Raw genomic sequence first — 69540 nt, forward strand, 5'->3', positions numbered from 1 at the left:
ACTGCAATGGCTGTGGAGAGCTTCATAGTGCTGTACCCATTGTGCCTCCAGAGAGGGCATAGCACTGAAACTTTAGCCCTGTGCCACTAGGGAAGCCTACCTTTCTTACTCTTAAATAGACCGTCAGACCACTGAAGAGAGTTGCATTTTCAAGTGTAGATATTCTTTGGTGGTGTCACTAGTTTGTCTATTATACTATTCAAGCATAGTTTGGAGGATGGTGTAAATTTTTTTTTTTTTTTTAGAGCATAGTTAAAGGAGTCAATTATTGTTTGTTCTAACCTCCAAAATCCATGAATGGAAAGGAGGGTAGATAATATAGAATAGAAAATAACTCTAGAGGAATGCTTATGCTGTAAATATCACAGACATTAGGTTACTAAAGAACAGGATAAAGAAGAATTCATACTTACAGTGTGTTTTTTGAGTTTCTATAAAAAATTGATTCATCCTCTTTAAGATGATCATTTTAATATAAATTTTTAGGTATCTTAAAAAGCATTAATATATAGTCCTGTGTGGGTTTTTTTTTTTTTTTTTAATGTATAGAGAAAGTTACTAATTTTTTGATGTTCTGTTAGACCCCGTTGTAGGAGTATGTTGGGGAATTTTTAATAACAGTAAGGTGAGTGGGTAGTTGACAAACATTACATGTTAACTTAGCATCATACCCACATGAAACCAAAAGTGAATTAAAAGTTTTCAAAGTATAAAAAGTAAGCTGTAAATATGATCATTGGCTAGTATGTTGGTTTTTTTTTTTTCTTTTTAAGATTTATTGGTTTATGCATACAAGAACTGGGTGTGAGGGATGAGAGAATTCACCAGGAACAGAGTGGGGAGTGGAACAGGCAGAGTAACTGAAATATACTGCTGAGTGGGTTAGATGGGAGAAGTCTGTTAAGCCATGTGGATCAGTTCCCTGGCTGGAAATTGAACTTGTGCTGCAGTGGCTGCCAGTACCTTAATAGTGCTGAGACTTAACCTCTTGTACCCCAATAAAAATAAATCTGGACCCAGACACCTATATTTAGATCTCAGCTTCACCTCTTATGAGACTTGAGACATAGTTCCTTCTGTGTTTCAGTATTTTCTTCCTCCATAGACTCAGGATAATAATAACTATTTCACTATTGTTCTGAAGAGATTTTTTTAAAAAGAAAACAAACCATGTCATTAACTGTTTTTTTGTAAACACTGAACTAACTGGCCTAATTATTTTTGTGTAGAACTGGGGGATAGTCCAGAGGTATGGGGGAGGGAGGGTAAGAGGAGTCACCAGAAATAGAATGGGGAGCAGAACAGGTGGACCCACTGAAATACACTGTTAAGGGGAGAGGTGGGCAAGACAGGAGAGGTCTGTTGCACTATATGTGGATTAACTCCCTGGCCAAGGGTCAAATTCAAGCCATGTCAGTGACAGCACTGAGACTTTACCCATAGGCCACCAGGGAGGCCCCAAGATTAAAAATTTAAAGGAACAGAAACTTTGGAGCATTAGATTAAAATTCTGTGGATCTTCCCTCCCCCCAAAAAGATTTATTTATTTATGCATACACAACTGGGGTACAGGTCTGAGGTACAGGGGCAGTGAGAGGATCACCAGAGACAGTGGGGAGCAGAACAGGCTGATTGACGAAGTACACTGCTGAGGGGAACAGCGGGCAAGACAGGAGAGGTCTGCCATGCCATGTAGATTACCTCCAGGGTCAAGGATCCAACTCTCACTGAAGCAGCTGTGGCCAGCTTGCAGTGCTGCGTCCTTATCCATTGCGCCACCAGGGTGGGCCCAGAATTCCATGGATCTTAAGACACAATATAAACATGATATACCAGACATCTGAATCAAAAGTTTTTTCCTACAAATAGCTTTCCAGATAAGTGGCCCCTTTTCTTTTTATTGGACCCTTTGAAATGCTAGGATTGCTTGTAACAGTGCCTGTATACCTATTATTATTGTAATTTCTTGACCTGGTGGTTCTTCACCAAGTAGCATAGGGATACAAATTAAATAATGGGACAGAGAGGTAGAATACTGTGTGTGTGTCTCTGTCTGTATATCTGTCTGTATCTGTATAGCTAAAAATGCTAACATAGGGCCTCCCTGGTAGTGCAAGGTGTTAAGTCTTAGCACTATGAAGCTTTCTGCAGCCACTGAGCACAAGTTCTATCCCCGGCCAGGGAGCTAACCTACATGGCGCAGCAGACCTTTCCTGTCTCATTCTGCTTCCCTCAGCAGTGTATCTCCGTCAATCCACCTGTTCCACTCCCTACTATGTCTCTGGTGATTGCTCTCACCATCACCACCGCCATCCCATTACCTCTGGTCTACACCCCAGCTCTGCATGCATAAATAAATGAAATAAATGGCTAAAAAAAAGCTCCCATAGCTTTTTTCCTTCTAATCCTTCTGTGCCCCGTTTTCAATTTTTCAGTTATTTGATAATCACAAGGGCCTTTAATTTTACTTGCGCCCTCTCTATCTGGATAGCCATCTTTTAAAATAATTGCAGTGCTATTTGTTGAATCTGATTGTATTAGCATATTTGGGTTTTATAATTTAGCAGCTTCCTTCATGACTATATGGCAAGCAATTTTGTGAATGGCCAGAATCCTATGTGTGATTATCCCTTTAACATATTATCAGTTTTTGAGGTCAATTATCTTAACCAAGATTCTCTCCACTGTAAATAGAGGGACTTAAATATATACAAAACTTAAAGGGAAGCAGTTAAGAATGCCATAAAACCATTTGACTTTATGTTTTTAGAATTGAAAGTGACTGAGATATGACACAAATGAAAATGAGTATACACTGATGAAGAATGTATACATAAGTTAACATGCTTTAGTCCTGCAGAGAAGAGTCTGTGCAGTTTGTAGAAGTAGGAATTACTCTCTTTATAGTGAAAGGAAGTAGTCTGTTACAAGCAAAAATTAGATTTTTGTGAATTACAAGAGCTAAGTAGTGTATGAAGAATCTGTTCACTAGGTCCAAACAGCCATCATCCCATTTTCCCTTCCTGGAAAGAAAGTCAGAGAAGCTATTTCTTTAGAATATGTCTTTTTTTAAAGTTGCATTATTAGAATAACTGGAAGAATAGGTAAAGGGAGTAAGTTCTAGATGGTAATTTTGGGTAGTATGTCTAATTTAAATGAAAAATCAGTAAATACATTCTTATCAATTTAATAGACAGGAAAAGTTTCTTTTTTCTATAGTTAATACTTTTATAAGCATTCAAAAACTATAACTCCCTGTTGTTATTTCCAGGAAATACATGAATTTTTTTCCTAATTGCTGTTAGAATATTCTGTGCTTGAAGAGGGCATCAGGTGATACACCTGACAATGGGAAGAGAAGATGTTTTGGGAATGCCATCTGCCAGAATTGTGGGCAACAGGAATGAAGAGTCAAAACATCTTTCCTGATGTTTTTTATTTTCCATATATTCTTAAGGCAAGGAAATTTTTGTTAACAGGCTGAAATGATAAAAGGGCATGTAAACTTACTCTTTACTGCTCAGAAGCCCTTGATCACTATAGAGTAGATTTGATAAGAGAATGAATAAATCCCTTTCCTGCTAAACTTGATTTGGAAGTAGAGTGGGCTGAGTCATTGTGCTTGCTATATCGAACATTAGAGAGAAATCAGATAGTTAGATTTGTTAGCATCAGAATACAAGAATTGGAATATATTTGTATGTCAGAGAACATTGGACTTAATCTAACTCCTTTGCATTCAATAAGGAATAATAAGTTAATAAGTTTGAACCGAAGAACTTGTACTATTAAGATTTGTCTGCTATGTTCCAGGTGTCACTGAGGAAATGGCTGAGATGATACTCTAAGTCATCACTGAAAAGAATTTGAGACTTTAGGTAGAAGTATGTTGTATCCTCTGTAATAAGTGTGAACAGCCCCATTAAGTGGCTTCTATTAGCTTTTATGTTCTTAACACTAAATTATTTTCAACTAAAAGTGAAACATCCATTATATCTGAATGTAGTACCTGCCATTGGGAAAGCAGTGATTGTTGGGTTTCATGGTTGTCATTTCTAAGAGTATTTAGTAGCGTGGTTATCTTTGGAATTTTGAAAACATTTATCCCTGAACCTAGGTCCCTAAAAATTGAACTTTATGGACTATGAATTCATAGACTAAAGTCTAGGATTTAGAAGACTTTAATTCTAATGCAATTCTAATGGCTCATTAGCTAGGGACATTCAGCAAGTTACTTCGCTAGCCTGGGCCATCTCCTGAGGGATTCAGGCGTAGAGAAATTATCTTACGATATTTTTGATTACTATTACTATAAAATTAGGTGGTGCTTATAAGCCTAGGCAGTAGAAGATCAATAAATCTTAGAATTTTTCTCATATGTTGGCATCTCATGTTTCTCTACTTTTATCCTCTGTTGATTTATACTCTTTTTCATTCTAGTACTCTTGTCCATCTGTTCTCTGTTGTGTGATCCCAATCCAGATGATCCTTTAGTGCCTGAGATTGCTCGGATCTACAAAACAGATAGAGAAAAGTAAGTATGGCCTCCAGGCTAAAAAGTATCTGGTGGGATGGAGTCTTTAACTGAGGGCAGAGTATAGGCCATATATGTGAAATGAAAACCTAGTATGTTTATAGGGGATGGAGTAGGATATTTGCATTGAGTATCATTGTAAGTAAATACATGCTGACCATTTAACTAATATCACAGCTACTGTGTAGAAAAACTTTTCTCATTGTATTTTCTAGTAACCCTATACCTGAACACAAGTATTTGTAAATTATAACGGGGAAGGGAGTTGATTTTCTAACATTTGGCATGATCTAAAAAATTAAGTAAATACCACAAGACTTGAAAGCTCCAATTTTACAAATGAATTTACATGAATTACCAAAAATGGCCAGGACAGCAAAAAAGATAGTATTTGAAATTGTAAAGATTTATTTATGCATACAGAACTAGGGTACAGGCCAGAGGTGCAGGGACAGTAAGAGGATTCACCAGAGACAGTGGGGAGCAGAGCAGACAGATTGACAAGGTACACTGCTGAGGGGAGTAGCGGGCGGGTCAGGAGAGGTCTGCTGCTCCATGTGGGTCACCTCCCTGGGATCAAACTCGCACTGAAACGGCTGTGGCTAGCTTTGTACTGCTGCACTTTAACCTATAGTGTCTTTTTTTCAAGGACATAAAGCAAGAACAGGGGATTCTGACAGTTAATCTTTACTTTTTGTTTACATCTGAGTAGTGTCTATAGTCATATATTTCTGACTGCATTCAGAATAAAATTAGATCATGTTTTTTTCTATTTGTGAATTTATTCATGGATAAATTTATTTTGATTGAGAACTGTTTTGTCCAATGTCTAGAATTCTGAGCATGAATGCCTCTAAAAGGCATTTCCCAAATCATTGTGGTGGTAATATTCAGCATAACTACTGCATCCTTTTCTTAAAAAAATATTGTAGAATCTTTGGCCCTGTTTATTCTGCTGCTAGAATGTTCTGGAGCAATAATTTTTAGCAACCAAGTTGCTCAAAGCATTCATTCAGCAACCAAAATGTTAAAAGAAGTTCTACCAGAACTAGTTGCTTTATTCATTAGAGGGAAATATTATGCCAGTTTAATCACTATTAATACATGATTTTAAGTATAATATGATACAAAATCACACTTTTTCAGGAACTCCAGATAGATGAATCAAGGGTTGAAAGTCATTGTTAGAAATAGTTTGATAAGCAAATAGGTTTGATAGCATTTGCTAGCAAATGCTAAAATTTAACCAGGATCCTTTATTAGTAGCATTTATAGGACTTTATTTTACATCTTCCTACTGTCGTTTAATAAATGCTTATTAAAAATGTAAGGTAGAAAGGTCATTTTGCTTGAATGCACTGTCACTTATTCCCCTCTGGTTATTAGGTGGGGTAATAAATGAAACCTGTTGATCCCAACTCCTCACCTATGTTAAGCCAAGCTTCTCTTTGTGTGTACAGGTACAACAGAATAGCTCGGGAATGGACTCAGAAGTATGCGATGTAATTAAAGAAATTATTGGATAACCTCTACAAATAAAGATAGGGGAACTCTGAAAGAGAAAGTCCTTTTGATTTCCATTTGACTGCTTTCTATGAGCCCACGCCTCATCTTCCCCTGTGCACATGTTTACCTGATACAGCAGTGCTGCGTGTTGTACATACTTGGAACAACAAACTAGAAATACTGTACTTCTGTACCAACATTGCCTCCTAGCAGAGAAGTGTGTGTGTGACAAGCCATTTCTCCAGGCGTAACCTAGGTGTGAGACTAAAAAACTTCCATATTTGACTTAATTTTGGATAACGGCAAGGTGAGGGGTGGTAGGTATGGTGTGTGTCTGGATGGGTAAAAAAAGCTCCACTGACCTGTAGGAGATTGTTATTAAGTGGAAACCTTTTAATCTCAAAACCGTAATGGAAAGCAAAGTGAAAAACACAAAGCTATTTCTGTGTTCATTTTATTTGAAAACCTACTACGTCTTAGATGAAAGTTATGAACAACCAGATTAAACTCTACCCACATCCTGTATTTTAAGGTCTAAGTTTAACTGGTCAACATTTAAGTGGATTGGAGCTATTAGTACATAAAGTGTGATGGGCTTTGTTCCCAACTCTTTTACATCTCCCCACCCTTCCTTTCTCTCCTCCATATTCTTTGGTTTGTATGTGGTTTCTCATTTAATACATAGCTAATAGCTCTTATTTTTCTTATGTTTTTAACTGCTTAGGTCTATCTGGATGTAAGGGTGAAAATTCATTTGATGGAAATACTTGTGTATATTTAAAGACCCAATCGCTCCTCTGGAGCTTGTACGTTCAAGAATGATTAATCTGTGTAATAAACTGATTACTACAGTCATTACATAAAGTTTTGTGTGAATAGGCTTTTTAATTTTAAGAATTTTGTCTAGCTGAGATTAGTGGTGGATTTTCCCCCACCCCTGAAATGTTTTCATTTATACTGGTTGCATTTCAAAATCATGAAACAACTCCAGTTTACGTAGCAAAAAGGCTATCTTGAAAGTAATTTTTACTGAACAAGATAAGGGCATAAGCTTAAAAGCATTTCCATGAATGTGCAGTATTCCAGGAACATGACTGTTAAACTAATTAAGAAATTTGCTTTATTAATGAAACTAAGCTGCATTTCAAAATCTGTGACATTCCCCTGGTACGTAGGCCATAAACCACAAAAGGCATTGCTATTTGGTACGTTAAGCTTCTGTGACTGTGATTGTATAAGAAAAACATTGACCAAACCTGGGAAACATGAGCACAATCTTGTATTGGAGAGTCTACATAATTACTTTGCACTAACATTTGCAGGATGTCATCCAATTTTAAATTGTACTGTATGTGGCTTTTTGAAGTCTTCCCTTGACTCTAGTAAAATGTAGTTTGAAACTTGTAAACAACTGTGTTTGCCAGAAACATCATTCATGTGAACTAGGCAAGTTACCTTTTTTCCCCTCTCCTAATCTAATTGTAAACCAGGCCAGCCTGAAGGCCATAGCAGATGCTCTCTAGTCATCAAGTTCTTTCAAATGCATCTTTACACTCTTGCACAAAAATTGAGGAATAAATGTCCACTGCTTTTGGTTTTAAACTTGTTTAATTTGTCTTATCTCTCAATGTTAATACTCCCTCTTGGAATGAAAGTGTGACACAACCTGTAACCTCTTATAGTGCTACATTTTAGCTGCTGGCTTTACTAGCTTTTCTAGTCTTGACTTTGCAAAGGAATTTTGATCATTAACAGTTGTAGGTAAAGGAGTTAAAATTATGCTGTAATCTGCAATCACCCGATATTCTCAGTATCATGAGCAGGTGGGGATTCATTTTTTGCTTGCTATTAACTGTACTGTCAACTATGGGTCAGGTGCACGGATTCTAAATAGACAGCTCTTTAGTTGTCTGTCAGAGAACAGCCAGCGCATTACCATTTGTTTGGCTATAACATAGATGTTTTCACAAACATGCTGTTAAGTATATTTTGCTAAATAAAAGCCATTATCCTCGTGTGCCAAACAAATGGGTTTTACATGGTCACAAACGTTAGAACCTTGTATGCATTTTGGTCTTGCTCATTTCAGTTATGGAGAATATTTTGTCCATCTGCATACATAGGCCTCGGCAAAAGTGAAGACTCAGAGAAGGAGGCCGCTTCCCCTGCTCACAAAGTATCACTCAGGCTGGTTCTCATCTGGAATCACATTACTTTTTATAGGAATGTCTCTGACTTTATCACATGTGAAAGTTAGTCTGTAGTAACCTTGATTATCTTGGTGAGGTAAGGTTACAGGGGAACATCAGTATATGAGTTCCCTTTGCTTAATATGGAGTGCTTTGCCAAGTTATAGTTGGAGCAATCTTTTTGTTTGTTTTAAACTCTATAAAGTATAGGGAGCAGCATCAGGGAGGTCTATAGACAGAAGAATATGGGATTAGTCAGAAACGAGGCCCATGATTTCAGCACTGACCTAGCAATAGGGGTATTCCTTTACTGTTTCCCACTACTACAATGTTCCACTTTGTGAATCATTCCCCTTTGCTTCAGTAAGTCATTTGGAGCCCTGAGTAGGTAGTCAGAACTAATTCTGAACTATAGTTAAAAAACCTATAAACTATAACTGCTCCTTGTTTGCAGTAAGATAAAGCTGACTTTTGCTTCGGTCTTCTTTAAGATACTCTGTAATACCTGGTAACTAGGCTCATCACTGGGTCTTCTGGATTATGAGCACATCTTCCCTTTCTTCTTACTCAGGAATAGCATCTTTATTAACCATGCAGAAAATTGTTATTAGTCTTAAGGATCCATCTCCTTTTGATTCCCTTGTGAAACACTTTAAGTTACGGATTATTTTAACTGGGTGTGAGGTCATGCAAGAGCAAGCATATTTTCAGTATAAAAACATCTGTGAAGGTAGCAAAATATAATATCGGACTTTATGCAATTCATATACAACCAAGAAGAAGAAAAAATAATGGACACTCCTGAAACATTTTTAACTTTTCCTTAATGTTAAGCATGTATTTAGATCAAGCTAATTAACTCTGAGTTACCTTACAAAGTCTTCCTTAAAAGCCTTTTCCTAACGGTAACCAAGGCTGGTTGGTTAAGTGGTTGATATTCAGGCCCCTCTGAATATTTCCAGGCCAATACCTGGGATGGACTTGGAATGTGAAGACTGGCTATATGATCACTTTCTAAGGGTTAATATTCATGAGTGAAATATATTCTCCCACTGTTGCCATATCTTATCTTGCCCATTAAGTGGGCAAGCTCAAAAGTTGGAACTGACTAAAAAAGCCTTAAACTCTTTTACCTCAGTGGCTGAATATGTAACAAATCACCAACTAGCTTTGCCCTTTCTCAATGACTGCACCTGAACTGGCCGAGGCAGAGTCAGATATTTTTGTGGCAAAGTGATCTCTTTTCACCTTAAAATTATTTGTAGAGTTGTACCTCAAAAGGGGTAAAGTATAATCTGTCTTTAGCAGATGTAAAACTATATGAATACTGTAATAACAGCATCATCTTGATAGTTTTCAATCAAGTAGAGGTCTGTTGTCTTTTAACCTGGGTAAGTTGTTGGTAGAGTGGTCTTTTCCAGGACAATATGCTCTGGAAGCAATGGGAATGCCGAGAAGAAGGCACTGTGTGCCTGGCCCATCCTGGGAGGAGACAGCTCCTCCTGTCCAGGACAGAGCAGCACCAGCATTGGTGAATGTTCTTTGCCCCTTTTCAGAGTTCCGTAAGGCTATGAGGGTTGACAGCTGCCATTTTCCCTGTCCTTATCCAGAGTATTTTATACTGTTTGGAGAAATGATACCTAAGCGTTTAAAAATCGACAAGTCTTACAAGTATTCCCGTGCCCAAAACTGTATAAACTGTATAAGAGAAAGTACGTAGGGTATAGTTTTGTTGACCTGAGGCAATACTCAAGTTTGAAGTTTTCCATAGGAGTTAGTACGAGTTTTTGGAAGCTCTGGAACTCCTTAGGTCCCTGACTTGGGGGTTTATAGAAACCGCCTTGTGACATTTTGGCTCCAAAGCTGGCCCCATCTCAGGTGTGTCAAAAGATGTTCCTTGCTTGAGGTAGTTGACAAAAACTAGCCCACCTACTTGACCATGGGGGTGCCTGGATCTTCCCCTTAACTAATTGAGGGATAATTTTTTAGGTTGTTTTCCTGACCCTAGTCAACACTGCTGCTCTCTTTGAAAAAAAAGTATGGCTGCCAACAGGGTATTGAACTTAGGGTCAAGGAGAGCTGGTTGGAGGGCACCAGAGCTTCCAATCACCTGTTAAGGGGGAACTAAAGCTTTCACAGACCATACAAAGAAGTTGAGCTCTTTGGAAGCATGACTCCATTCCATCTCAGCCCAATTCTCCTTTGGAGGACAGAGTGGGGGTGGAAGAGGAGTGAGGGTTGGGGTGAGTTTCTGGTATATTGTCAAGAGTGTGAGACCGGTACTGTTTCCATGAGAGTGAGTTAAGCCTCCAATATGGGTAGGTAGAAAAAGCACTTTGCATTTTGAGGAGGGTGGCGGAATTCCTGTCTAATTTACACTGATACACTGTGTCCCTGGACTCATCTGTCCACCCTATCCCTGCCATCTCCTGACAGCTGGATGGGTGTGCTCACAGATGGAGGAGGTGACTAAAGTGTATTTGCCTAAGAGTCAGCCCATGTCTGAGTGGGTGCTAGTACCTGAGTGGCCAGCAGAGGGCAGTGGTGACCCACAGCTGTAACTAACAGGATGGTGGTCAGTAAATCTGCTTGGACAGAACCTGAGTGGGGATTTTTGTTGGTGTGGGGAGGCCTATTTCTACTTTTTTTTTTTTTTTCACAGTTGACCCAGAACTAGATGATCCAGTGCTTTGTTAAGTCAGGATCCACCTTAGTTTGATCACAGTGAAGAAACACTAGCCCAAAACCTGCCAAAAGCATCAAGCCATCAGCTCCCCTTGCTGTCTGCCCATTGATAAAGTAGCCATCTCTCTCTCTAGACAGCTTAGTCAGGTCCAAGTGGGGGCCTTTGACCACCTTACTTGCAGGTTGAACAGGAACCAAGGCTTGTCCATTGCTGTATGTGAACCAGGGGATCTCATATTTCTGGCAGGTCTTGGTCCAGTGCCCACTGTTTCTTTTTCCCAAGAGGCAGGCAGTGCCTGTGGCTCCAGCCAACTAGCCTACTCTAGTTGCCTATGCCTCACCTAACTTTGGGCAACCTGGGAAAGGTTTTCATATCCGGAGGGATGGCGACTGGAAGAGCAGAGCTGAAATGGCAGGACCTGGGAAGTGTTCTCCCCTTGTCCTTTTCAATCTATCTTGTGTTTTGGGGCTCCAGGCTCTCCAGTCTTCCAGTCCAACAGCTGTGAGCCTCCAGGGCTACTACCCAGAAGCCAGCTGCCTCTTCTTGGGGAATTCTTTGAAATCCCAAGCTTGGCCATCTGCATATGCAAATATCTCTAGATTTGCTGAGCCCGCTGAGTGGCTGCACCCCAGGCAGAGCTGTGAGAATTAAGGCACTACCCCCAGATGGAAAAACTGCCTAGGGACAGTTGAGGCCTGGAAAAACCAAGCCTTCATTTACAGAGAGACTCTGAGGTAGGGAGGCTTCCTGGAGACTCCCCAGGCCCTGTTCTAGATCCTAAACATGAGTGACTTTGCATCAAAAAGGTGAGTTGGGAGAGCCTGGGGACCCTTTTCTGGAGTGCGAAACTCTGGACCTAAATCCCAAAAATAAAGGAGGCTTGGGCCTACTTCTGGCTAAAGGAGATAGGAACTACCTGGCGGGAAAGCTGCTGACTTTCTGTCGCCAGACCCAGGATCTAGGGATTGGGCTGAGTATGAGTAGTCCAGAGTAGAGCCAGCAGCCTGGTCCCCAGAATGCCTTGCTCCCTTCCAGTCCTCCCCCTGGGGCTGGTTATCTGGCTGCAGCAGGAGGAATGTGTGCTCTGAGTGGAGAAGTGGGGGTGGGGTTCAGGGTCAGGGCGGAAACCTGGGAATGTGGACTCCCTGCCTGGCCCTGTCCCTGTTAAGAGGAGGGAGCTATGGAGAATGTGGCTGACAAGGCCCCAGGCGTGGGAACGTGTAGGCTTACATGTGTGTGAGTATGTGCGGGAGGGGTGCCTGTGTGTGCAGGAACTTGTGAGAAAGTGAGAGGATTGTGAGCATGAAATTCCTTAGTGTTTATGCATATGGGTGTGAATCCAAGCCTTTGAGGAACAGGAGTCAAGTCTGAGTTTAAATCATAGGCCCAAGCTTTTTCAGTTGTATATTTGTAGACAACTAACCCCTCCTGTGCTTGATTTTCTCACTTAAAAAAATGAGAGGTTGGCCCCCTGCCTCATGCAGAGACCTTGTTAGAGGGGGAAAAGTTCTGTGACTGGGTATTTAAGGAGTCAGGGAGGTAGGAGGTAGGCATGGACAGTGGGACACAAGCCAGAGGTTTGATCTTTTGAGTAGAACCAGCTCTTGGTTCCCAGGAACTTGGGGCAAGTTGTCCGGAACAGTTTGGTGCACGTGACTTTCATACCCGCCTGGCAAGGTTTATAAAAGTATGTCTACAAACAGAATGGGTAGACATTTGGATGAACATCCTGCCCAGCCTTGTATGTACCTGACCAGGGTCTGTCCATCGTATTCTCTTGGGGGACGAAAAAGGAGTCCAGGTACTCCTGGTGAATAAAAGCCTAGAAGGGCTGGTGGTAAGAGTTGTTCCAGCCTCTTGGGGGGTGCTGTTTGTGGAAGGAGGCCAGACCTCTACCAGCTGTTTCCCAGTCCTGCCAATAAGAGTAAGAGCTGAGGGTGATTGTAGCAAAGCCTGCAATCCAAGGTCCTAGGTTTAGCTTCCTACCACCCTGCATGCGCCCATTCTCATCTGATCTCAGCAGCTCAGCAGGGTTGGGCCTGGTTAGCACTTGGATGGGAGCTTCCTGATTTTAGATCACAAGCCACCTAGTTGGTGTGTATGGGCACACGTACACACTGAGCATGGGCAAAGTGAGGTGTTGGATAAGTCTTATAGCAGCTCAGTACTTGGGAGCCAGACAATGAGAGGTTAGCCATGGCCACAGAGCCAGGCAAAACTAGGAATTGTTGGAAGTCTTACTGGGTGGAACCTTTAGGGGGAAGCGCCCTGGCTGCAAAGGATTCCTGGAAGTCCCTGGGAGGCTCAGGCCTGAACTGGAGGAAATGAGGGCTACAGCCCAGCTGGGCCCCGTGTTGGAAGCACAAGAGTGGCCTGTTAAGGGTGTGTTGAAGGAATGACAGATCTTGGCCCTGCTCCCGTACACATGCACAGAGGGAATTGGGGTGGGGATGGGTAAATTGCTGAGATCAGGGGCCAGCCCTGTTTCCTGCTTTGGATTAGGGCTTTTCTGGGGACCCTGGAGCTGATGTCTCAGTTTCACTATGGGGAAGTGAGGGAATGGAGAAAGGGACTGATGAGGAATGAGCCTCTAGAAACTTAGGAGAGGTTCTGGGACCCTGTGTAACTGAGTGGATCGCCACTGGGAGGGATGTGCTTTGTGCTCTACAGCTTTGTGAGCGTGGCAGGAAATGGGGCCAGTAGCTGTGTACTAGTTGAGTTGCACCTGGTGCGATATTTAGGGCGGTTTCCCCACCAAAGTCCCAGAGTGTCTGTGGTGGGTGTGACTGTACCAGGGGAAGTGACAATGTGCGGCCACTGTGTGGGTGGGTGAGCAGTGTGAGTTGTGTTTCCCGGGTGTGTGTGATGGCAGAACTAGTTTTGCACATCAGTTTCCTGGAGAAGATGGGCCTCTCCGGAGAGAGAGGGGCTATTAAGTAGTAGTACAGCCCTTATATTGGTAAGACTTACTAGGAGTAGTGTATGACCACCAGCAATGACCCCAAGACCCTCTTGAGTTTTAAGCACTTATGTGTCTGGCCTTGTGGGTTCGCTGTGCCATGTGTGTTACAGCTGCATCTGTATGTTGGCCAGGGAGCTACTTGCGGCCCTGTTGGATTTGGTGCTTGATCCCATTGTGTAAGACCTAATTTGAGGTAAATAATCTGGCTCTATGACTTTTTTGCTTGCTTGTATGACTTTGTCGTGCAGTCAGGGTACGTAACCTGCTGCTGTTGTGTAGTTGTGACCAGTTGTTGGAATTAAGCGATACTCGTCTTGTGCCCTGGTGATGTTGTGGCTATGTGTTGTAGGGTCATCCTTGTTAGGTGAACTGGCTGTGTGAGAATTCTTGTACCGTATCATAGATAGGCGTCTGTGGCCCTGTTGTGTGCCCACAGGAACCATTTACTTGACCCCTTTGCGGAGTGACTTGTGTAAGATACTGTGGTGGTGTAACTGCACGCACTATGTATCTATGTGGTGGCGTGGCCCATGATGATGGTTCCCTTGTACGGACTGTGTGTTCAGTCCCTGTGACCCTTTTGTGCCCCTTCGCGGGTCCGTTTGTAGTTTGACCTCGGCCTGAGTACCCCCACCCCTGCCAGGACCGCCGCCCCTCCCCCGCACTGTCCGCCTGCGCCGCGCTGCGATCGATCGCCATTGATTGTCCCTGACGAGCTGCTCCACTTTCCAGCCAATGTCAGGAGGGGGGATCTCCGCCGCCCTGGCGGTGTCATTTCCACACACTCCCTGGGCTGCCGCCAGCGCGGGTGCCGCCAAGAGCTGGTCTGGATCGCCCAGAGCTCGGACCGGACCGCCCACTCTGCGCCAGGACGCCCCCGACGGTGCGACCCCCGCCTGCCCAACCTGCGGCCCGGTCCCCAGGCTCCTGCGTCTGCGACGGGCAGACGGGCAGACGCTGTAGCCACACAAGTTTAAGGAGACTCGGGAGGAGCGCTCGCAGCCCCTGAGCCGGTTCGCCCTGGTGGGGGCGCTGGCCGTTTCCGGCAAGAGGAGGCGCCGGCGGGCCAACTTTGCTGTGGCCCAAACAGATGCTAATGATTTTCCGGGAGGCGCCGGCTATCTCGGGCCCCAGCCAGCCGGTGCTGGGCCCTGGCCAGGCACAGACACTTCCCCACAGGATCCCGGCAGAATGACCACTTAGCCTCCAGTGAACAGCGGTGGTCTCAGACTGCTCGGGGTGCCCCTAGAATTGTGGCTGCGTGGGAATGTTTGTTCCCTGTCTACCCAGAATGCCACTGCATCCACTTCTGAGCCCCTTCCCAAACCACACACGCCCCCAAGCAGAGGAGACAGACTCAGAGAAGCCGGCTCCAAGGTGCCACAGACGCAGCCTCTGCTCAACTGAGTGGGTCACCCTTTATTAGAGCTACCACATCTGGGACACTGGCCTCCATGGTCCTCCATCACCCAGGAGCAGAGCCAGTTTCCAGAACTCCCTGGTGGAAGTGCTGACGTGGCTCTGGGCAGCTGTCTGGGCTGGGAAGCAGGGCAGATGTCACAGAGCCCAGGGGAGGAGACCGCTCGCTCTCTTGCTGGTGGGGAAGGCAGCCTCTAGCCTAGCCAGACACAGCCTCCTCCCCCCTAGGCCTGGCTGTCAGTCTGGCGCTGGGGCCAGCCTACCGGCTGACCTGCTCTATCTCCAGCCCCTCTGTGTGGCTACTGACAAGTGGTATAACCTCTCTGGACCTCTTCCTTCCCTGTCAGAATAACAGCACCTGCTTTGGATGGGTGTGAACCTCAAATGAAAGCAGAGGTGTGTAAATCCTGGACACTGTTCCTGCTCAATAAATGTCAGCTGTTCTTATTGTTGTCTTTGTAAGTGGGGATTTGGTATGTCCAAAGGCAAAACTGAGTCTTAGGGGTTCATGAGGGAAACACCAGCTGGCTTCATCGGTCATCCCAGCCACTCACCTGCCTTGCTGCCCCTGGCCCTCTGCATTTCTCATGCCTGTCTAGCTCTGTTCCTTCTCACTGAAGTGTCAGCCCCCCTCAGCTCAGCAGGCTGCCAAGCGCGAGCGTGTGAACACACACACACACACCAGATAGGTTCCCTCCTATCTGGCCGCCACATTGGGTCCCTGGAGCAGCGTAGCCCCCTGGGAACAGCAATCGATGGGGCGGAACTGCCTCCCTGACAGATGGACCCACGGAGGCTGGGCTGCTTCAGCATAGCTCCCTAGGAAACCAGAGACAGGAGCTGAACCTCCATGGCTGCCTCCTAAATAGAATGGGAGGGGGCAGGGAAAGGAGGAGTAAGAGACCAGAACTTCTTCAGACAAGCTGGAGGCTCAGCCAGCCCCTTGGGGCTGGGCCTATGAGGGCATGACAGCCCCTTCACTTTTCCATAGACCAGAATCCTCTTGGGCGGAGGGCTCTGTAGAGCTGGTAGGATGGGTATGTCTACGATCCCCTTCGTGGGCAGAAGAGTTTTGCTAGGTCCACCATCATAAGCACATTTTCTAAAGAGACCAACAGCTGTTGGGTGGGTAGAAGGGCAGGCAGACTGCTTGCCACTTTCCTCAGGCCACAGGGGCCTCCGCCGCCAGAATGGCAGAAGGACCTCTGTGTGTGCAGGTGGGAGATGACAAGCCAAGGCTGTGTGTGTGCATATGTGCGCGCGCGCATGTGTGTGTGTGTATTTAGACTGCCTCTTGTCCCCTACCAGGCTTCCAGATTAGTCCGGGATGTTCTTCCCAGGGTTTCTCTCTCAACCTCAGCACTATTGACATTTTGGATGGTTTACTCCTTTGTCCTCTACATTATAGTATATTCAGCAGCATCCACGGTCTCTGCCCATTAGATACTAGTAACAGCAGTTGTGAGAACCAAAATGTCTGCAGACCCTGCCCCGTCCACCCTGGGAGGCAAAATCAGTCCTAGTCGAGAACCACTCACTGGTCTAACCTGGGACCAGCCTCCTGGGGTAGAAGAGCCCCAGGGGAATACCGCAGAGCCTCTGCAGTATGGTGGAGGAGTAGGTCACCCAAACTACGCTGTCCCCAGCTCTCAGGTCCAAGAGGGTGGGAGACACCCTCCCCTCCCCTCCCCTCCCCCGCTGGCCCCAACTGCTGGCTTAAAGGGAGCCATGCTCGGCTGAGATGGCAGGCCGTTGGCGTCACTGCTCAGCTGTGCCAGGCTTGGTGCCAACACCTCACTGCTGAGACTGCACGGCTGGGGGGGCATGGGGGAGTGGGCGCAGTCATGGGGGATACTCAGGCTGCCTGGGCGGCCTTCTGTCCAGCCAGCTTGAGCTGGGGGAAGCAACACGGATGATCAACCGCCTCCCTCCCTCAGTACCTCTGCTGTCTTCCCCTAGACTGGTGTTGGGGTGGGGGCGGGACCGGCTGGCCTTGGAGCCAGTGGGGACGGCTGCTGAGGCAGGAGAAAGATTATGGACACAAGTCCAGCAGGCCCCGCCAGCTGACAGCTGGGTCACCTGAGTGCCGCTCTGGCCCCTCCAGGAAAAGGAGGGCACTGCGGACTGGAAACATGGTGGTGAGTCACCAGATCAACACACTGGGGACAGAGATTGGGGAGGGGGCTCCCTTTGGAGTCATAGCTGCCGTCTTCCTGCCTAAACAGGCAGACAGACATCGAAAGTTCTCTGGTATATAGTTTCACTGCTGGAAGTTCTTTCTTCTGTCTAACCTGCGTCCCTTCCTCCCATCAGCATCCACCCTACCCTGCCCTTGCTCAGGATCAGAGCCCAACATGCCAGGCTCTCTGACTAGGGCGTGACATTATTCCCCGGGGAGAGAACACTCACTCGAATACTCACTCGTGGGGGAGATTTCAGTCAATACACACAGTGGGTCCGCAAGTGAGCCTGGCTGAGGGTTTGGGGAGGGGTGTTGGTGTCAGTTGACAAACCAAGACCCACAGAGCAGGGCTGCTCTGAGACACATCAACCAGCCCAGGGGGTCCCAGAGTGGGAAGGAGGAAGTGGCTGGGAGGTGGGCAGTGGCTTTGTAACCAGAGATGGGCCAGGCTGGCTGAGGCGGCATCTTGGGGCTGGGGTTTAAAATAGCGCCTCGGCCTGGCCAGGATCGAGTTCGGGTCACCCACAGGCAATGTGGCCACCACCATCCGGTTCGGGTTTCTTGCCTTTCTTGATTTGATGGAGGGGGCTACCCAAGCAGATTGGCCTAAGTGTCCCCTGGCCAGACTCATCTATGTCCCTTCTCTTCCATACCCACCCCCATGGGACAGGTTGTCCCATCTGCATCTCAGTGCGCCCCCCCTTCTGTAAACATTTATTCAGTACCAACCAGGGGCCAAGCTCTTCCAGGGCCTAGAGTAAAGCTTTGTCTCTGTTTCACACCCAAGGGTTCCTGACCCCCAAGCGTGCACAGAGGGGGGCGGGAGGAGGCTGGTATTCAGCAGTGACCCTCCACCTTTCATTGATGTCTTGGTCTCTTCCTGACAGTCCTATGCATGGGGAAAGCAAGGGACAGAAGGCCCTGCCACAGGCCGCAGGAGAATAGGGCCAGCCCTCAGAGGAGACTTCCACCTCCAAAACAAAGGCATCCCAATGGGAGGAGAGAATGTCCCCTCAGAAGCTAGTGGTCATTCTTGAAAACCCCCCAGGTGGTTCCCTCTCCCAGTGTTCCCTGCAGTGGACTACAGAATCACACTCACACACACACACACACACACACACACACACACACACACACACACAGCAGGTCTGAAAGCATGCTGGGCCTCTGGTGCCCAAGGAGGGTGCCCACTTCCTCAGGCTGACCCAAGGGAAAGGGCTTGAAAGGGTCAGGACCTGTGGAGGGAATCCCCTCTTTAGTTTTCAAGAGATATAAGTAAGTTCTAGCCCTGTCATACCCCCTCCATGCTGTTGAATATGGGGGAATGGCTGCTTCAAACAATAGAATTCTTTTTAACCTCGGTCCTTCCCATTTCATTTTCCCTTACAGTCTCTGGGCTCACGGGGGCCGTGACAACTCCTGGCACTGACCCCTGGGGCTTGACCACACTTCGCCCTTCTTCCTCAGCATTGGGCATGAGCGTGGGGACCGGACATAGCCAGCTCAGGGCCAGATCCCCTCTTTCCAACCGTGGTGACGACCAGCCCTACTGACAAGAGTTCACATATATCTAAAAAAGCATCTTGTATATCTTAATGATTTCTCAACAGCCCCTGATTGAAGCGTGCCCAATTTAGCCATGCCGTAAGTAACTTTTTATATTTCCTCAGGGAATCATTTCACTTATGAATCTTTTCTGAATCTGCAATCGCGATTAAAAGTTGATTTAAAAAAATTTTTTTTTGGTCTCTGTCTCCTCTGCTTCTGAGATGGCTCCCTGCTGAGAAGGCTGGTAGCACCATCAATCCTCCCTCATCAACCTGTCTGGGCCAGGAGAGTTCTTGTGGGTGGAGGACCCCCTCTGGAGTCTGAGATCTGAGGGGGGCTACTTTGAAAGAGGGGCTCACACAGCCTCTTACTGGCTGTATGGCAGCCACTGCCGACCTGTCTGTATGAGGCCCCCGCACTATGTTATCCTTGGGGGTTGTGTGACCCATTCTGCCTGTTCTCCTCACCTGTACTTCAGGAATCTGAGGAGGGGTGGGGTTAGTTTGAGAGCAGAAGTTTTAATCCTGACCCCTGCCCAACCTAGGGAAGTCACCTCTCTCCTCAGAACCTCAGTTTCCGAATCTACAAAATTGGGGTGTACTTGCTAAACAGATAACTGCGCAGAAGAGTTTATTGTGCACAGCACCTCCAGAAAAACAGCCTTTTGTATTTTCCTTGAGGGACCCCGGCACTGGAAGCGGTGTTAGAGGCCCTGACCTAGTACTGGGCAATACCTAGTTATTTTCCTCAGTCCATTCATTGTGTAGCCCTGGTGACACCCTTTGAGGTGGAGTGGCACTCTGGGTGAGAATAAGGGCCCTGTGGGGTGGGACTTGCCCCCACCCTGCCCCAGGGAGGCCCACCCAGGCTCCGGACTGTCCCTCAGAGGCAAAGGTCATGCTTGGAGTGGGAAGCCCGCAGGGCAAACTAGAGTGAAAAGCTCTGAACTCAGAGAAAAAGGCTCTACACACACATACACACACACTCACCTCCCTTTTATGTAGTGGGGGCAGGGACTTGCCCAGGTGCGGGGACCTCTGGGTCTGACCTCTAACCTCTGACTTCTCGCCTGGGGGTGGGCTCTCTGAGGGCCAGAGTCACAACTGGGGATGGGGCATAGGGGACCCACAGGCAGAGCAGAGGCGGCTATGGGAGTTAACGATTTACGAGGGGCCCCTTCCTGAGGCCTCTCTCCGCCCAGGCCCTGCAGGCAACCCGTGACTGCCCAGGCGGCTAGACACGGAACCAGTCCCGCCAGTTCAAAGAGCAGTTCATCCTGGACCCACCCCCAGGCACTGCCTGAACACCCCATTCTCTGGAGTCTGAAGGCAGAATAGGGGTTATGGGTGGGGCCCCCGATTTAAAGAGAGAGGCGGGACCCCGCTTTCAAAAGCCCCAGTGTAAGGGGCATTTATGACCCTGCTCTGGCTTCTGGGGATACCAGGTCTGTGAGGGGAGCCCCACCCCTCCACCTCCAGCAGGCCTTCCCCATGCCACCCCACCCTAGCCTGCAGGTCTTGGGTAGGGCACTCTCAGGCCAGGTTGGCTTCTGGATGCCCAGGACACCCCTTCCTTTGGCCTGGTCTGGAGCCTCTAGGTTTGGGAGGCCTGTCCTCCCCCTCAAGGCCCCTTTCAGTTACCTCTTGGCCCCTCCCTCTTCCTGACACTGGGGGCCCTAGAACCACAGCTTCATGACTGTGCCAAGAAAAACCAAGCGTTACTATCAGGGGCATGATGCCCCTCCCAACCCCCCCCCCCCACACACACAGACTGTGCTGCCTGTGCCTGCTGAGAATGGGTCCGTGTCGGGCTGTCAGTGGCAGTGGACAGCTGCGCCTGGGCAAAGGGACACCACAGTGCGTGCACATTGGCTTGGTCTCTGCTCATTCCCTGCTTCAACCAGTCATTTTGTTCTAGAACCGGGGAGTCCCCCTCTACCCTACTCCTTCCCACCCTCACCCCTCGCTGCTTACACAGCTCTGGGCCAGGCCAGGCTTGGCCCACCACACTGACTTCTCAGGCGTTGGCCTCTTAAGAGACAAGCGACTTTTCCTGAATTTTCCCTTTAGTCTCACAGCTCTCCTCTTCAAAGGTCATGGGGGCAGGGTTTGGGAGACCTAGGGGTCAATGCCCAGTTGTGACAGCTGAGCCCCTAAAGACCTGGACCCATCTCTGGCCAGTCAAGCTCCTCTCTGTCCTTGCCCATTATTCCCCAGTGCTGCCCTGGGATTTTGGCTGAGGTCACAGTCCAAGGTGACCTCCCCAAGATTATCCTGCACCCTCCTATCAGGCAGAGCTCCAGATGCCTTGTTCTCCTTCTCTGTGATATGAGCAAGTGAAAAAGAAGGGTCTCCTTTAGACCAGGTTCGGCTCTCTTTATGGGAAACCCTAACTTGACATACCTCTCTCGTTGAGCCATTTCCCACTTTCTAGATATTTAACCCACGGCAGTCAGCAGCTGATAAGCGGCAGTCATGAAAAAGGTACATGCCTCACACGAGGCCTGGGTTAAAAGTCTACGTTTCTGAGCAGATGTCCGAGCCTAACCATGAAGTTAGCATGTGCACCCAGAGCCGTAAGTGTGGTACCGCACATGTAGGAAGTGCCCCGGAAGATGCTGGCTGCAGGTTTCAGACCTATGGAAGTAGTGAGGGGCAGAGACTTGATCAAATAAAAGCTATTTTTGTCAGTGAGGTCACTGACCATAGGGAGGGACAGAGGAGGGGCCACAGAGTCAGGCCACAGAGTATAGTTGTTCACTGCTTGCACTGCAAAAAAGGCCCCTGGCAAAGAAAGCTGGAAAGACTGAGAGCCCATGACCACTGCCACAAGGGGAGGGGGGAGGTACCTCTCTCTGCCACCAAAGGACATCGCTTTCTAATTTGCACAAAGGTTACTGGTGACCCTGTAGAAATGGGCCAAACAGGCTGGCGCTGGAGGCAGAGAAGTTTCCCAGTGGGTTAGACATGCTCTAGGTGGTTACTGAGGAGATCACTAGTTGCATCTAATGGAGGCTTTTCTTCTCCAAGGGAATAAGAAATGCAAAGCCAAGGAAACTTGAAGGGGAGTTTGGGGGCATCACTAGCACTTAGGTGGGGTTTGGTGGTCAGGGCCCAGGGAGGAATGGGGTCAGTTAGGGAAGTCAGGCTGAGTCAGGGAAGGGGTCTGGCTTGAGTCCTGCAGGCTCCGAGGAGCTACTACGGGAGGTGAAACCTTCAACGGTCAGGCTGGAACTACACAGGAGCACCCAGGCCAAGGAGCTGCAGGTGGAGATGAGCCGGTTGAGAGAACACCTTTGCCAGTCTCCCTCTAGTTCCTCATCTGAAAATGGAGCTGCACTATTACTCAGGCTGATGTAAGGGTGCAGTGAGATGAGCTGCTTAGCTCACTATGTAGCACCATGACTTTGTCAGGGTGAGGGTTTCATAAATATCAGGTATGGGAATGATAACCAGGATCCAGTCACACGAATACACAGAAGATGGAGCAGGGTGCAGGGCCCTCTCACCCCCCAAAGGTGCTAAAACGTAAGGAACTTACTTCATTTTGTGAATCTAAGTTGGTATTCCTTTTTGGACGCAGGGAGGGAGGAGGGAATAGTGCCAACAGTTTTGCTCCTGTCTTTTCTGGTTCCCTGTGAATGGAGTCGGTAAGGGGCTGGCTGTCCCCCCATTCCTGATTTCCAGGCAAAGACCCACTCTCTGAACTAGGCAGACATGTCTGCATCCCAACCCTCCCCCGCCCCTGCCCCCAAGTCAGCCCTGGGGTCTCATTATTGCCTGTAGACCCATGGCCTTTGCTCTCTAGAGTTGGGGAGAGGGCAAGAGACCTAAAAAAATAACGTGCAAACCTAACAGCAATAGGTTAGGTAGATGGAGCTCCTACCTAACCGCCTGCGCCAGTGATCCAGGAATCCCAGCCTTGAGCTTTCATGCTCCTAGGACCAAAGCGTTTAGAGACTTTGCAAGACTTTCATTTGCTGGTTCTAGTTCCCTGAGGCCTGCTGCGTATTCCTGGGAAACAGGTTCTCATCATGGCCTCTGCCTCAGTATCCCCAGAAAAGGCATCAAGGTGGGCTAACAGCTCTAAACCTGGGACCCCACCTTTTTCCTTGTTGGGTCAGTGGCTATTATATTCTGGGGCTCAGGGTAGGGCCCAGAATGTCTGTCTTGAGATGTTCACTTGTCTTAAAGCTGTTCCCATAGTAAATGCCTTGTGTTTACTCATATGGGTATGTGTTGGGTGCAGGAGAGAAGCTAAGCTAGAGAGCTAGTCCTTGGTGCATAGTCAAGGGAGGACACATCTCAGCATTTGTGGACAGGGAGCGGATATCCAAGTCTGGGGTCACTCTTTGTGGCTTGGGAGGTCAGAAGGGGTAGAGAGGCAATATATTCTAGATGAACTCTGCTCTCTGACACTCTCACTGCCTTCCTGTTGGACTAAGGTCCCAAAGCCAAATTTAGAAGACATGAGGGCTCCCCTTCTCTCTCCTGCTCCTGCTGCTCCAGCTGCTCCCTGGACACCAGGGCCCCAAGGTCCGGTCTGCCTGCTTCCCTCGGAGACAGGCAGCAAAGACAAGAGGAAGCAGCCAGAGAGGTGGGAGCTGGTTTCACTTCTTCCACTGAGGCCCAGCCTGTGGCTGGAGGCACCAGGTTGCCACTGTTAACTCCCTGTTATCTGGGCCCCAATCTATCTCTGGCCAGAACGTTTAACCCCAGGCACATTTCCCCAACCACCCTGACCCTCCCCAGCTTGAGTCTGGGATGTTTTCTCTCCCTGGGGAAGGAAATACAAACCCACCCCCCAAGTCCCCCTCATGAATTCTACAGAATTGGAGAAACTTTTTCACTTTGGGATGGTCTTCAGTTTGGGATTATCTGAGGCTGCGATTTACTGCGATTCACTCTGTGGGTCTGGGAGGTGCAGCTTTAGGATCAGTTCAAACCGGGCAGATGGAAGGGGTGCTGAATGAGGGCGAGCAGCTGCAGTCCAGATCTGTGCTCATGTAGTAAGAGAGCAGGGCTGGGTTTTCCTTCTTGTTCAACCAATGTCTAGTGAGCGCTGCTCTGTGCCAGGCACGGTGTCAGGGTCTGAGTTTGCAGGCCTCGGTCTAAGACCACACTGTAGCAGTCTTAGCCGCAAGACTAAGAGCTCAGACTGGGGGCGACAGAAGAGACAAAATGTCCAGTTTCCTCATCTGTGTAATGGGGACAGGAATCCCCAGCCCTCCCCCTCTCAATGGGAAAGAATCCACGGCGTGGGGGAGAGCGCTCTGGGCAGGGTGGGGTCTTTGAACACCTAGCCCCGGGAGCCCTTAGCTAGAAATTCCCAGCTCCGCGCGCACCTGAACAGAGAGGCGCGGCCAAACCCTCCCAGCCCGGGTCGCCTCACGTCGGCTGAGGAGAGCCGGCCGAGGGACCGCGGTTTTGCCGTGAGGTGGGTCTCCAAGCCGCTGCACCCCCACAAAAGGAGGGCAGGTTCTTCTACCTTTTTTTTTTTTTTTTGGTTGTTGTTTTTTTTTTTTTTTTTTGTAAAGTTGCGGAAAAACAGGTCAAGACGGGGAGTGTTGCCGGGGAGGTGGGCCCGGGCCGACCTCATCCGAGCGCGGGGAGCTCGAGGCGCAGTGGCTGCGGTTCCGGCCTGAGAGCCTGCGGCGTCCAAGTGGCCAGAGCAGCGCTGGGAGGGAGGCGGAGGGAGGAGGGAGGGGAGTCGAGGTGGAGGGGGGGGGAGGAGGGAGCGTCGAGTCCGGTCCGGGTTTTGCCGGCAGCCCCCGGGCAGCGTTCAGAGCTCCTGCCCGGGCGGGCGCGCGGCGGCGGCGGCGGCGGTGGCGGCGGCGGCGGCGGCTTGGACGACTCTGAGTGCGGGTAGGTGTCGGGCCACGGCCCTCCCCCCGACCCCCCCGGAGGCCGGCCCCCTCCCCTTCCCCGCCTACCTCCCTCTCCTCCCCCGGGGCCCGGTGCGCGGCCGGGGCCGGAGTTCGCTGCAAGTCGGCGGAAAGTTTGGCGGCGCGGGCTCCCCCGAAGTTCAGGTGCGGAGAGCCAGGGACGGGGAAGGAGGGGTCCGCGTTTGGGAGGGGCGGAGGGCGCCCGCAGCCTGAGCCTCGGAGCCGGGGAGGCAGGGAGCCCTAGCGCCGGCGATCGCTCGGTGGCCGCTGCTATACCCAAGCCTCCCCAAGCCGCAGTCGGCTCGGTCGCAGATCACTGAGTTCAGACAAAAAGAGGGGTTTTAGGTTCGGGGACGACGGCTTGGGCGCCGTGGATGGGGGCCGGGGCTCTCCCTGCGGGGTCCCGTGCCCTCCGCGACTACTCGAGCTTGAGGTCGCTGGGACGGCGGGAGCCGGGGTCCTCACCTCTGGGTGTTGGGCGGGCGCTCCGCCTGCGGGGGCGGCTGATTGGAGATCTTCGGTGCGCACTCCCCGCATCAGGCCCCACTCGCTGCCCTGTGTTTTGGGGGCGACGCTAACTGCTCTCTCTGTGTGCCCTGGACCACGCAAGACTGAACCTCCCTCTCCACTTGGAGGGGGCGGCGGCCACTTCTACATTCCCCTCCAGCTCTTCGCCCCCGCTGCCCACGGGGTGCCTGGCGGGCAGATCAAGTTTGACCTTTTTTTTTTTCCGTCAAAGTATCACCCCACCACTGCTCTCCGCGGCTTCTCCTCTCCCTTCCTCCCCAGCCTTGGGGAGTCTTTCAGGCTGTCTGCTGAGCCCCGCGTGGCCAAGCAGCATGCAAAGCCAGGGAGGGAAAATGGGGGTGTTCCTCTAGCTGCGGAGCTGTGGGAGGCGGGTGTCCCAGGCGCCTGCCTCGCAGCTCTGGCTCCAAATTTACCCGTGAAGTTCGGCATGGAGCCCCCCCTCCCCTCTCATTCCCCAGAGCTAGGGGGCTGAACCGCCGCAAAAAGAATGTGTTAATTTTCTTGCTGGGGGAAGTTGTCCTCGCCCGGAATGGGCTGCTTTCCGGCGGGGACTGCGGGGTGCGCCTGGCTTTGTTTATTTGTAGGAACGACAGAAAGTGAGAGACCCCAGTTTTAAATGGGGGGGCGCCTCCGGGACCTGTCAGAAGAGCTGAAGCGCCCAATGAGGGAGCAAGATCGCTCCCCCCCTCAGTCGGAGGGGGTGCGCTGAGTTGGACTGGTGACATGGGCTTACAAGGAGCCACCAGCAGATTTGGGGGGTGGGGTTTTTGTAGGGACTGATCCGGAAAGACCCATTCCCTCCTCCTGTCTTCTGCGACCGGGGTCTGGAGGGTTGGCGGCCGCGCCCTACTTTGCCCTCTGGCCCCTGGGTGGTCTGTGAGTCGCGTCTTCAGATGGGGGGGGAGGGTCGGGGAGCCAGCCTCTTGACCTGCGCCCCTGGCGCTGTTTGGAGCCCTTGGTTTTGTAGTCGGCCCAGAGCCCCCCCACCCTCATTTACGCAGGAATTGCTGGGGAGGGGGGCGCTTGTGATCGCTCAGCCCTCGCCCCCGCAGGAGCCGCCCCAAGGCGGCCAGCAAACAGAGTCCCTTTCAAGTTTTCCGCTGGGGCCGCCTGGCAGGGGCTGCGTGCGCGGTCTCTGCGGACTTGTTTGGAGCGCTATTTGAACGCCCGGCGCCACCTCAGCTGCCCCCGGCCCGCGGGGGGGAGGGGGGCCGTGGGGCTGTTCATCTGAGAGCACTAAATAATTAACTGGTTTTTAGGGGGCGGGAAGGCCTAACTTGACCCCCTCCGAAAGACACCCCCCCACATTACCCTTGTTTCCAGACGCCATCAGAAACCCAGGAACTGTGACCCAGTGCCTCCTACCAAACCCCTTTTCGCCACCGAGGCGGGGAGACTAAGACCCGTGCTACCCACTACTGCGCAGTGTTGATTTAGCAGTTTCCCTGGATGGGACTTAAGCAAGAGCTGTGGGGGGGGGGAGGTAGTGACCCGCTCTGCAGCTGTCACCCCCTTCCCAGAACGGAAATTGTCCTCTCTCCTTGGGGAGGAGGTGATTTTGCCCTGGGAAGGGGTGGGAACAGCTGAGAGAGGTTGGCCTGAGTTTTCAGTCAGCCCTGGCTTTCTTGGTAGAAGTGCTTCCCTACCCCAGTCCTGACAGGAGCAAAGGTTCTCCAGGGCAGCCCCTAGTGTCAACAGCACCCCACTCTGCCTCCCTTTCCAAGGTGGGGGCAGGGGTTCCCTTGCAGAAGACCCACCCTGGGCTGGCAGGACTGTCTATTGGCGCCTTATTTATATGTGTATTTGGGTCCCACTGTTTTCCCGCCTCAGCAGGTGACCCTGGCTGGGGCCTCCTATCTCTCCCCCGACAGAGCCTGTTGACTTACCCGTGGGCCAGCGGCCTCCCTAGTCTTTATCACGTGAGGGCCTGGAATGTCCACCCGGCTGGGCTGGGCAGGGCAGGGTGGGGGAAGGGAAGAGTAGGGGAGGATTCTGCATCCAGGGCCCAGGCCAGCACAAGCTTATGTTCTGTGGACTCCCACTGTGACCCCCCAACTCTTGCTTCCTCTTCCCAGCTTTTTGCCTGCCGCCACCCATTTGGCAAGTATGAAACTGAGGCTCATAGGAATGTAGGGGGGCAGGGTTGCATTGGATAAAGAACCAAGCCTCTAGGAAATAAATACCCCACCTTCTTTAAGACCCTGCCTCATTGTTTATGGGCGGATGGAATGGAGATGTGGGTGTCTGGAAGGGCGGGGTATATAGGCATGAGGTCAGCCCACTTTCCAGGATAATGTAGAGGGGCAGGGGGTGTGGGGGGGGAATACTGGTAAGCCAGACGTAGGCCTGCTTTCTAGGGTCCACCCTCTGGTGGTGGGGCCATTTAGTCAGGACTTAACTCCCCAAGCCTGGTGTTCAGAGGCAGCTTGGTTATGGATGGGGTGGGGCTCACTTATTGTTGTTACTGTTACATTGTTCCCACTTTTTATAGGTAATTCATGTATTCATTCATTGACCCAGTGTGTATTTTTTTGAGCACTTACTGTATGGCAAGTCCCACCCCTCTGGGGGTGCAGAAATGAATCTCCTAGTCGGCTCTTATTCTGGAGGGCGGGTCCACTGTGGAAGCTCCGCCCTCTTTCCCCGCCCCCTGGGGCTCTGATTGGGGCTTTCCCGTGTTTTCTAAGGGGGGGGCCCTCCTTCTCACGCCCCCACCACCTGGTCACATCTTAGCCCTGTGTGTGTGTGTGTGTGTGTGTGCGCGCGCGCGCGCGCGCGGGGTGTCGTGTCCTTGATTAAGTGTATTAATAGTTAAACTCAAAACTCATAGCTGGAACTCACCAGACCACAAAAAGCCTCCCCAAGTTACTCACGGGCTACTGCCCAACAAGAATATCCCACTCAGGTTTTTTTGTTTTGTTTTGTTTTGCTTTCTCTTACTTACCCCTTTAGTATCCTAACCCCCATCCCTACACCTCCTAGCCCACCTCCCAGGTTGCAGGCAATGAAGAAAGGATTGCTCCCTCAAAGACTCCGCAATCCCCCATTCTGCCTGCCCTCTGAAGCCAAAGGCAGTATCAACTGCTCACTGAGGCTCTGTGGGTCTCATCTGTTGCTCTGGTAGTCTGGGTCGGGTGTGTGCTTATGACTCAGGACATGTGTGTCTGTGAATCTGTGTGTTGAATGTGTGTGTGTCTGTCTTGAGGTGTGGAAGAATGAGCTATGTTTGTGAGTCAGGGCATGAATGCTTGTGGGTCTAGGTGTGTGTGTATCTGCATTGCATATGTACGTGGATCTGTAGTATAAAGCTGAAAGTTGCATTTGTCCCTGTGAGTCTGCGGAGGTGTACATTCTGAGTTGTGTGGATTTGGGAGCGTGTGTCTTCATGATTTGTCTGTATCTGTGTTTATATGTGCTAGTAAGTCTGAGAGGGCATATCTGAGCTTGTGGACGGTGGTCTGTGCCTGTCTTTGGTGACTGCGGTCTGTGTTCCTTTTCTCTTTCTGTATCTCTGTCTGCCAGTCTGTCTGTCCAGGTCCCCCTCCCTGAGTGTGTGTAGTGTTGAACCTCTCCCATCCAGCCCTCCCCTGCCCTCCCTGGCAGTAACTGGGCAGCCTCCCCGTCTGCCTGCCTGTTGGGAATTTTGGAAGCCAGGAGGGAGACAGGCTGGGGCCGGGGTGACAGCGCGTATCCATGGCCATGGCAGCCTGTGATTAAGGGAATAAAAGGATTTTAAGGTCATGGGTGTATTTTTTTTGTTTTGTTTTGTTTTGTCCCCCTCCGCTCCCCCCTCTGGTGGAGCCAGTGGCAGCAAAGAGCCAGAGCTGTGTGTCTGCAGGTCAGGAGTATGTGGGGCTCACCTGGGAGCATGAACACGTGTGTGCATGCATGAGCAGAGCCTGTGAGACGGTGCCTTTCTGTCTGCTCCCCGTGTGTGAGTCCACAGGACTGTTTCCTCAGGGAGAATTCCCAGAAAAACTTGTTTCTGGGTGTTACATGGAGCTGGAGCCTGTGGTCTTCTGTGCTGAGGGCTGCCCGGCTCCAATCCTTGGGTTCCCATCCTCCCCCCTCCACTGCCGCTCCTAGTAGGGTGTCTCCGGCCAGAGACCTGCTTAGCTCAGGCCACATCTTGGGGTGTCAGTGCCCCTGGCCCTGCTCCAACCCCTGTAATTGCATTCTGCGCCTAATCCCCCGCCAGCTCAATTAGATCGCAAATTCTTCTTCATTTCCTGCCTCTGATGCTGGCCTCCCTCTGGGCTCTCAGGGCCTGGGGGGGGGGGGAGGGATTCCATCCCTCTTCCGCTAGCACTGGGGGTTCCAGGGGGTGTGGTTCTTGGCACTAGGGCTCTGGGGTGCAGATTGAAGCCCTGAGAGCCGACTGGACAGGGCTCCCCCAGGACTCCCCCATCCTGCTGGACTAGCCTCAGTAGCCCTGTTGTGGGGGAGGGGCCTGTGTTGTCTGTGCTCAGGCTCTGGGTCGACCAGGCAGATCGGTGGCTGGCCCCTGTAGGTTCTTGCCTGTCTCTCCCCAGAACAGTTGCCCAGTCCCCTCTTGGCACGACGCTTGTGACCTTGCTTTTGACTTTTAATGGTGTGCATTCTGGGGGCCCAGAGGACTGCTCACTGAGCTCCCCTCTTCTGAGCCCTCCAGACCCCTTCCCTTGATGTCACCCAGACCAGTGTTTTTGAATACTGGTCTGGAGTTAGAACTGCTTCCAAATCCTGTCCGTGTCACTAGCTGGGTGTGCGACCCTTGGGTGAACCATAGTATCTCCTTCCTTTAGCGTTAAGTGTCTTTGCCCGCGAAGTGGGCTATCAGCGTGCCTTCCGCACAAGACCATTTTAAGGTGGACCCAGGCCTTGGTTGTGAAATGCTCGACATTAGTGACTTACCCTCAGTCAACAAATGACTTTTCAATAAACATCATTGATGGATGACTTTAACGGTGACAAGGACTTCATAGCCCCCAGTGACTAAGAACAACGCGTGACTTCCACTTTCATGACCTTGAGTGCAATGCCTTGCCTCTACCCCATCTGTAAAATGGGACTTCTCCGTGGCCTGCCTCACCAGACTCATGGAAGCGTTACTGCTGCTTTTTCACTCAGTTATTTGCCCTCCTTTCCTGGGACCACGCTCAGGGCATTGGGGTAGCTGGTGAAGGTGGACTCAGGGACAAGGGGCCTGGCCAAGGTCATGAGGCTGGTAATGGGGCAGGGGGAGGGGAGGGCTCAGGAAGACCTGCTGGTTGGCTCGTGCTCATTTACTCGCTGGCTCAGCTGAGCTGTGAGGCATGGCCTTCCCTCCCTGCTGGTCTTGTGGAAAGTGGTGGCTTGGCTGATTTTTTTTCTGTAAAAGGGAAGCTGGATGTCTACCCCCTCCTTCCCCGGGAGGCATCCGCGGCAGCGGCTGTGCTGACAGGCCTCCTGGCCTTCTTGCTAGGGTGGCTGGCAGCTCTGGAAGGCCGACTGTGCACAGATCAGCCGGAGGGAAGAGGGAACCACAAAGGTCTGCTCCCGTCACTAATCTCCACAGCCCCTCCCACCCTCCGCCTGTCCTCCCTGTGGATGGAAAGACAGAAAGGAGACACAGAGGAGAGCGAGGAGAGCGGGAGACTGGCCCATGTCTTCTGGCTGGGCTGGTTCAGTGACCTCTGTCGCCCATTCTCCTGGGCTCTTTAATATTTCATGGCCGCTGGAGCCAGCCCCCTGCCCCGACCTGACCGGACACAGCCCCCTTTGTCTGCCGATGCCCCCTGCTCTCCACCCCCTGCCCCGCCCCAGGCCCCAGTGCTGAAGTGCTGACCCCAGGCTGCCTCTGCCTTCCCACAGCTGACCCTGATCCCTTGGAGGCCTCCTGCCTGGTGCCCCTCACACCTGAGTGTCACACCTCCTGTCTCCCTCGTGCAGCTCCCCTCCCCTCCCTGAGCATGTCCCTGTTCCTTGCCTTCATTTTCTTCCCTTGTTGGTCTCCTCCCTCCCAGCTGAACAGAAACAGCAGCAACTGGTCTCTCCCCCCCTCCACTGTCCAGCTCTTCCTGCCCGACCCCTTCCCCCAGCCCCCCATCTCTGCTGGCCATGAGAGCTGGTTTTATTTATTTTTCTGTTTGTTTGGGAAGAGGGCAGTGGCAGCTCTGGGCCCTGGCTGCTGCCCTCTGCCTAGAGCAGCAGGCAGGCCAGCCATGCTGGCCTCCCAGGAATGTGGCCGGGACGCCCCGCGCTATATTTACTCCCCTCCAGCTGCCGGCCCCAGCAGGGCAGAGCCAGGCCTGCCCAGTGCCCCCAGGGGAGCCCTATACCCACCCTCCCTGTCCAGCAGACCCCACATGGCCCTTGGGCCACAGCACCCTCCCTTCTCCGTGACCTCCCGTGACCTCCTTGGACTTGGCTGTCCTGCCAGCAGGAACACTTGTGTGCCATACCAGTATAGGAATAAAGTGCGGCCTCCAGGGCCTGATTCATGTGGGACAGCACCTGGCAGCCCCCACCCCTCTTCCCAGGGGCCTAGCCTAGGCCTGTAATCTGGTGGCCAGAACTATGCAAAGCATCTTTCTGGGCCCTTCCCCACCTGGCCTGCTCCCTGCTTGTGCCACAATCCCCTTAGCTCCACTGTGATCACGGGGCTGGGGGTGGGGGTTGTCTTAAGCCTGTGGGACAACTGTGTCCTTGCACCTCTGCTCTGCTCCCTGCCACATACCTCGCCCTCTGTGGGACCCCCGGACGCCATACGTGTGCAACACACAGGAGCACATGCTGGGTTGTACCTTCTTTGCAAGCAGGGCCATGCCTCTCATCATTGATTCTCTCATTCATCAGATGCTTGTGGGGTTTTTGAGCCCGTTCCTTGCCAGCCTTGCCATGGGATATGGCAGTAATTTCTTCGCATACCCCCAGTACCTGGCACCAACTGAATGTTTGCAGAAGTGTAGTTCTTGCTCTAATCAATTGCTGTCCCCAGTTATAATAATCTCATAACAACAGTAGTAATAACGGCTGTCCCATCCTTCGCTATTATTGGGAGCAGGCACTGTGTTAACCTTTTCTAGTCTTCACTTCCTTTAATTGTCAGTGTTCTAGGAAAGGGTGATGTTCGCGTTGCCATATACAGATAAGGAAACTGAGGCTGGAGAGTTTGTGACTTGCCTAGGACTTGCCATTGACAGGTGGGGTTGGGTCCAGTTTGGGTTTGGTCCACTTGACTGACAGAGGACAGCCTGGGTGGGTCTGCATGTGGAGTTTCCCATTCCTTCCACTTTACCTGGCGAGCAGCAGAGACCCCCAAATGCTTGCCCAGTATACGCGCCATGAGCTTTTTTTCTCTTTAAGGCCTCTGTAACCCTGGCGAGGGTGGGGGAGAAGAGCTAGTTAGAAGAGCTGATTGGCTAGTTGGATGAGTCAACGACCAGATGGTTGGCTGTGGGAATGAGTGCACTAAAGGGACCCTGGGATGGGGGTGTGATCAGACAGCTATGTGGAGACCTATGGCTTGTGGAGGATTGTGGGAACTGAGGTGGGGGTAGGGCTGACACACATGTCCAGAGAACTATAGGCTTCTGGGGTTCAGCCCTTGGGGCTGGTCTTGTCTTCTCTGTGGACCTCAGTTTTCCCATCTGTTAAATGGACCTTTGTCCTGGCTGACTGCCATCTGGCCCAGGCTGGGGCCAGCCTGAGAGCCTGAAAGGTGAGGGGACTGTGGTGGGAAGGAGGAAGCAGTGGGTGGTGAAGACAGGAAGATGAAGCATGGAGCTTGGCTTGGAACCCGAGAAGCAGGGAGACCGGCCCTGACCTGACGCCGTCCTCCCCCCTTTCCTCCCTCTGAGCTGCAGAGTGGGGGTGCAGGTTCACAAATTCCTGGCCACCCATTTTTGCTCTGGCAAGGGCTGGCTTTCACATCCAGCCTCTGTAGCTGTATGTGCCCCAGGTAGGTGGCCTGTCGCAAGGACCGGACTAACTCAAGACCCAGCCCTTTTCCTGCCTAACCCACCTCTTCCTCCACCAGAGCTAGGTGGGAAATTGGTTAACGGAACCCATAGCAGCAGGCAAGGGTTGGCTTTGATCCCCTTTCTTCCCGGGGTGTCAGATCTTGGTGGCCTAGAATTTTTAGTCACAGGAGTCTAGAATCATGGAATGCCTAGAGCCAGAGTTATTCTCAAATCAGAATTCTTGTCATGTTGGGATTCTTGAATCACAGAACCGTGGGTTTTCCTGCTGAAAGAAAGCGTGAATGATCAGGTTTCAATCTTGCTTGATGCGAGGGGACATCTAGAATCTGAGGGGAGGGACTTCCCTGTGGTGCCCTCAGGTGACATGAGAACATGCCTAAGAAAGAAACCCAGTTCTGCCTCAGCTGTGCCCCTCTTTGGAGACCCAGCCAGTGTGGGAGTGGGCTGTGTGAGCCCTGTCAGGCAGCAGAGGGGTGCGGCTGGCCTGCAGGCACAGGAGGGGTCCTCACAGCAGTGCCCGCCCGCTGCCCACGCTTCCCCAGGCACCGGTGTGAGGAGGAAATACAGGCTGTTGCTTCCAGTGACAGCCGGCAGGGCCGGGCGGCTTCCCAGCTCCCCCTCTGATTCATGGCCGCCCGCAGCTCCCCCTCCCCTGGGGGCCTCAGCAGCCCCATCTGTGCAATGGGGAGAGGAGGCTGTGCTCCGTGGTTTAGCATCACAAAGACCGGGTAGCCGGGATTCTTTTCAAGACCACCTTTAGGCTGTGGGAGGAGAATTGGAAGAGGAATTCCTAATGGCCGGCTGGGCTTTTGGACTCAAGAGCACTGAGAGGGTCTGCTTGGAGTCGCCCTCAGAGCTCTATCTAGGAGCCTGCAAGAACTGAAGTGGACCTTGGGCCGGAAGGTGTAGTGGGCGGTCAATGGACAGAGGAGAGAGGTGCCAGCAGAGTCGCCTTGGGTCAGAGCTATGTGTGAGTCGGAGGCCTGGCTGGCCAGCCTTTCGCCGGAGCTCAGTTATACCCATCTGTGAAGTGGAAATGTTATTCCATGAGCTCATTCATTCGGGGTGCCCCCGTACGTACTGGAGCCTGAGAATGCCAAGGCACACCGAGGAGGAGGAGGGCGCCTCCTTGGCCGCAGACATGGGGTGGGAGTGTGACTTGGCCGAACAGGTGACTCTGGGAGAAAGAATGGGGTGAAGGATAACATCCAGCGGAAAATCCCAGCCCGGCCGCTAGAAGGAAGTGTTTCCTCCATAGGTCTCCTGGGAGGGAGGGAGGGAGGGATGGCGAGCAGGAAGAAGGGTCCTTACTGGGGGCGACCAAGGCCCCCCGCAGCCAGTCTGAGTGGAGTCAGCCCTGGCCTGGCAGCTGTGTGGGTGTGCCCCTCTCACTGCGGGAGGGCTGGAACTCATCCCCCTTGCTCTGAGGCTGAGCCTGTGGCTGGGGGCCGGGCCATAGTCCAGATTTCAGCGCCTTCCCCAGGGGCCTCGGGTGCCCTCCGCCCTGTCCTGAGCGGCCGCCGCGGGGGTGGCAGATGCTGTTTCAGCGGCTGAGGCGAGTGGGAGGCCTCCGGAAGGTCCTCCTGGGAGGTTCCGGGGGGCAGCGGGGGCGTTGGCAGCTGCCGCCCAGCCAGCCAGGACTGGCTTGCAGTGGCCTCCCCCGTCCCTCAGTCCCACACGCCTGGGGACGGGGTTGGTGCTTGGGGATTGAGAACGGTCCTTCCTGCCTTCTTTCCCTCCACTGCCCACCGAGCTTCTCAGCTCTGGCCCCCTCCCATCCCTGGCTGTGTCTGCAGAGCCCCCCGGGGAAGGCAGGGGAGGAGGCACAGCGGGCTCAGAACAGCGGGTGCCCGTGCAGCCAAGTATTTGCGCGAGCTGTCAGAGACAGACAGGCATGTGGGGAATTTGGTGCGTGTGGGGCTGGGGGAAGCAACCGGGTGGGCAGGCAGGAGGGAGGAGGGAAGCTGGGGCTGCCTCCTCCGCCTGTGGGATCCTGCAGAGACCACCCTAGCCCAGCCCAGAAGGTACATCGGCAGCCACCGTGTGCGGCGCATCCGTACAGCCAGGGGGTGGGACGGTGCCCCGGCTGGGGTCTGGCGGTGGTGCTAACTGGAGAAAGGGGCGTCCTGTTGAGGTCCAGACTCTGGGAGCGGCTTTTGGTGGATTGTGGAGCCAGGCAGGAATCCGGGTTGTGCCCGACTCTGGCCTCCAGGAAATAGCAGCTGTCATGCTCCCGTGTCGTCGCCCTCCCCCCCCCCCCCCCCCGTTGTTTTTGATCCCCTTCCCCACTCCCCCCCCCCAACCTGGCACAACTTGTTTCCTGGCCAGGGTCCGGCTGGGGCAGATTGGAGGAGCCTGGTATTGCCCAGTCTGGGCAAGCAACAGACAGGGTGGAGGAGGCTGTTTATAAACCTGAAGGTACCTGGGGTGGGGACAGGGCCTCCCCCTGCTATTGTTTTGCTGAGGCAGGTTGAAGTCACTTTGGAAGGGAGGACCTTCATCCTTATCTCTCTGGAAAAGACCCCAGTGTGGTCACCTTGTGGTCTGCACTGGACTAGTACCTGTTAGACTAGGCAGGGCCCAGAGCTGAGTAATCACTTGATGTTTTGTAACTGAGAGCTCAGAGAGGGGGATACACTGACCCAAGGTCACACAGTGAGCTCACCAGCCTTTTTCTCATGTGGGCCAGCAGGAAGAGTGAACATTGGGGGTTTGCTGGGGGTAGGGGGGCTATATTTAGTCAGTCCTGCAGAGCCAGGGGGCCCCTGGGAGCAGCTGTTGAGGGGGGGGGGCAGACAGAAGCCTGGAGCTGCATTTAGTCTGGACAGAAATATCCTCCCCCACCCACCCACCCAGTGGCTGGGCGGCCAGGCTGCGGGCTTGTCCCCTGAGGGGCAGCTTGCCTGGGCCTGGCGGCCGGCGGGACAGGCAAGATGACCCGATAGGCTTTTCCCAGCTCAGGTTTCGATGAAACAGGAACCGGAGCTGCAGCCTGGGCCGTGGGGGCCAGGGCAGCCAGAGCCTGGGGGCCAGGGCTGCCTCCCCCTCTCCCCCTCCTCCCTGTGATGCAGCCTCCCCTGCTCAGAGGCCTGGGGAAGCAGCAGGTTATTTATCAAGCCAGCCTCCCCGCCGCGTCTGCCCGCGCCTCCCCCACTACCTCTTGTGCTGGCGGCCATGAGCCCAGCAGAGCAGGGTGAGCGGGGCGGGCGGGCTGGCGGCAGATGAGCTCAGGAGACGTGAGTCACCCCATCCCCAGCCACCCCACCAGGCCCTAAGGCCTGGCAGGCAGAGCGCACTCACGCAGTCCCCACGAGGCATATCCAGGGGCAGACACTCGGGACACTCAGCACCCGTAGTTCCACATGACCCAGCACACAACTGATGTGCATGGTATGGGCTTGCTCACATATGCCGCGGGCTCCCCAGGACACGCTCACTGCTGTGCTCAGCCCCCGCCACTGGCACGGACCTAGGTGGATGGACATGCAGTCACACATGGGCGTGCCACGCCGCGGGAGGACCCCATGCGCCGCTCCAGCAGGCAGTTGTGTGTCTGCCCCATCGTGTCCTGGGCCACAGCGCACACCCAGATGGCGCCTGACAGTTAGACTGGAGCACTGACACACAGCCTGGTGTGCACACATGCACCCCACATGGTTGGGCGTTCCACTTGCCCCAAATGCCCGGTTTAGGAGCACACAAAGGAGGCCTGACCCTCCACTGTGCTGAGAGGGGAGATCAGACAGTTCACCCCCACCCCCCACCTGGCTCAGCAGTCTCCCCGCACCCCCTCAAGTGTCAGGCATGGAAGTGTTAAGCCCACCTGCCCTCCTGGGGTGGGGAACTGGCTCAAGCAGAGCAGGCTGGGGGCTGATGGGAGAGGGATGCGGAGAAGCCAGGAAAAGGAAAGCCGTGGAAAATCGATTCCCAGGGAACACCGAATGGCCAGCTGCTCCCCCAACTTAGGAGGCTCTTGAAATTATGGGAGCAGAGACACCCCCTTGATGTGGTGGGCTGTGCCCCTGGAGTCTCTGTGCCCGCCCTGCTGACCGCACACCCTCTTCCCACCATCCCATTGGTTTCCTCATTCCCTCTCCCACCTTGTAACCAGCACCCTGAGGTTTAGAATTTGGATGTTCCCCTGGTTTAGTCTGCTGACCTGGAGGGTGGGGACTGAGCTGGCCTCTGTGCAGGGTAGGCAAGGCTCCTGGGCTGGAGGGATACACTCGGGGACCCTCTGAGCTCTGTTGGTGCTGCCGGGCATGGAGCCTTCCCTAGGCCAGCAGAACTCGGGGCACACCCATTTTTCCGACACTGAAAAATACTATTTTTCAGACGACAGAATTGAGTCCAATTGAATGGCTTCATCAAAGTCAAGAAGGATTTAGATATAGTCACCTAACATCCAGACTGCAGATCTTTCTGGGCCCACAGGCTTGAGACAAACCAGCAGGGATCAGGGGCCAGGTGGCTATGAGATCTTGAGCAAGGCAGGCCCCCACCTCATGGACACTCCAGTCTCTCCCCTAAAGGCCTGGGCCATGGGGGCAGGGGGGGGGCTGGCATCTGAGAAAAACGAGCAGCAGTGACCAGTCAGGAGGACTGGGAGTGTCCCAGTCTTGACTCTGGAGTTGGACAGGACTGAACTTCAAACCTGGCCTGGCTACTGTCTGCTGTGTAATCATGCCAGTCTGCCAACTTCTCTGACCTCACCTTTCCTACCTATAAAATGGGTATGAACCTTATCTCTGTCTCAAAGCTGCAGGACCTGAAGTAGGTGATGGGGTGTGGCTCTCACCTTGTCATACCTGGATCTCCAGGTGAGTGCGGTCCTGCCCCCCCCCACCTGTCTGCTCTGCCAAAGCTGGCATTTTTCTGGGGGTGGTACCCCACAACAAGGACTCCGTAATTAGAATGTCTTGGATTTATTTAGCCTTCTCTAGGGCTGTTCTCGGATGGGCACACTGAGGTGTGGGAATGAAGAGGCTGAGCTGTGGCCACAGGGAGGGGGAGGGGTGGGAATAGTTTGACCTGGGGTCCTTAGGTGGATAATCCCGAGGACTTCCCAGTTTGGGAGGAAACGGCGCCATGGTCCCAAGGCTTGCTCTGCCCCACCACCCACCCATCCCAAGACCAAATGTTAGGATCAAGCAGGACTTTGAAGTGGCAAATAAAGTCTTCCAAGAGGTGATGAGGGCCTGTGGAAGGCCGGCCTGTCAGGAGTGGGGAGATATAAGAAAGGCTGACAGAGCAGGCAGGACTGGGGAGCCAGGGAGTGTGGGTGGGTGGGTTTTTCCTATGGCCAGAAAAGGAAGTGCAAGCCTGGACAGCTACGATCCTTGTAGCCTGCAGACCCCCCTAACATGCTCGCCTCCCCATGTTCCTGCAGGTAAGAGGGCAGGTGGGTAAGGGGGATGTTCCCTCTGTGGGGCTGGGGAAACTGAGGCATGAGGAATTGGCTCAGGCTCAAAGGCAGACTGGCCGAACTGGGGCCACAATCTAGGTCACCCAATACTTGACACTCTTATGCTGGCTGGTGACAACAGTAAAAAGTTAACAACACAGCTATCATCTGCCGAGCTCCCACTGCATGCTGGCCCTGGACGAACTTCGTATGTGTCCTCTCTGGGACCTTGATGGGACTGTCACCCTGTGTGTCTCGCAGACCAGGGGATGGACTTGGTGAGCTCCAACAGCGTGTTCTAAGGTCACCTAGGCCAGCGTCTGCAGGCTGGGAGGAGAACCTACTCCAGAGCCCACTTGGGCCTTTTCCTGATCTGAACTGGTGGGGGAAGCTGGAGGGTAGTGGGGGTGGGGCGGGGCGTGAAGGGTAAGAAGAAGAGGGGATCCCACCCATTTCCCCTTAACCACACACCAGGAGAATTGTTCGTAGTTGGGCCTGTCCTTCCCCCACCTGCTCCCAGCCCTGTGTTCTAGTGCCATCGAGGGATGCCCCACCATTGACTTTAGGACACTGGGGTTGCTCACCCCACTTGGCCTAGAGGGGCTGAGCCCTGCCTGTTGGCTTTGGCTTCTGTAGAGCAAGTGGATTGGAGGCCAGAGAGGCTGTTGGTGCCCCTTAGGGTTGGGGGTGTCCTTGTAGATAAGTTCTGGGCAAGTTCATTGCTAGTCTTGGGAGAGCTGCCTAGGGACCTGGTCAGGGTCACAACCTCCCAACCCCCACCTACTCCTTCCCCTCTGGGGAGCCCTACAGGGAGTAGTTGACAAAGTGTCCTTGAGCGGGAGATAGTGAGTTGGGGCAGCCACAGTGACCTCCCACCCCCCTCAGAGTGCTGCTTAGCCAGAGAGAGCCTAGCACAGTGTGGCCCTGGGTCAGGGCCCACAAAGGCTGATGGACCAGGTTTATTTTGCTGGGAGTTGATCCTGGCCTCAAAAGGAGGAACAGAGTCTCTAGACTATATGGCGTGGTGCGGCCTCTTCCTGGCCTCAGTTTCTGTGAAGATTGAGTGTGCCCTGCATGTTGTGTCAGGCAGGCCTAAGTCACAGCGAGACAGACACAGGAACATCCCCGAGCCAAGGACTCCCGGGGTGCTGGCCACAGGGGCCGGGCAGTAGGGCTGGGGTGGAGCGGGCAGACTCGAGTCTGAATTTAGTCTCACCTCCACCCCCCACAGCTTGGCTGACTGGCCAGTCACTGCCCCACTCCGCTCTGAACCTGAGTGTCCGGATCTGTGAAATGGGAGGGACATGTGGACTCCTTTGGGCTGCTGTGAGGATAAGGCGAGATGGTGTGGACAGCACCTGACAGACTTGATCGATGGTGGTGACGGTGGAACCCCCAGGCCCTCGGCTGTCTGGTCGCTGTCCCCCCCAGCCTTGGTCTCATGGATGCTGGGAAGGAGATGGTGCCAGTCTGCTGGCTCAGCCAGCTTGGCCACTGACCTTCAGAGCACCCAGGCTGTCAAGGCCGCCTGCCTGCCTGCCTGCTGGCGGGCAGGCAGACAAGGGGGAGTGCCAGCCAGCTCCTCGCTTGACGCTTGCCCCCTGCTCCCACTCTCCTCTCCCTCTCTGCGCCTGTGTGTGAGCTAATTAATCTCAGCCCCTTTGGGAAATTAGAACGCCGCAGCCGTGGCCTTCTCAGCCTCACAGTGCCTGTGCTGCTACTGGGCCCTGCTAGACCTGCTGTGGTTTGGGGGCACAGGGTGGGGGATGGGACAGCACGAAGACCTGGGTAGGTCTGGGGCTCTCTGAGCCCCCCACCTCCTGGCGGGGGGGGGGGGGGGGGACCGGCCCTCTGCCACCCTGCTGCTCCCTTAAGGAGCAGTGGCCCTGCCAGGGCGAAACCCAACCCCCAGTGCCTCTCTGACCTGATCTTGGAGTTGGTCTGATCACCCCTCACCCCACATTCCTTCCCATTGTAGGGTCGTCTTGCCTGCCCAGCTCGGACTGACAGAGACAGATGTAATTACGGGATTTTGCTTGGGAAATTAATTTGAAAAAGTTAATTAATTGGCGGTTCCGGAGGTGGCAGGCTTCACGCCCAGTCGGGCCAGCTGACGTCAGTGCTGACCCAACAGACGTCCAGCTTTCCCCGGGCAGACTGGGGAGAGGGACCCCAGTGACCCGGCCGGGCTGCCTGAGACAGGCAGATGGAGTGAGGAGCAGGAGGCAGACCAGTGTCCGCAGCCAGGGTGGGCGCCTGGGTTTATGGACAGGCCCTGCTGAAGATGAAGACCAGGAGAACTTAGACAAGATAGTTCAAGCTTCTGTGCATGGACCTCAGTGTCTCAAGCGCCACCAGCCAGTATAGACCCCTGGATGCCTTGTGCCATTCTTCCAAGGAAACCTCAGCTGTCCCCAAAGATTCCTTTGAGGTGCTTGAGGGACGTGAGTGGACCTATAGTGCCATGAGGCAGCTGAGGCCGAGGGGTACACCGACTGGCCCCGGCGGCCCAGCTGTGTCCTCAGGTGGGAGAGGGGCACAGAAAAATCAAACTTCGGGTTCTTGCCACAGCCAGCCTCCTACATATGGTGATAATAGAATAAAATTGACTGTTGCCCAAGGAGAGGTCCAGAGAACATGGCCAACCCCCTCTACCCCAGCACCATTGTGTCTCCCACCACCCCTACCCAGTCCCTCAGGATTACCCAGGGGGGAGGTCCCATGCCCAAGGGCACCCTAGGGTATGTCGGGATTCCATACAGGGTCCCTGGCCACCTCAGCCTGGCCAGCTCCAGTGTCTGGAGGAATGCAGGCTCAGTACAGCTCTAGTCCAGACAGGAAGGGTCAGGACTGAAGTAAGCATGGCCAGGCCTGGGACTGCCAGGGCCACTGACCTCCCCCGAAGGCAGGAAAGTGAGGAGCATGGACTTGCAAGAGCTTTGGGCCTGGGTTTCCCCCAGTGGTTCTTGGCCGGTCCTATAACTTCTGAGCTTCGTTTTCCTCCCCTGGGAAGCAGGGATGATAAGGTATGCCACTTGGGGTGTGGTGAGGTACAGGGACATATGACTGCTTTGGTGTCTGGCTCTAAGCTATTTCACTGCTCAGTGGAAGCAGCCTGGGTGGAGAGCAGGGGCTGATGGGACTGTAGGTGCCAGGGTCTGAGGAGGCCAGTAGGTTTTTGGAGGCAAACCCGATGCATGTGGTTGGACCAGAGGAACTAGAGGACACACTCAGGAGGAGCTGATATGTGTGAGGCACCCAGGACCCAACAGCTTGTGGCCTAGAGCACTGGGACCCTCTAAGGGCTATTCTGCATCCTCTCCCAGGTTTGGTTAGTGGGTTCCCTCAACTCTAGGATGTCCACAGGGTCCAGGTGGTCATGCACTTGTGTTGATCTTGCGTCCATGGTTGACCACAGGAAAGTGACAGACATGGATAGACAGAGCGGGCACTTTGCACCCCACATCTCTGATATGTTCTGTGCTTCTGGATTTCTTGAAGCCCCATCCCCTAACCTTGAGTTGAAAGTGGGTTACACACACTCCTTGAGCATCCTGTGTATAGTGAGGATGGGGCCAGAGGGGAAAAGCTTCCTCTGCCACCTTCTCCAGGAAGCCTCCCAGGTGTGCCCCCAGTATGTGAGCCTACTGGCTGAGTGCTTGATGCTTACTGCAGATTCTGTTAAACAATCCTGTTTGTCTGTCTGTCCATCTCTCCCCCAGACTAGGAGCTTCCTGGGGGTGGAGTCCACGTCACTTCCTCATATCCATGTTGAACAGAGTTAGGCTCTGAGCGGGCCAGTTAAGGCTCAATGAGGACACTGCCCAACCAATGTCACAGCCTTTGAGTCTCAGCGCTGACCTAGCCAGGTAGATGTAGGGCCCCTGGTGTCTTCCTGCTGGCCTCAGAACCCTCCCAGACTTCCTGGGACCTGCAGCCCCTGCAGCTCCTGAACTGTGTTATGGGCAATGTTGCCAATGCCCAGCCTTGAGACCCCTTGGGACTGAGTTCCAGCATCAGAGGGTCAGAGGGCAGTCCTTAATCTCTACAAGCCTCTGCTTCTTCATCTGTAAAATGGGAATACTGGTATCTCTTATATAGCACCTGGGTTGGGGACTTGAAGTTTGTAGATTTAAAAGAAATTATGTATTTTTAGCTTCATGCCTGGAATTTAGGAAGAACTTAAGTGATCCCCATCTTAACTGTTCCTGTTGACACTCTGTTATCATTGCATTATTATTCATGTTCTCAGGGCCCCAGCAGCTGGGAGGCTGGGAGCCTGGCTATGGTCTGCAGAAGAGTTGTCCTTTCCTAATTAGTGCCCCAAGGAGAGGGTCTGGGCTTTTGTTTTTTTGCTGGTGGGGCCCACCTGCCTGAGGCTTTGCCAGCCTCTGTCATCCACTGGGTTGAGGCTGGGCCCCTTCCCCAGCCTCAGGTAGGGGCCTGGCTCCAGGCAAAGCCTTCCCAAATTTCCCCTGCCACTCCCTCTGCCTCGAGACCTCCAGGGCCATGAATCATTTATGAGGCAAAAATGAAACCAATTAAGGACAAACTTTGAAAGCCTCTAATTGCTGCGCCTGGTGGCACCGAGAAATGAGGGGAGGCTGGCCTGCTCGGTGCGGAATCTCCTTGGCCTGGCCTTCCCAGGCCCCCTGTCCCACCGCGTCTCAGGGTGCCTCGGCCTCTCAGCTCCCCTCCCGGCGGCCAGGACGTGCCTGTGCGGCTGGCTGCTGCGTCTGCTGCCCGGCGCCTGCCCGCCCGGGTCCCAGGCCGACTAATTAGGCCCAGCTCCCCTCCCCACTCCGCCTGCTCCAGGCCTGAGGTGATGGCGGCTGTTCCTGCCATTCTGGGGCCTGTGCCCCAGAGCTGGCCATGATTCTCGGGGCGGGAGCCAGCTCTGCTCGCCTGGCTTAACCCAGAAGAGCCCAGAACTCAGGACGCCTTGTCCCTGAACGGGGAGACGGGGGCTCCCCACAGCCCCACTGTGGGGTGTCGGTGTGGGTAGGGTGTGGGTAGGCTCTGGGCCGCACTGGGGCATGTTGACTTGTCAGTCCCATTCAGACTGGGGGAGAGAGAGATGCTCATTCCTGCCAGTGGGGGGCGAGGCTGGGGGTGACTGAGGAGAGACAGAAGCTGGGGAGTAAAGAGAAGAGAGGGTGTTGCTCTCTGAGTTTTGCACCAGCCCAGAGGATCCAGCTTGGCTTTGCCACACTGAACTTAAGCAGATTCCTTAGTCTCCGTTTCCCCATGTGTGAACCAGCAGGAATGGCCAGTTTTCTCCTAGATGCGGGATCTGTGGAACTGGGCTTTCTGTGTCCCCCACTACCCTCTCTTCAGGGCTGCCGAGGGAGCGGTGCTCAGGATCCGGAGCAGGGTGGATCCAGCAGGGTCTGTCTCACTGCCAAGCCCCTGGCCACGAGTGACCAGCCTGCCTACCGTGCTGAGGGCCAGGCAGGCCCTGGGCACTCAGGCACGTTGTTTGCTGAAACCGAATTTCTGTGCTTGTGTTTTTCCATAATTATATTAGCAGGTGGGATTTTTCCTCGGGGAAGCGGTGGGAGGGGGAGCATCATGGCAGTGTCCCCGCCCGCTCTGAGCGTGAGCTCACACTCGGCTCTGCCTGCCCGCCTGCCGTAATGATTTTTTAATTATGCAGCCAGTGCTCGGAATTGCTAATCCGCCTCCAGCCCAGCATCCTCTCCTGCAGCTCACACCCCAGCCCCTCGCTGGTGTCCCCAGAGTGGTGTCCTCATGCCCATCACTAACGTCCAGGGACTCTGCCACCGTGTGGGGGAGAGAGGGACCTGGGGGGTGGGAGTGGAGGCTGGAAAGACACCTCTCCTCCATCTGCAGGTAATAAAACTTGGGGGGTTAGTTCTGTGTCCTCCACACACACGCACACCCCTCCCTGGCCTCAGCATGGCTTACACCTGCCAGGACAGCTGCTGTGGCTCTGGAAGGGGGCAGGGGAGTCATCAGTGCCCACCCCTGAGCGATGTGGTCACACCTACTTCAGGGTTATCAGCCCTGAGTGGCCCCTGTGTGTACACACGCGTGCAGTCCTGGTCACATCCCTACTCACACTCTGCTTTCCTTCTCTGACGACACTTGGCCTTCCAGCCGCAGGAGCACAATAATACGCTCTGTATGTTCTGCACACAGGCACACCTGAGGGCCAGGGCGCCCTCAGGAGGCCCTTGCTGCCTCCCACGCACGCACACCCTGCGGCCCTCGCCGCCGCCACCTCCCACCCCCACTCCCAAACTGAGGCCGAGGTCCTCCTGCTCCCACCCGGTGGGGCGGCTGCCTGCGGCTGGGGCCTGTCTGAACCTCCATCGACCTGGCCTGGGGGAGGTGGGGTGGGGTGATGGGGGGCTGATTCTGCAGCACTGTGGCTGCGGCTCCTCTCCAGGCGCCCAGCTGTGGCATCTGTCAAGGTCAGATAGCACTCCGGAACCAGCCGGCTGGGCCCCATGGCCGCTCTCGCCTCATTATTTTTGTGTTCCGGGGCTGTGGCGACACCTCCCTCCCTCCCTCCTCAGCCTCCCGCCTCTTGCCTGCCTCCCCCACGCCTCTGCAGGGAGGGCCTGCGGTCTGGGGGCTTTTGTTTTCCAGTTTTTTCCACACTCAGGCCAGGCAGGCGGGTAGACACTGCCCGGAGTTGGTCCATGAACAGCAGACGAGGCAGGTGCTTCTCTCACAAGACAGGTGTCCCTGGCTGGGGGAAGAGTCGCTGCCAGAAGAACCCTGGGTTGGTTTCTCGTGGGGGACAAACTGATCTGGGGTGGAGCCCAGCCCCCACCACAGCCCAAGCGCACCTGTGGGCAGCTTCCTGTTTCCATAGGGGCCCCAGCACCTGGCCTCAGTTCCTGTCTGCACCATCCCCATCCCAGTTGGGCCTCAGATTCATATCCCAGGGCCCAGACCCAACTCGGACATGGACACCCAACAAAATTGTGTTGACACACACAGGTCAGCAGACCCCATAAGCACCCAGGCAGCACAGAAGCCACTGTGCTTACATACAGGCACACGCAGCACACACATGCTCCACTAGTATGTGCAGGAAGGTCCCTCTCCCACCTCCGCTTACACATCAGGACTCAGGCCCGCAGCGGGTGACCCCTGAGACCGCACACATACACTTGGGAACCCCCCCACCCACACACACACGCTCATGCGTGCAGTGTACAGCGGTGTGTCCGACACACACCCCATGCCCACTCAGTCTTGCTCCTCACCATACACCCTCCAACCAGGGCTCACCCCTGGGACCCACTTACACCACCCAGGGGGCTTTTGTCCCCTAAAATGCAGAAGTGAGCTTGAGGTTCCCCCCTTGATGTGTCCTCTGTACCTCTAGCTGACAGATGGACTGCCCCACCCTGCTGGCCAGCCTCTCTATGGCCACCAGCCTCAGCCTAAGCAGTGAGATGGAAGGGCTTGGGGGTTTCCAGGCGAGTCTTGGTGGCTGCTGGCCGAGAGGGCAGATTCCAGGGGTCAGCCTCTCGGGGGCCGTCTCTCTGTCCCTCTGTGCACCTCCAGTCCCCGGTTAGGGTGTGTAGGTGTTGGGTGGGTGAGCTGTAGGCAGACACCCGATCCCCCAGGGTCTCTGGGATAGCCCCGGCCATCCACTCACTTCCTCCTCCCACTGTGGACGACTGTGACCGCCCCTGAGAGGGGGAGGTAGCTGGAGGTTTAGCAGTGGCAAGGCCCCCACCCCCCAGGAAACTCAAAACCCTGGGCCAGCCACGGGTGGCGGGTTGGGGCAGGCACAAAGAGGGCCTCTGTGCGGCCCGGCTGGGCTGCCCACAGGATTCTGGGGGAGGAGGCAGGAGCCGGTTTCCGTCCCATTCTGCTTCCTGCGGAGGCTGCCGGAATGCCCGGAGCTCTGGCCCAGCCTGGCCCGTCCGGCCCACCCGCAGCCCCTTCCCCTCTCTTTTCCTGGGCCTTAGGGTATAGCCGCAGACTTCTCTGCAACAGTGTCCTGATGTGTGCTGCTCCAAGCCCAAGAACCACCCCCAGCCCGTGGGAAACTGGGGGGGTTCCCCTGGGCTGAGAGTAGAGTGGATCCCACCCCCTGGCCAAAACCTCTCCTTCCTTGTGCCTGTTTTGGAAAGCGAGGTCCTGTAGTCATGCAGACCTGGCTTCAAATCTCGCTCTGCCATAGTGATCTGTGAGCACTGGCAGGTGACTTTACCTCCTGGGCCCCAGTTGCCTCCTGTAGGTGGGTATGATATTGATTAAAGAAAAAGCTCAGGGAGAAAACATAAGGTGCTGAGCATCATGCCTAGCCGGGAGGGAATGCTCACTTACTGTTAACGCCTTGTGTCCTCTGGAGAGAGAGAGGGCAGGAAGGTTACGTTCTTCTCACCCCAGTAAGCCTCACATTATCCGGGTCTCTTTGCATAGAAGAATTGGGGTGTAGGCCAGAGGTGCTGAGGGTGAGAGGATTCACCCGTGACAGTGGGGAGCAGAACAGGCAGATCTGATGAAATACACTGCTGAGGGGAGCAGTGGGCAAAAAAGGAGAGGTCTGCTGCGCCTTGTGGGTCAGCTCCCTGGCTGGGGAGGAACTCAGGCTGTAGCAGTGATAGTGCTGAGACTTAACTCCCAGGCCACTAGGGAGGCCCTCATCTGGACTGAGCCCAGTCCTATGCAAAACTCTCCAGACCTCAGTTCCCCTAACTACAAATTTTATCAGCTGATTCAGACCCTGTTGGACCATCCCTCTTGGGATTTCAAGCGTGGAAGAGGATTGCTATCTGGAATCTGAATCTCATCTCCCCAGCTTTTTCCCAGGAACCTCTCTGTGATCATGACTCCTGAGGTTTGGGGTGAGGAGCAAGAGGCCTTTCTCCACTTTACAGATGGGAAACTTGAGGCTTGGGGTGGGGGGCGTGGGGTGGAGGGAGAATTTGGTGAAAGCTAACAGGAAGGGACAGCGTCACTGCAAGCCTAAACGTCAGTGTTCTGATGCCCAGCCAGTGTTCTTGACGTGCCTTGATCCCCTGAAATGAGCCCCACAAAGACAGACCTCCCCAATGCTTTGGCCCAAATATCTCTGAACTTGTCTCACGGAGAGGCACCCTGGGAGGGAGGCCCAGTGTTACACATGTCTCCTTGGGCTCTGATCCCAGGCTGGTTCCTCTGTAACATCAGCACTTAGGAAAACTAGTCTGGGATCCAGGGGGTCCCCAATGGGGAGAGTGTTGTCCTCTACATCACAACTGCTGCTCAGAGTGCCTGCTCTGAAGGAAGCATGTCCAGTGGTCTCCACACACATTAGCTGTTACCATCAGGGTCCTGCTACAGAGGAGGAAACTGGCCAGAAACCATATTCCAAAGTCACAGAGTGAGGAAGGGCTTTCCCAATCCTTTGACAGTTTTATTTCAAAGATATATTTATTTACGCATACAAGACCAGAGGGGTACAGGGGGGTGAGAAGATACATCAGAGACAATGGGGAGCAGAACAGGCAGATCTACTGAAATACACTGCTGAGGGGAAGCAGCAGGCAGGTCAGGAGAATTCTGTGCCATGTGGGTCACCTCCCTGGCCAGGGATCAAACTCGTATAGAGCTGCAGTGGCTGGTGATAGCTTCTTTAACCCCTGCGTCTTCAATCCTTTGACTCTAGGAAGGAACCTGACTTGAGAGGTGTGTGCTGAGGAAGGCCTTGTCTTTATCAGAGTTGTCCCAGTCTCTCCATCTTACTCCCTAGGTGTGCTTAGGTAAAGATATACTTCCAGCCTGGCACCTCAACATTCCTGTCCACGAAATGGGGTGATCTCTTCCTCTTGTTGTTTTGGGGGGCTGCACAAGAAAGAATAGCCCCTCAGGTTTTCTCAGCTGCACATTTTGGCCCTTGGGCAGAGGGGTTGTGTGTGCTCTGGGAGAAATGGGAGAGGGTTGAGGGTGTGGATCAGGGAAGTATGATCACACTCCCCATTCTGTACTGAGCAGTCATCTCGGCTGTTCATCTTGGAAAGACCCTAGTGGTGTCGCGGGCATGTCCCCAGGCTCCCTGGATGTAACAGTGACCCAGGTGTCCTGTCTGAGTCCGTCTGTTGCTGGCTCTGCACCCTGCCCCTCTGGCCAGACTGCATTTCTCCCTGCCTTGCTCTGAGTCCAGTGTCCCCTGTGTGTTTCCTTGGGCCTGAGTGGGGTTTTTTCCCCTCTGGAAAGTCCCAAGTTGAATCATGGAAATTAGAGATGAAACCCCCCCCCCGCCTCCCCCCAACACACACCCACACCTCATGGCTCAGCTCACTTCAGTAACCTGTAATCTGTTCTCTTCAGGTCAGTCAGTCTGTCCATCTTAGCTCCCCTGGAGGCCAGGCCCCAGCCCACCATAGTGGGTAGAGGGGATGAGGGGGTGTTGGGCGGAAGGGCAGGAAGGTGTCACGCTGGCTTGTGCAAGTCCGCAGAGCTGTCCTGTCCAGGGCATGGCAGGATCTCAGGGCTCGTGCCCGGCGCCTGAGGGCCCGTGGAGATACAGCCTCCTCCAGGAAGCCTTCCTGCGGCAGCCAGGTGCTGTGGGGAAGGGATGGCACCTTTCTCAGACTCTACCCTTGCCGTAGTGATGATCACACGGCTCTAAGCTTACTAAAAATCATTGATTTGTATGCACGCAAATGGGTGGACTTTTTTATAGTATGTAAACTACCTTAGTAAAGTGATTTAAAAATAAAATCCGGGACCTCAAGGCCCAGCCCAGCTGGGATCCTGTCAACCTCATGGCCACACTTAGCACCCACTTCCCATTTCCTAGGAACCCCTTCAGACTTGTGTCCCCTTTGGTAACCCCTAATCCTTAACTCGCAGGCTGGTCCCCTGGGAAGGCCTCTCTGCGTTCCCTTCCCTCTGCCAGTTCACATTGTTTCAGCCGAGCTCCCACATTCTCCTGGGGTAGCATGTTCTGTACCCCACGTTGTCTCCCCAGTACCATAGGGCACGGGTAAGCATGGGGAGATGTGTGCATCGGAACATCTGGGGTGTCTCCCAGTGGGCCACCTGTGCGTGCCTGTCGCCTGCACCCTCCCGTCCCTGCGCCCCCCAGCGGTGCTGCCTGCCTGAAGAACTCAGAACCGAGCCCTGCTGGGTGTGAATCCTGGGCCCTTGGGGCTGAGGGTGAAGGGAGGGTGCCACCACCACCTCCCGTGACCTCACTACCAGCTGGCATTATGACATCACTGCACTGGCATTCTTGTTTCCCGCCTGGGCTATCTCCAAGCCCCCCAGGTGGGGGCACTCCCCTGGGGTCTGTGACAGCTTGCCCCCCCAACCACGGAAAGGTGACCGGCACGGTAACAACCCTGGGGTGTGGGGGCAGCTTCAGGTGTGGCTGGATCACCTTGCCCTGGGCTACTCTGTCAGTTGCCAGGTAGAACAAAGATGTCACTGAGAAGGGTGACCAAACTTGGGTCCTGAGTTCAAGTTCTACTCCTGCTGGACACCAGCTGTTAGACCTGGGCCTGACAGCTTGAACCTGTGCAAGCTTCAGTTTCCTTATCTCTGAAATTGGTTCACAGTTCCAGTCTCTTGGCTTCTAGGGAGCAGTCACAGAGGGGAGAAGATCTAGAAATCATAGGAATACAGTACCTGGGACACTGTAGGTATACAATCAGTGATAACTGGTGGGGTTAGTTAGTTGGTAAGTAGCCTGAGTTCACCTGGTGAGTTCACCTGGTGATGGGAATTGGTTAGAGAAGGGTGGGGCCTGTGCCCTATAGTGCTGGCCAGGACCTGGGGTTAGAGACAAGGAAGGAGCTGCCTCACTGTCAGCAGAGTGGCCCCAACTTTGGCTAACCTGAGCCCACCCAGGACTAGTCCCTGAGGTCATGAACCCATATCACCCCCCTCCCAGCTCTCCTGTCCTCTCAATGTGTGCTGGGGCTCTGGACAAGATGGGTCACATCTGTTCCCACACCTCAGTCCCGCCTCCCCCCCCTCCCTTTGGGGGAGCCTTCTCTTGCTCCCAGGCCCTGAGTCTAGGGCCCTCCTCTGGGCTCTGTTTCCATGTCTCTCATACCCTCAAGTCTCTAACCTGGGCTCAGTGCCCAGGTCTCTCTCACGCCGATGGCCATGTCTCTGCTCCCCTCTAACCTTGACCCTCTGCCCTTTCCTTTCCAAATGGCCTTTTCTCAGACCTACCCCTTAATGCTGTCTCATGATCCCCTGTCTCCACCACCTGTCTCTGTTCTGCTTCCCTGTTCTCTGTGACACCCCCCCAGCCCTCCAAGACTAGCCCCCCCCCCATCCTCCACCCTCTGGGCTCTGTCCCCGCCCGTCAGCCCCTGGTCCCAGCTCCCTGGCCGGCCTGGCTCCTGCATGGACAAAGGGGTCCTTTGTGGGCTGACCGCGGCTGGCGGGGCGGCGGGGCGCTGGCTCCGCATTGCTGATGAAACGGAGCCCTTTGTTGTCCCTCCTCAGGCGCAGTATTTCTTTTTGGGGGCTGGATGCGTTCCTGGCAGGGCCGATGATGGATGCGCCCGCCGCCGCCCGCCTGCCCGCCAGCTTTCCCTCCCGCTCATTCCCGCTCCGCTTCAACGCAGCCCAGCTCCTCCCCTGCTGCCTGGGCACTGCCAGGCCCTTCTTGGCCTGAGAAGGGGCTGCTGTGTGCCCTTTAGTAGAAGGCTGGGCCTGGGACAAGATCGTCTCTCCGTCCTTACGTCCATCAGTAAAGCAAACAGGCCCGTGGTCAGGGGCCCAGCGGGACTCGGGCATCAGCTTTTCCCGGGGACTGGAGGAGAGGATGAGCCAGGTGCAGGGATAGACTTGGAATAAGCTTGGGGACTGGATGTTGGTATCTGCCCACTTTGAGATTTGCGCACAGAGACACCAGTTCTCCCCACCTTTTAGTTGCTGTGGCTGACAAACCACAGCGCTGTGCCTGCAGCACCTGTTCGGTGACATATCACGTCCTGTGGTCCCAAGCTCAGCATGTCCCAGGACCTGGGGGGCTGGGGGAGGGGAGTCGCAGTGGAAGGACAGAACTGGGAGCTCAGAGAGATTCAGGGAGCAGCACACGGAGGAGGCTTGGTCCCCACCGCCGGAGACCCGGAATGGAGACAAAAGCACAGAGCCCAGCCAGAGTGCTGGCCCTCGCTGCGCTGGAGGGAGCTGACTTCTAATTGACCTGCCCGCCCCGCACACAGAGCTGGATCCTGGAGCTGGGAGGAGGGAGGAGGGAGTGGAGCAAGAGCTGCGTTAATGCAGCTATCGATTTCTGCCACCAGCCAGCAGGCCGCAGAGGCGGAGGACGCACGAGGGGGCTAGGGCGCGGACTGCTGCCCTCCCCGACTCACCAGCCCTCGGGCGCCTGCCTTCTGTCTCCCCTCACCCCCAGTCTGGGGCTGTGGGCCCAGGCAGAGTAGCTAAGCTTGGCTGGTGAGGGACTTGGGTGAGTTGACTTAGGGTGTTGGTCTCTACCCCCGATCTCTCTTACGCTCATCCCCAACTCTTAGCCAGGGTCACTGATGCCTGGAGGCGTGTCTGTCTCCGGAACGAAGGCCAGCCTGGCCCTTAGGAGGTGATACGTGCAGCACAGCTGTCCTGGGCGTACATGACCCCCTTCCCTCTTCCTCTGACCTACCATCCCAAATACCTAGTGGCATCCGCTGGCTCGCCTGTCACTTCTTGCCAGTGAAACGAGCCTAGGTGGGGCCAGTGCCCACCGATGATGCCGATGCTAGGGGTGTCTGCCACTCACCCCACCCCGAAGACAGAGTTTCCCTTTCCTGCACTCACGCCTCATCACCTCCCCACAGTAGTCCTGGGACACGGACCCCTCGATGTCACCTTCTGTGAACGCGCAGTTGGGCTTGATGATCTCTGGGACCGAGTGCTGTGGCTGGGGGGTGGTGGGGTTGCCTGGGGACAGAGATGCTGTGTGTGCCGCCCCCAGGCCCAGGGCGGGACAGGCCCGGCCAGATGTGCGCCTCCGCCTTGCGCGCCAGCTGCTCGGGCTGGGCCCTCTCTTGGGGGTTGCTGGGCCACGGCAGGCAGACAGAGAAGCGACGCTTGAGAGCCAGGGCTGATGAGGAAACTGCCACTCCACTCCATCTGGACTCGTTCCTTGCAGAGCTCCTGGCCAAGGAGCCTGGCTGCTCTTGTGTCTTTGTCTTGGGGCTTGAGCAGAGCACGCTCTGTCTTAGGAAAGGGCGCCTCAGACAGGGAAAAGGCTCCATTCTCAGGAGGGCCCACCTCTTCGCTCAGTCCTGGACGGCACCAGCCGTGGGCCCTTCGTGTCACAGCCCAGCTCTCTAGGCTGGCGCTCACACCCCCAGGAAGGCCCGCCTGCCTCCGTCAGGTGTCCCCAGACCCCGACAGGACAAATCTTGGCCGAGGAATCCGGGTGAGCCTCCTCCAGGCCCCGGGGTGGAAGCGGCCCCATGGGCCGGTCAACTCCTGCACCTTGTCATCCTCATCTTACACTAGGGCTTGACTGGCCCCTGTTTCATGTCTTCACTAAGATGGTACAAAACATCAGACACCACACCAGGTGGGCCTGACTGAATAAGCACCTGGTCGTCCTGGTGATGGCTGCAGGTGTACTGCGGGGTGCGGGGTGGGGGGTGGGGTGGCGGCGGCCGAGACCTCGAATGTGGCTCTGACCCCGTGTGCCCTTGTTCTGACAGAGTGAAGACACTTCCACGTGGACCCCCGACCATGTGCCTGCCCTGAGCAGTCGGGCCCACCAGCCGTCTGTTGCAGGCAGTGGGGCCCAGTGCTCGTCTGAGGACCCCCCACGGTTGGCAGGCTCCCCCAGAAGCGGGCTCTGGGCCTCGGCCCCACCATGTCGAGCCTCGGCAGTGGCCCCCAGGACACCGGCGGCAGTAGCAGTAGCAACACCAATGGCAGCGGTGGCGGCGGCCCAAAGGTGGGAGTGGCAGACAAGAGCGCGGCCGTGCCCACGGCGGCACCAGCCTCGGCGGCGGACGACGCGCCACCCCCCGAGCGTCGGAACAAGAGCGGCATCATCAGCGAACCCCTCAACAAGAGCCTGCGCCGCTCCCGGCCTCTCTCCCACTACTCGTCCTTCGGGAGCAGCGGGGGCAGCATGATGAGCGGGGAATCTGCCGAAAAGGCTGCTGCGGCCGCAGCGGCCGCCTCCCTGTTGGCCAACGGGCACGACCTGGCGGCAGCCATGGCAGTGGACAAGAGCAACCCTACCTCAAAGCACAAAAGCGGTGCTGTGGCCAGCCTGCTGAGCAAGGCAGAGAGGGCCACGGAGCTGGCCGCCGAGGGACAGCTCACGCTGCAGCAGTTTGCGCAGTCCACGGAGATGCTGAAGCGCGTGGTGCAGGAGCACCTGCCGCTCATGAGCGAGGCGGGCGCCGGCCTGCCCGACATGGAGGCCGTGGCGGGCGCCGAGGCCCTCAACGGCCAGTCCGACTTCCCCTACCTGGGCGCCTTCCCCATCAACCCGGGCCTCTTCATCATGACCCCGGCGGGAGTGTTCCTGGCCGAGAGCGCGCTGCACATGGCCGGCCTGGCCGAGTACCCCATGCAGGGAGAGCTGGCCTCCGCCATCAGCTCGGGCAAGAAGAAGCGGAAACGCTGTGGCATGTGTGCGCCCTGCCGGAGGCGCATCAACTGTGAGCAGTGCAGCAGTTGTAGGAACCGAAAGACTGGTCATCAGATTTGCAAATTCAGAAAATGTGAGGAACTCAAAAAGAAGCCTTCCGCTGCTCTGGAGGTAACGGCGCCTTAGAGGGAGGTGTGTGGGCTCTTGCGTCTGTCTGGCAGTCCAAACCCACCCCCGCCCTCACCTGTTCCTACCTGGCCAAGAGTCTGGGGGATTCCCGGCCACCCCTGGGCTCGGGGGTTCTAGACCCAGCTCCCAGACACCAGTTCACTGCCCCTAAAGTCAGAGTCACATCCTGAGATCCCATTAGGTCGTAGTTTGCAAATCGAGCCTAAGACTGCAGGCAGGGGCCTGGCTGGGAATGTCAGGCCCCAGGATTCAGAACCTGCTTCTGGGCTAGGCATCAAGACACCTGTAGGCTAAGGCATCAAGACACCTGTAGAGATGTGAAGTTTCCCACTTTTACACGTGTCCTTGAGCTTCCAGTCCATGACTGAAGATTCTGGGACTCCCCTGCCCCATCTGGGGTGTCCCTTGGATCTTGTGATTTGTAGGTTCAGCCCTGCTCTTGCTCCTGCAGAGCTGAGGCCACCCAAGGATAGACTCAGCACCCAGATAATAGATTTGAGGTGCCTCGGAGCCCCAAAATCAGTCTGTCTGCAGCTACTGATCAGGGGGTCCTATGGGCCTGGGGCTAAAGGGGTGGCTTGAGCCTGGGGTGGGGCTAAGTCCTGTCCACCATGGGCCTAGCTTGAGGAAGGCAGAGGGGTTCCCATGCTGATTTCTCTTCCCGCTCATGACAGGGCCTGTCCCTGTGCTCCCAACCGCTTTAGCCTAGCTTCGGTGCTCGGCCTTGGCACAAAAGCATCTTTTGAGCCTGCTCGCCCTGCCCTGTCTCCACCCCTCTACGAGTGGGCTGGATTCAAATGTCCTGAACGGTTGGAAAACAATAATGGCATCTCAGCTGTGGCTACCCCCGCCCCAGCCCCAAACCCCACTCATCTGCTCTCCTGCCTGGAGGCTACACCTCCTGTAGGTGCGCACCCGCTTACCGCCCCCCTGCTGTTGCGTGCCTGCAGGCGCAGACGCAGCGTCCGGGTGCACACGGCAGGTAGCCCTCCTGCCTGCCAGGGCTCCGACACACGACACACGGTAGCAGAGCCGGGGACACACATCCGCATGCAGCCCCGTGCACACGCTTAGCACGCTCATTTGGAAGAGCAGCGCACAGCTCCCAGATGCACCATAGCTGCCCGGCGCCTGTGGCCTTTGGATCAGGGGGATATGGGGTCTTCCTGTCCGGAAGGAGGGTCCTGAGCGCAGTGACTCAGGAGACCTCAGGGTGCTCCGGGCTTGCCAGCGGCCCAGCAGGCCAAGGCTCCTTCTCTGGCCTGGCCAGGATGGCAGGAACTCCATGGGGTGGCTGCTTTTCCTCCAATGCCCATCCCTCCGCCATGAGGCCATCCGCAGGGGACGTCTTTGCACCAGGCCCGGCCGGACCCTGACTGAACTCTCTCCTTGTTTTTGTCTCCCGCCCCCGCCAGAAGGTGATGCTTCCGACGGGAGCCGCCTTCCGGTGGTTTCAGTGACGGCGGCGGGAACCCAAAGCTGCCCTCTCCGTGCAATGTCACTGCTCGCGTGGTCTCCGGCAAGGGATTCGGGCGAAGACAAACGGATGCACCCGTCTTTAGAACCAAAAATATTCTCTCACAGATTTCATTCCTGTTTTTATATATATATTTTTTGTTGTCGTTTTAACATCTCCACGTCCCTAGTATAAAAAGGAAAAGGAAAAAAAAAATTTAACTGCTTTTTCGGAAGAACAACAACATATAAGAGGTAAAGACGAATCTATAAAGTACCGAGACTTCCTGGGCAAAGAATGGACAATCAGTTTCCTTCCTGTGTCGATGTCGATGTTGTCTGTGCAGGAGATGCAGTTTTTGTGTAGAGAATGTAAATTTTCTGTAACCTTTTGAAATCTAGTTACTAATAAGCACTACTGTAATTTAGCACAGTTTAACTCCACCCTCATTTAAACTTCCTTTGATTCTTTCCGACCATGAAATAGTGCATAGTTTGCCTGGAGAATCCACTCACGTTTGTAAAGAGAATGTTGATGGCGCCGTGTGGAAGCCCCTCTGTATCCACCCACGTGTGTGCCGAGCCGAAGGAGGGGCTCGGAGAGGGGCGGGAGCAGCCACCAGCCCGGGCCCAGGCCAGTCATGCTGCACCCACCATCCCCGGAATGGGACCCCCCACCCCACCAGTGATGATTTTACCAAAATGGAAGGTCTGTCCGTTTATCCATTGAGATCTGGGGAAGCCGTGTCTTGATATTCCCTATTCTGGCTGCTTCCCTTAGAGAAAATGAGTCCCTTCTTTCTGGTCTTGCCGATGGCAACAGAAGAAAGGGCTTCTTGGCGTGGCCCCCTGCCAGCGGGGGTGGGTGCCCGGGGGCCCCCCTGTGGCCTGGGCTCCCCTGCCTATGGCCAGCTTCCTGCTGATGAACATGCTGTTTGTATTGTTTTAGGAAACCAGGCTGTTTTGTGAATAAAACGAATGCATGTTTGTGTCACGAAGCACTGCTGGCTTCTCGCTCTGTGGGTTTGGGGGCTGTTGCTGGGCAGGGGTTACGTGGGACCACTGTGTGTGGGAAGAAGCTTTGTATTCAGAGTGGGGATTTTTTGGGAAGTGAGGTCTTCGGATTCAGAAGGGGGCCAGAGCAGCAAGAAGCACCCAGTCTGGCCGACAGGGTGGAAACAATCTGCAAGTAGCCGGTACTGGAGCAGCTCACCTGCCTGACTCTGCCCCCACCTCATACCTGGGCCTCTGGGGACCAACTTGACCTAGGGCCTCCTCATCACCTAAAGTCTTCAAGGCCTGACCAGGCCCTCCATAGTGGGGGTGGGCCTGAGCTGCTTGGTCTGGTTCTTCCTGCATGACAGGGAACTAGTGTTTCCCCCAACCACTGAGGTGATTCCTCAGGCAGCAGTTTAAACTCAGGTCCATGGAGATCAGACTGTGCCCAGCATACACACACAGAAACACCCCCCCTCCCCCCACACCCTTCTTCAGGCATGAAGGGTGCCAGACCCAGGGCTTGGGGATGTCCTTCTGAGTGACTCCCCCACCCCCAGAAAGTAAGTTTGGTACAGGTGGTATGGGACCTCAGACACCAGAAGCTTGGGGCAATCACCTGGCCACATGGTCTTGGCCAAGGCAACCCGTACAGGCAGAGGTGGCAGGCAGCTGCACACCCCCTGCAAGTCAGAGGCCGGCCTGGATGGGCCCGTCACCTGCCTCAGGGCAGCGTTCTCACCCAGCTGCCTTGAGCCTGGTCAAGATGGAGGCCAGTTTGAGGAAGGACTTTGTGACGGTGTTGGAGCCTGACCAGGTGGATGAGGGCTTTCAGGACAAGGGAAGGGAGCTGCTTCTGAAGCTGAGTGGGTGGCAAGGTGGGGGAGATGGCCTGTCTCTGCCATTGTTCCCAAGTAGAGAGAAAGCGGCCATGTTGGGTGGGGGCTCTGACCCCAACCCCTCTCCCGGGTGTCACAAGCTCCCTTTCTAGCACCAGGAGCTCAGCAGCCCGGCCTGGCACAGCGGGGGCGGGCGGGGGCGGTGGGAGGCAGCTTTCAACTCCATCGCTGCCTGGGAAAAATTCCCTTTCATGTGGCTGCCTGTGATCTCTCCAGGCAGCTCTGCCAAAGGGGGGTGTCCAGCAGGGAGTAAGAGGAGGTGTTGCAGCCAGGGGCACCCTCACCCCTTGCACAAGGCTAACTGCAGCACCCCCATAACCTGGAGAGGTGGGGAGGGTCCTTGGTGGAGTGGGGGTGGGCAGCCTGGCCAGCAGGGGGCACCCAGGCAGGAGGCCTTGCCTGTCCCTGCCTTGCTGCTGGCAGCATGTGGGCCGCAGATGGCCTCGGTCAGCCCCCATTGGCATGCCTACAGGTACGGGGTGGACGGCTCTGGTGCCAGCCAGGGGTGGGGGGGTGCCGTGACTCAGCCGGCCTGTACCTTCCAGTGTGCCAACCCCACAGCCCGGCGTGGATCCTGAGCCTGCCCCTACACAGGACGCCAAAGCTTGAGACCCTTCACCTTTCCAGCTTGGACTCTGGGAATGGTCAGCCAGGCCCGCTGGAGGCGGCCCCGGGGCGGGGGTTGGGGGGGTTGGGGTGGGAGTGGCTGTGAGGCTGGACCCTTGATGAGACCTCAGTCACTTCATGTGGGAAAGGGAGACAGTAATAGTCTCCTCAACAACGTTGCCTGAGATCACTCGGGGAAGGGCCGGCTCACGGTAAGTGCTCAGTCAATGCAGCTGGTGTTGCCATTTTAGAACTATTTTTTACCTCATTTTCATCAAGATGTCCCTCATCTTCTGCCCAACGTGTACGTCCTTCCTGGAGCGTGAGCCACCCACTTCCCACCTCCGCAGAGTGACCTCTACTCTGTAGCAGGCCCCCACGTCCTGTCCGCTCCAGCGAGTTTCTGCCTGTTTCTGTCCAGCTCACGTCCTGCATCTCACAGACAGACGTGTCTGTTTTCTGTGTCTCTGCGTCTGCAAGTCTCATGCCTGTCTCTGGGTCACCCTACCTCTTGCACCTCAATCTTTCTCCTGCAGGCTCTCCTGCTGCTCTCCCAGCTGACAGAGAAGCACTGAGAGGTGGGCTCCCCCATGGGGTCATGCCCAGTTCTCTTCCTCCGGGTATACCCTCAGCTCCGCTCTGTGGGAACCTGACCCTCTTAGAGACCTGGAAGCCTTCACGTCAGGCATCCCGCACCCGCCCTCTGTGGGTAGAGACAAAGCGAGCCTCCCTACACATGAGCGTGTGTGTTTGGGTGTGAGTAGGATACTTCAAGTCCCTGACAATTGTGTGAGGCCTTGTGCAGCAATGTGGCTATGTGTGACAGTGAGTGTGACATGAGAATAGGCCTGTGGCTGTGCACAAGACTCATGAGACTCGTGTCACCATGGGTTAGTGTATGAAGTCAATGGCAAGACTTGGGTATTTGGTGACATGGCATGCGTGATCCTGTGACATTGTACAATCCTGTAACAGACCCAGTGTGATGCCAGCTTGTACAACTGAATGTGTGACACTTGATACGCAACACTGATATTGTGTGACAGCTACGACCCTGTGACCGACGCCAGGAGATTCTATGTGGTTTGTGCCATTGTGTGGCCCTGATCAGTGTGGCCCTATGTGATTGTGTGACACTGGCTTGTGACCACACTCTGACCCTGTGATGCTGCCTGTGCTGGGTGTGTGGTCACACTGCCTGTCACTGTGCTCCTGTGGTCCTCACACTGACACCATGTGCAGAATGTGTCTGCCTGCAGCATTTCCTGGGTCTCTACCCTGACAGTCAGGCAACTCTAGTGACAGAGTGGGGACCCTGGCAACCCCCCTTCCTCCAGCCTGACCCTGAGGCCCAGCTGAGTGAGGGATCTGGCATGGGGGCAGTGGGTGGAGTTCCCAAAACCACTGCCACCCCTCTCCCAGCCCCATCACCACCAGCTTCAGTGCCACAGAATATCCTGGCAACCCAGACTCTTTGTTCTCTGTGGCCGCCAAAGGCCTCCCCACCCCAACCTTCCCAGCAGTGCCTGGCAGGCCCCCTCTTCCACCACCACCATGGCAGTGGAGACTTGGTCTGACATCTCTTGCTACCCTTATCACCCCACCCAGACTGGGGCTCTGTTACATTCCCTGAGTCTGACTCAGAACTCCAGACAGGACTTGGATCCTCTCCTAGGAGCTGGCTGTGATCCTATTGCACAGGAAGAAGGAAGCAGGATAACTGGCGGTACTGGGTGACCGTAGGCCGTGAGCTTGTGTGGACACTTCCCCTTGACCCAAGACTTGTTGGCATCTTGGTCTTCAGTCTAGAATGGTTTCAATTTGATAGTAGAAAAATTGCATCTTTGGCTACAAGAAATCATGAAGATAGGGCTTATTACCCATTTTACAGAGGAGAGACTGAATTGCAACATACCAGGATACCCCAGTCACAGGAGAATATCATCATAAGGCCCAGATTAGAATTTAGGCTCCTGGCTATCAGCCCCCTGCACCAGGCTGCCTGGGGAAGGCCATCTGCACCCACAGAATGGAGATGAGCTGAGAGTCTAGACACAAGGTCCTTCCTCCCTTCCTGGTTGTGAAGTGTCAAAGCTAGTGTGTGTGTGTGTGTGTGTGTGTGTGTGTGTGTACATATGTGCATGTGCGTGTGCTTGAGTCCACACAAGGTGACCTTGTCCAAATCCCCTTGCCTCTGTGTTCTAGGGGGTGTGGGGTGGGTCACTTGACAGGGTGCTTTGTGAGCAACAAGGTCCCCTCACAGTGCTGAGAGATCTACAGTGTCTCCAACAGAGATGCAGATTCTGGCTTGGGATGCCGGCTCAGCCTAATTCCGTGCTGTCACAAAGAAGGTGGCGATGGCCTGTGGCTCTGTTGCATGGGCTCACCTGGTCGCAGCTCCCACCCCTCCCAGGTGCCAGAGAGAGACGGAGGTCACTGCACAGCCCCCCTTCGGCCCCCACTGCCCACCCACGGCCCTGGCCGACAGGCACTGCCGTCAGCCAGGGCTGGGGAGGCAAAGGCAGCCCACCATGTTAATAGTGTAGACCTGAGCCCACGGACCCTGCAAGCTGGAAACAGCCGCAGAGAGGCCCTGCTGACCACAGGGTCACACAGCACTGCAGGGAGGGAGTCCTGGCCCAGGAGGACCCCAGAGCCCCTGGAGGCCCCTTGAAGGTGCTTTCTGGCACACTGAGTAGAAAATGTCTGGGGAGGTTGGAAGGGCTGTGAAGGGTCCCCCCGGAGGCCACCGACCCAGCTGCCAGCGGGGACACTTTCATCTCTCTTCGCCTGTCGACCTGCCATCCCTCAGCGGCATTAAATTCCCCTCCTGCCGGAGAACAAGGTTTGCCTCAGACTCCAGGCAGCAGGGCATGAAGATGGGGCGGGCCCAGGGGCGGAGAGCTGCTTCACTGAGGCAACAGGCCGGGGTGCGGAACGCCTGGGCTGTGGGTAGAGGTGCTTGAACTGGGGGCTCCGGTGGCCTGTTCCCCCAGCTTTCCAGCCCCTGATCAGATGCAGGCCTCTCCCTCAAAACGAACGCCTCCGGCAGGCTAGCCGGGTGTCCCTGTGCCACCCCCGTCACTGTGCTGGTCGCTGGGTACAAAAGCCTGGCTTCAGGGCTGTGGCTTGCAGTTCTGTGCGGGTGGCATTGGTGCCTGGCACATGGAAGGGGTCGAAAACATTTGTGGACTGAATAAGCACATTATCTCTTCTTTCTGGCAGTTTTTCCTCCTGTCATTCCCAGTTCTAACGGGAGAGCTGTCCACAGGTGGGGGGTGGGAAGCTTACTAGGAAGATCACCCCCGCACCCCAGACTCCCCTCTCTCCCCTTGGTTAGAGGTGCTAACAATATCCTGCCTCACTGGGGTGTGGAACTCTGGAGCTTGTGTTTTCTCTGCCAGGCCCTGGGCCAGTTGTCACTCCCCGGCTCCGTTATGCGTCCATCAATCAGCTCTCCCGTTTTATAACTGAGAAAGTTGAGGCTCAGAGAGGGAGAGGAGGTCGAGAGACGTAGGTGCGGCCACATGACTCCTCTGATTCCGAAGCTGACCCTTACCCTCTGGTTATGTTTCCACTTTGGCTGGAAGGGTGCCCCCCTGGGATGTGCCCAAATGTGGGATTAGGGTCAAGTCTTACTTCCTTCTTTCCCCTGGTCTGCTTTTTGCCACTTTTGAGCATTTTGTTCTTTAATAGGCACATATTGCTTTTCAAATCACAGACCCACTAAAGTTAGCTAAACCAACATCCACAAACCCAGAAAGGTTCGGAAACAAAGAGCACCGTGTGGAATGAGGGTGTGGGAAGAGAGGGTGGCCCCAGATCACTGCCCCCTCCCCTGGAATGATAGGGTTTGCAGCCGGCCCTGGGAGCCAGTGTGGGTGTGGCCTGAGTCTACAAAGGCCGATGCCCCCCCCCCCCGTGTCTTCCCACCAGGCTCCCAGCCCTGCACCCATCTCTGAAGCCTGCCCGGGAACCTCACTGCCTGTGTCTGAGTTTTGGCCCTGCCGAGGTGGGAGCCACAGGCAGCCGCTGGGGCCGGGGGGTGGGGGGGGCAGGCTGCAAAGATGAGGGCAGTGCCCGCTGTTGATAAGGCGACAGAGCCCTCGGGAGCTGGGACGCAGTGAAGCCATGGAAACGTGGCCGAGGTGTGAGGCTGGCTCAGCCGCTTCCCCCAGGTGGCCGCCTCCCGGGCTTGGCGGGGGCCCAGCAAGGCAGGTCCTCCTCTCCCTGACCTCCTGGGGGCCAGGCCTGCCCAGCAGCCGTCTGGGCAGGCTTGATGTCACCCCAGCCCACTTTCCCCAGGGCCAGGCTGGGGTCAAACCTTGGGTCTGAGTGGGGAGGGCTGAGGACGAAGTTAGGGTGCTCTGAGTCCATGGCCCCAGAGCCCCCAACCCCTTTTCATCCTTCCCACCTTCGACACCCCTCCCTTCCTATAAATATGTGTGCATTATTTACCTTACGCATTTTGATAAATCATAATAGCAGAGACATCTGCTGTCAAAACTGCAAACTGCACTTAGGGCTCAGCTGGCGGGGGAGGGCTAGAGGCCAAGGTGCAAGGGCTCCAGGTGGGATAATGTGGGTCCCCCCCCCATCTAGGGCTGGGCCTTGAAGGGACCACTCCTCACCAGCAGCTGGCCACGAGATCTTCCCAAGGAGGCTACCCCCCCCCCAACTGTCCCTTCCTGCCTCCCTCTGCCTCAGAATTAATGCAGCCGTGACAGCGGCTGAGAAGTCCCCAGAGCAGAGATTAACTCCTGGGGCGGCGTGAGGGTGGGGTGGGGGCGTTGGCCATGGGAGGCTGAAGGGTGGGGGGGCTGACGCACAGGCCTCACAAGATTAATCGCACGGTAGCCAGCCTCATCACGAGGGTGCCCAGAGCTCCGGCCCCCACCTCCAGGTGGGGTGCTGAGTCCGGTGGCAGCGGCTGCCCTGCGTCTTCCAGCTCCCAGGGCCCCCAGCCCTGTGGTGGGAGGATTTTGGGAGCTAAGGCTGAGTTCTCTTCCTTTCCTGGTGGCCCTGGAGGACCTTGACAACTAAGAAGCAATCCCAAGGCTTCTTCTTCCCGCTGTTGCTGGCTGAGCTCAGCAGCCCCTGGGGGCGGTGGCTGTGACCCTCGCCTGCCTACTTCCTGCAGACTCCTCTGGCTCCCATGGCAGCCCTGGCCTGCCAGGCCCCCAAAGCAGGTGTCAAAAAGGAGTGCCGTGGATCTGCTACCTCCAGGTCTACTGGGGCTCTTGGTCTGCTGTCCAGCCAGCCCCCTGGCCCTCTCCTGGTGCACCTGTGACTGCAGAGAGAGGGAATTCTGGGCTGATATGGTGTGAGGTTGCTGGGTGATAGGCACTGGGGCCAGGAGCATGGGTCCCTGCCTTTCTTAGCCAGTTCCCCACTTAGAAAGTCCTTCAGGGATGGCGGCCAGTAGGATTGAGCTTAGGCACCTGGGTAAAGTTCTCCAAGCAGGCAGGACCTACGGGGCACTGAATTATGGGTGGGGTGTGCCTTGACCCTTCAAGTCTGGCTGGAGAACCCCCTCTGGGCACCACTGCTTCCTAAGACCCCCCTCCCGCCCCAGCCCTGCTGGGCTCACACGTGTGAGCAGCTACGCTGGGCTTCCCAGGAAGGAGGCAAAGTCCGAGGGGGAAGGGATTGTCTACAGGGCAAATGTTAGGTGCTCAATAATGTTGAATAAATGGATGAATTGGAGGTGGAGGGCGTAGGCTGGCCCTGTGTATTAAGGAGCTGGGAAAGAACTATCGATTCTGAGCTTGAGGATTTCAACGGCAGTGCCGTGGGCTGGTGACTGCCAAGAGATGGCCCCAAGAGAAAAGAAGGCCTGGAACCAGGAACCACATTGACACAGGCTGTATAAACTTCTACACAAGTCTTCCCTGTGTAATCCTTGGTTTAGTAATCAGCAACAAATGTCATGCGCAGAGAGAGAGAGTGGATAGAAGGAAAAGACCTGTATGAAAGTGTCAAAGCTTGTCCCCCTTGGTGAGCAAAAGATCTACATGGCTGGACAGAACCAAGAGGAGGTACGAGCAGGGCTGAGCCTACGAGGACTACGTTGCTTGCCTAGGACACCTGGACACTGGTACTTCTAGGGCAGTGAGGAGGCCAGACGAGAGGCAGCCCCGGGTACTGTGGGGTCAACCTCAAGCTCCAGAATGACTGGATGTATTTTGTCTTAGGACCAGAAGTGGTTCGGGAACCTGGGCAGCCTTTGGAAAGAGAAAGCTTCAGTCAACATGGGTGTGTGATGTGTGGGAAACTTCCCAAGCCCACTTTGAGGTTGGGATAGGAAGCCAGAAGGAGGCCAGGATCCCTGCCATGCCCCCTTCCTGGGAGCCAAAACATCTCTGTGAGGGAGTGTGGACAAGAAGTAACCTGTCTGTTTGGGGGCCTTGACCGCTCATTACAGGATGGTCAGACTGGTTGTATGGCTTCAGGATCCATTTACTTCCTGGAGGTGAGGATAAGGGGCCCATATTTTACTAGCCTAGATGACATCCTGGGTTGGGAGGCAGGGGACGAGGTTTTGCCCTGCCCCCTACCTGACTTTGTGAGCACATGACCAAAGGCACAGTCAGCCCTTCTGGTGCTTAGCTTTCCCCTCAGGCAATAGAATCCCTTTCAGCACCAGTCGCCAAAGTTCTAGGCCTCTCCTGGGGGTTCAAGGCCTCATGAAGAAGCTGCAATTTGGGGGTCCTTTACTCCAGCCCCTCCCCCATCCCTTTGCTGGGCCCCCTCCCTTCTCCTGTTCCTCCAGCCCACACCCCCCTCACCCCTGACCTTGTGGCCAGCAGCCTCTGCTGCTGTCATTCGTTGTCATGGGAACCTTGCAGCTCTGACCTGGCACAGGGGAGAGCTGGCCCGGAGCTCCTAGCAGGGGAAGATGAGGGTAGCATGGGGTGAGATGGGGGTGACATTCCCTGCCAGCTTGGCTGAGTACTCAAGTACCCCCACAGGAAGAGGGCATAGGAAAGATGACCCAGATTGGGGGTTGGGGGGGACGAGGATACAGATTCTCAGGACCTGACTGCTTCCAGTCCCCGGGGTCCCTGCTTTTTTCCACACTGCCCCCCGCCCACCAAACCCGGCTCCAGGCTGGCTGTGGTAGGGAGGGGTGGCGGGGACCTTCCCGTTTCCCTCACTGCCGATGGCTGCTCAGAGCCCTGAGCTCAGCTCATTCTCGAGGCTAAAAATACCAGGGAGGCGGCAGCAGCAGCTCCCCTGACACCCTGCCCGCCGCCACCCCCCCCACCAGCAAACACGCACACACACATGCATGTACACACCCGCAGCCCAGCCAGGTGCCGAGGGACAGTTTAACCCACACGGCACTGTCGTCCCTGGACCTTCCTCAAAGTCCTGCCCCCATGTGAGACCCAGGTCTCGGCTCTACTTCCACCTTGGGTCCCAGTTTGCTGTGTGATTTTGGGGTAATCCTTTGGCCTCTCTGGGCCTTGGTTTCCCCTTTCTGTGTAATGAGGGAGCGCTAAGGAAGATGGAAGGTTCAGGAAGGGAGTAAACGAAATGGTCAAATCTTGATCACCTGGTCTTTCTTCTTACAGTGGCTGTCGTGGTCAACTCTGGTCATGCAACTCTTTTCTAGATGAGTGCACAGAGGTGAGGGGTGCGTCACAGGCCTCTGGGCCCCAGGGTCGGCTTCACTCACCTTACAGTGGCAAGCTGAGTTTCTGCGAACCCCAGGCATTTGTTGAAAAATACATCTGTGCCCCTATAGTAGGGCTAGGGGCGAGGTGCCCCAAATCTGAGGTTTTGCACACAGGACCGGGATTGGGGAGTCGATCACACCACCCCCCAGTCAGGTTGGCTGAGGCTGTTGTGAGGGTCCATGCTGCCCACCCTGGGTGTGGTTGACTCTCAGGTCCATTTGCCCAAGGCCTGGTCAAAGCTTGGAGTGTCCATGTTGTTTGTCCACAGGGGCCTGACCAAGGCTGGGCTAAGCAGCCACGCTGCCCACCTGCCCCCTTCTGGCAGAGGCTGAGCTGAGGGCTCACACTGCACATTTGCCCTGAGCCCTGTCTTCTTTCCAACAGCTCTCGAATCATTTTGGGTTTCATGCTTTCTTCCCACCTGGAAACCAGAATTTTGGACCATCTACTCAGCTTTAAGAAGACCCAGTTTTGGGCCCTCCCTGGTGGTGCTGTGGGTTAAAGTTCAGCACTATGTAGCTGTCTGCAGCCACTGTAGCACGGGTTCAATCCCCAGCCAGGGAGGTGACCCACATGGCACAGCAGACCTCTTCTGTCTGTCTCACCTACTATTCCCCTCAGCAGTTTATTTTAGTCAGTCTGCCTGTTCTGCTCCCCACTCCATCTCTGGTGAATCCTCTCACCCCTGTACCTCTGCCTGTACCCCAGTTCTTGTATGCATAAGTGAAGAAATCTTATATATATATATAAAAAAAAAGATCCAGCTTCATCTGGGGACCAGTGGGGAAAAGACTGATGAATTCCCCTGCTATTTCCAAGCCCTCCTGAGGTCTATAGAATCCACCATAGAAGTTGCTGCCATTGGGTGCTGAGCGGCCTGAAAAACCACACCCAGACCTCAGGAACCCGGGGGGCCCCACTGTTGGGAGTCAGACATCTCAGAGTACCACTCCTCCTCACTTTCCACTTGCCCACTGTCCACTGGCACACGTCCCCCCAGACCCAAGGTCTCAAAGTCTGATGCTGGTGCAGGATCAGGGCGTGAGCTTTCTGGGATGGCCACCCAAGCGTGCAGTGGGCTTCCAGTCACGTGTCCTGTGTTTGCAATGCCAGCTCTTCCCTTTGGTGGCTGTGTGGCCCTGGGCAGGACTATTCATCTTTCTGGGCCTGTTTGTCCATCTGTAGAACATGTGTTTAATAGTACCTGTCTGTAAGGATTGGCACAAGGATTAATTGAGAGATTCCCGTAAAGTGTCAAGCAGAATAAGCAGGCAGGAATCATTCTTCTGGAGGCTGGCAGGGAAGAGACCTGCTCTGAACGTGTTGAGACCTTTGTTCCAGCATAAGGAATGATTCTGGTTGCTGGGTTAACTTAGGGTGCCCATCTCTGCACTAAAAAAAAAAAAAAAAAGTGTTGTCCATTAGTTTTGTGAACATATTTTCAGACCATAAATGGATGCTTTTAGATAAAACATTAATAAATTGCATCATGTTGGTGGGGGAAGATTAAATGTAAATTAGAAAATTAAAAATTAGCTGGTGCCTGCTGCTTGGTGCTACTACCTCTTATTAAAAGTTGTGAGAGGTGGGTTGGGTGAGTTGGGAGGCTGGCTGCAGGTTCCAAAGAATCAACTGCTGGAACCCAGTTTGATCTTTGGGTGAGTTAGATGTAGAGGACGCTCCTGTCAGAGCTCTGGAGACTCTGTCAGGGCCCTGGGGGTGCAGGCTTGGCTGCTGACACTTGTGGGTCCCTTCCAGGGTCAGTGCCCTTTGCCAAACTTCAATGCTTCTTCATCTGTAAGAGAAGCATAATAAAAGAACCTACCTCACAGCACTGAGGCAGGAGTGTTTGTCTTCTAGGGAAGACCCGGTCTGGGGCCTGTGGCAAGGTGTAGCTAAGCTTACTAATAATAGCGTACCACTGGCAGGGCTATTGAGTCCCTCTGAGGGGCAGGCCCCGAGGACTTTCCAAGACAGAAGGTACTGCAGAGCTCAGGTACAGGTGTGCTTTTATACTAGTTGAGGAAAGCAAGACTCCAAGACTGGACCAGGGGAAGAGGGCGCAGGGTTCTCCATCCTATGAGGTACATGGGGCATTGTTTACTACTCAAGGTCAGAGAGGAGGCGGCCAAGGAGCAGCAGTGCTCTGATTCCCAAACAACAGGTTACACTGATGTCTTTCTTCTTCCTGCACCTGCCCTCTGCTCCAGGCACTGAGGGAGGCACGGAGCAGGCCGCTGAGCAGGCCGCTGGGCGGGGGAGCCAGAGGTGAATCATTCAGAAATGAGGGAGAGAGCCCCAGGGGCTAAGTCCCAAAGACATGTTCTCACCAGAGCAAGAGTCCAGAGGATCTACCAGCCTGGAGAGGGGTCTCCAGGTCCCCCTGAGGGTGCTAGGGGTCCATATTATAAGGCCTGGTAGAGAGAGAAATTGGTAGCAGGGCCGACTAGAGCTCAGTCAGGGAGGCTGGAAACAGCGGCCAGGCATGTGGTGGGCTGTAGAGGGTGCACTATGAGGGGGTGGGAACGCGAAGCGGGTGAGTCACCATTTCTGGGCCAGGCAGGCGGCGGCTCAGAGCGGGGGGCGCATTCCTGGCTGGCAGGGCGGCCGGCACTAATGTCTTTCCCACATGGCCCCGAATTCCCGGCTCGGCACGATCACACGGACAAGACGCTCCCGCGGCCACCCCCGCCCCAGCTGCCTCCTTCCCACAGAGAGGGGAGGAGGGAGAGAGAGGGTGGGAGGGTGGCGGAGGCAGGCGGAACCGGCCCCTCCCAGGGCGGGGCGGGGGTCCGCAGCGTGGCCTCCGCCGGGCCTGTGCCCACCACGCTGCTCGCCCGCGAGCCACAAACGAGGTAGCTGTAGTGAAAATAAGAGCAGGACCGGGCCTGTCAGGCGGGGGAAGGAAGGAGGCCGGGAACGGCCGTGGGTCCTTGGCCCCGTCCCTGCTTTTCTGGCCCCCATTCATCCACCCCCGCCCTGTGTAAGGCCCTGGCGCGGAGGGATCGTTGTTGGAGGGCGCCCCAGTGGGATTGGCCGAGGGATCATCTGCAGTTTCGGAGCCTCAGATCCAGCACCAGCTGCCCCCACCCCTCCTTCCCCATCCTATCCCAGAGCCATGATTGAGGTGGGGACTAGCTGAGGTTGTGGTACATCCGGTGGGGGGCAAAGAGGGGGGCAGGCGTTGTCCTGGAAGAGGCCACACCCAGTCCCTCATTCCGTGGGGCGAGGCCGGCCCAAGCTCAGACGAGGGGGCTGTGAGCCACTGCTCTCCCACGCAGTCCCTGCCGCTGGGCCAGTCCCCTGGGGGGAAACTGAGGCTGCTAGGGCGGCCCACCCAGAGCTGTGTGCTGGGGGAAGTTGGCAGCTGTCCCTCCCAGCTGGGCTCAGAGGCGC

At 54.6% G+C, this 69540-nt stretch overlaps 2 protein-coding genes across 4 annotated transcripts in view; both read left to right on the forward strand.

Moving 5' to 3' along the window:
* Positions 1-7646, forward strand: part of UBE2D2 (ubiquitin-conjugating enzyme E2D 2) — a 41840-nt gene extending 34194 nt beyond the window's left edge. The window contains exons 6-7 of the mRNA XM_004686792.2: positions 4441-4534; positions 5995-7646. Of these exons, the coding sequence (XP_004686849.1) occupies positions 4441-4534; positions 5995-6040 (140 nt within the window). The 3' untranslated portion in view covers positions 6041-7646. The remainder of the gene's footprint in view (positions 1-4440; positions 4535-5994) is intronic.
* A 17179-nt stretch (positions 7647-24825) lies between these two features.
* On the forward strand, positions 24826-56959 carry CXXC5 (CXXC finger protein 5). 3 transcript variants are annotated; one of them, XM_004686793.2, is made up of 3 exons: positions 24826-24890; positions 53428-54488; positions 55922-56959. In XM_004686793.2, exons 2-3 carry the CDS (start codon positions 53586-53588, stop codon positions 55964-55966), a joined length of 948 nt encoding a protein of 315 aa, XP_004686850.1. In that variant the 5' UTR covers positions 24826-24890; positions 53428-53585; the 3' UTR covers positions 55967-56959. The 3 variants fall into 3 exon arrangements, with proteins under 3 accessions (XP_004686850.1, XP_012583480.1, XP_004686851.1); XM_012728026.1 differs by having other exon boundaries at positions 53428-54509; positions 55922-56953; XM_004686794.2 differs by lacking the exon at positions 24826-24890 and adding an exon at positions 24984-25054.
* Positions 56960-69540: the final 12581 nt, after the last annotated feature.

Source organism: Condylura cristata, unplaced genomic scaffold, assembly GCF_000260355.1.
Source record: "Condylura cristata isolate star-nosed mole 26May11 unplaced genomic scaffold, ConCri1.0 scaffold00021, whole genome shotgun sequence".
Lineage (NCBI taxonomy): Eukaryota > Metazoa > Chordata > Mammalia > Eulipotyphla > Talpidae > Condylura > Condylura cristata.

Bases quoted from the DNA above. Each gene is read 5' to 3' on its own strand.
- CXXC5 (XM_004686793.2), top strand. From the start codon at position 53,586: ATGTCGAGCCTCGGCAGTGGCCCCCAGGACACCGGCGGCAGTAGCAGT. The intron at 54,489-55,921 runs GTAACGGCGCCT...CGCCCCCGCCAG, and splicing joins AGCCTTCCGCTGCTCTGGAG to AAGGTGATGCTTCCGACGGG.